Source organism: Cynocephalus volans, chromosome 4, assembly GCF_027409185.1.
Source record: "Cynocephalus volans isolate mCynVol1 chromosome 4, mCynVol1.pri, whole genome shotgun sequence".
Classification (NCBI taxonomy): Eukaryota; Metazoa; Chordata; class Mammalia; order Dermoptera; family Cynocephalidae; genus Cynocephalus; species Cynocephalus volans.
The window spans coordinates 11,292,223-11,364,311 of record NC_084463.1 but is presented as its reverse complement, the minus strand read 5'-3'; the positions used below and the strand labels follow the sequence as shown (position 1 = coordinate 11,364,311).

General features: G+C 36.7%; 1 protein-coding gene across 1 annotated transcript; it reads right to left on the bottom strand.

Moving 5' to 3' along the window:
* Nucleotides 1-34,906: 34,906 nt before the first annotated feature.
* On the bottom strand, nt 34,907-52,693 carry LOC134377329 (NXPE family member 2-like; the record flags this gene model as incomplete). The annotated part of the gene is made up of 5 exons (XM_063095984.1): nt 34,907-35,442; nt 35,828-36,043; nt 37,738-37,799; nt 42,487-43,220; nt 52,568-52,693. Coding segments are annotated over 5 exons (1,674 nt in total), but the record flags the coding sequence as incomplete, so codon positions are not given.
* Nucleotides 52,694-72,089: the final 19,396 nt, after the last annotated feature.

Genomic DNA, 72,089 nt, shown 5'->3' with positions numbered 1-72,089 from the left:
GACAAAACTCAGCATTCTATAATGATAAAAACTCTCAGCAAATTAGATATAGAAGGAATGTACCTCAACACAATGAAGGCCATATATGATAAGCCCAACACTAACATCATACTCAAAAAAAAAAAAAAAAAAAAAGCTGAAAAGCTGAAACACTTTCCACTAAGATAGGCAAAAGAAGAGGATTCCCACTCTCACTATTTCTATTCTATACAGCCTTCAAAGTCCTCTCCAGAACAATTAAACAAGAAAAAGTAATAAAAGTCCTCCAAATTAAAAAGAAAGAATAAAATTATGTTTTCAAATGATTTAATCTTATATATAGAAAACCTTAAAGATTCAACCAAAAAAACTCTTAGAAATGATAAGCAAATCTAGTAAAGCTGCAGAGTACAAAATCAACTTACAAAAATCAGTTATGTTTCTATACACTAGCAATGAAGTGTCCAGAAAAGAAATTAAGAAAACAATCCCATCTACAATAGCATCAGAAAAATAAATATTTAGGAGTGAATTTAACCAAGTAGGTGAAATATCTCTACACTAAAAAGTATAAAATACTGATGAAAGAAACTGAAGATGATACAAATAAATAGGCAAGATATCCCATGTTCATGGATCAGAAGAATGTATATGTTCATACTACCAAAAGTGATCTACAGATTCAATGCAATCTCTATCAAAATTTCAATCGCATTTTTCACAGAATGCAAAATACAATCTTAAAATTCGTATGAAACCTCAAAAGACCCCAAAATAGCTAAGGAACCCTTGAACAATAAGAACAAAGCTGGAGACATCACACTACCTGATTTCAAATTATATTATAAAGCTATAGTAAAAAAAAAAAACAGTATGTTACTGGCATATGGTCTTCATATATCTTCTACAAAGGCAACAAGAATACACAATGGAGAAAGGATAGTCTCCTCATTAAATGGTGTTGGGAAAACTAAATATCCACATGCATGCATGCATAAATAAATAAATAAATAAAATTGGATACTTATCCTACACCATACACAAAAACTAGCTCAGAATGGATTAAAGATTTAAATATAAGACCTAATACCATAAAACTCCTAGAAGAAAACATAGGGAGAAAGCTCCATGACATTGATCTTCACGGTGATTTTTTGAATATGGAACCAAAAGCATAGACAGCAACAGCAAAAACAAACATGTGAGACCACACTAAACTAAAAAGTTTCTGCACAGAAAAAAAAAATCAACAACAACAAAAAAGGCAAACCAAGGAAATGGAGAAAGTATTTTCAAATCATATATCTGCTATGGGGTCAATATCCAAAATATACAAGAAACTCATAAAACTAGATAATAACAATAAAAAAAACCTGATTATAAAGTAGGCAAGGGACCCAAATAGACATTTCTCAAGAGAAGATATGTAAATGGCCAATAACTATATGAAAAGAAACTCAGTATCACTAATCGTCAGAGAAATGTGAATCAGAATCACAATGAGATATTTTGATTTTGTTGCCTTTGCCTTTGGTGTCATATCCACAAAATCACTGTGAAGTCCAAAGTCATGGAGCTTCCCCCTCTGTTTTCTTCTAGGAGTTTTATGATATTACGTCTTATGTTTACATCTATAATCCATTTTAAGTTGATTTTTCTGTATGGTATAGGATAAGGATCCAATTTTATTTTTTTTCTTTTTTGCGTGTGGATATTCCATTTTCCCAATACCTCACACATGTTGGGATGGCTATTATAAAAAGTCCAGAATAACAAGTGAGGCAAAGATGTGGAAAAATGGTGGGAAAAATGCATTGTTGGTGGGAATGTAAACAGGTACAGCCATTGTGGAAAACAGTACTGAGGTTTCTCAAAAAGTTAAAAATAGAACTACCGTATGATTAGTAATCCCACTTCTGGGTATTATCCAAAGGAAATAAAATCAGTTTGTCAAAATGATATCTGCACTCCCATGTTCATTGCAGCATTATTTAGAATAGTAACAATATAGAAATAACCTAAGTAAGTGTCTGTTGATGGAAGAATGGATAAAGAAAATGTGGTGTGTTTGTGTGTGTGTGTGTGTGTGTGCGTGCATGCGTATGTGTGTGTGTGTGTGCGTGCACATTGTAATATTATTCACCCTTAAAAGAAGAAAGAAATCTTGCCATTTGCAATAAAATGGATGAACCTAGAGTACATCATGCTAAGTGATACAAGAACACAGAAAGACAAATACTGCATAATCTCACTTATACACGGAATCTAAAAAAGTTGAATATAATAAAAACAGAGAGTAGAAGAGTGGTTACCAGAGGTCAGGGGGTAGGGAAAAATGGGGAAACGCTGGTCAAGGAATATAAACTTTCATTTATGAGATGAAAACATTCTGGAGACTATACATAACATTGTATTGTATATTTGATAAGTGATTAGGTCTTAAGTATTCTCATCACACACACACACACACACACACACACACATGGATGCACCACACACACATACAAAATGGTAACTATGTGAGGTGATGGCCATGATTTTTTTAAAAATTTATTCTTTAATTGAAATATCTTGGTTGTACATATTCATGGAGTACAAAGTTATATTTCAATACATGTAGACAATGTGTAATGATCAAATCAGGGTAGTGAGCAAATTTATCATCACAAAAATTTATAATTTTGTTTTGAAAAAACATTTAAGCTCCTCTCTTCTAACCGTTTGACAACATAATTTATTGAAATTATTTTTAATTATAGATGCCTAGCACTACTGTACGAGAACTTACTTTACTATACACCACTAGAACTTATTTTTCCTATCTAGCTGTAATTATGTGTCCATTAAACAACCTCTCACTACCCCCTATCCCCTTCCCAGCCTCTAGTAATACTCTCTACTTCTAAAATTTCAATTTATTATTATTTCTGGCTCCCACATATGAGTTAAAACATGGGGTATTTATCTTTCTGTGCTTAACTTCTTTCACTTAATCTGTCCTCTGAGCTTATCCATGTTGCCACAAATGACAGGATTTTATTCTTTTTCATGGCTGAGTAGTATTCCATTGTGTATGTATAGCACATTTTCTTTATCCATTCATCTGTCAGTGGACACCTATGTTCATTCCATATCTTGACTATTGTAAATAGTGCTTCAATAAACGTGGGGGTGCAGATATGTCTTTAGTATGCTAATTTCACTTGATTGCTGTGTTAATTCACTTGATTGTGGTAATCATTTCACAATGTACATGTATATCAAAGCATCATAGTATATCTTAAACATATACAAATTTTATTTGTCAATTATGCCAAACTAGGGGGAGGGAGGGAGAGGCAGGGAGGGAGGGAGGGAGGGAGGGAGGGAGGGAGGGAGGGAGGGAGGGAGGGAGGGAGGGAGGGAGGGAGGGAAGGAAGGAAGGAAGGAAGGAAGGAAGGAAGGAAGGAAGGAAGGAAGGAAGGAAGGAAGGAAGGAAGGAAGGAAGGAAGGAAGGAAGGAAGGAAGGAAGGAAGGAAGGAAAGAGTAACTATAATAAACAGTAACCATAATTAATAAGATAAATTCTAATATGAATTCATCAGTTCAAGCTAGTTAAGAGATTATAACAACCATTGGTAAATGGTCTTCCCTCTGCACCTGAGAAGCTTTGCAGTGCTGTTTGTTCATGTGGCATCATCACTTCAGGCTGAAAGGCTGCTCTGCACCTTTATTAAACACTCTTTTTTAAATTGCCTGCTTAAATTAGCTTTGAATTATGGAGATGCTACTACTTCTAAATAGTTTAACTTCTGCTTTGGTTTTATTGTTAGAGCATTATCGTTCTTGTGTCAGTAGTAAATTGCAGTGCTTTAATATTTACTAATTCAAAAAATTTTAATAAGGTATTAAAGCAGAACTTGAATAAAGAGACACACACACACACAAAAGATTTCACTCCATAATGGGCATGTGGGGAGACTATCCCAAACATGGCAAAAAGATCCTGAAGATTTCTTCTAACGTATGCATAAAAGAGAGGGGCTGCAAGGCAGGCCTAGGACTGCTCTTTTTTATGACGGCACCAGGTGCATTTTATGCATAGCAATGTTGACATGACAACCATTGATACAGAGGAATGGGCATGTTTATTGCAGTTTAAGGTTCAGTCTCACTTAGACTCATTCTCAAGAGTTACTGAGACTGTTTTACTTTTCCACCAGCTCCTCCAAGACAGCTAGAGCAAACAGTTTGGGATCACAGAAGGGAAAATTTCTAAGCCTGAGCTTTATACAATTGGCCTAAAGCGGGGAAACCACAAACCTTGGCCTAGGCATATCCCAACTGCTGTAGGTCCCAAGGAAGGAATGCACAAGAATTATGGCTTCAAAGGAGCCAGAGAAACAGTTTGAAGGAATTTGGTGGCAACTCTAGACACTTCACATTCTTGCCCATTTAAGGCAGCTTACATAATGGTAGAGCCCTGGCGGCTGAGTTTGCCTAATTCTGAGGTTTAGTTTAGGAAGTCTCTTGGATAATACACTTAAATTATGTCCCACAATCCAGTTTTCATTGGTAATTAAAGTAATATAGAAGAACTGACTCTCTGTTTCTCACAACTCCATCTTGGAGCTATGTAAGGCTGCAAGCTGGTTAGATGTGTCTGTCTTGCAGAATCTAGGTTTCCCAGGGTCTAACCCGAGAGACAGTGAGAAGTAGGAAGCCAGTTGTTGCTTCATAAGCCATGTCTGCAATCTAATTTATATCAGTAAAAGAGCCAATCTTTTGATCTCCATCCTTCTGCCTATTTTCTTTCTCTCAGTTGGTTTAGAATTCAAGAGGAAAGTATAGGAGTGTAATTTATTAGACCCCCTCAAGCCCCAGACTTGTGTCCAAAATTAACTGCTCAATAGTTGTGAGATGTGTGTGACCATGAGGTAGTGATTCAATCCACCCAAGTTTTTGTTTTCTTGTCCATAAACTGGGGATAACAGTAGAAATGACTTCCAGGATCATTTGGCAGGAAGGCATGCTATAACTAAGAAAAGTGCTTAGCAGAGTGATTGGCACATTGTAAGTATTCAAGAAATGTTGCCTATTATATTTATAATTTAAGGTTTTAAATTTATTTTTATATCTTATTATTATAATTTTGATCTTTGCCCTAGAATTTTAGTGTTCTGTTTTCCTTTTAAACCAGTTCTTTTAGCATTGCTATCAGCTAATGCCCAAATCCATCTACACCCCAATCTGTGTAGAGAGATTTGAGGCATTAGCTGATATTGGGGAAGATAGGTTTGAGCATTAGCTGATGTTGGTAGAGATGGGATTGGGGTATTACTGATATCAGTAGAGATGAGTTTGGGACATTAGCTGATAACAGTGTTGAAAGAACTGGTTAAAAGGAAAACACAGCACTAAAATGCTAGGGCAGAGATCTAAATTGGACTATTGTCAGTACATAGAAAATAAGAGAAATCCAATTGTACAAAGGAAGAAACAAGTTTTACAATGTATGTGTGTGTGTATGTGTTAGGAGTGTGTGCAAGAGTCAGGTAAATCAATACCTTGCAAATTGCTAGCACTCAAAGGTTGGCAGGTTATCACTTCCAGAAAGAAGAGGGAGGAAGCAGGTTTTAGAAGCACACTTTTCAGGAGCACCACAAACTGGCAGATGGTGCCATGTAGGACTGCTGAGCTAAATATCCAGTAGATAGAGACAGATATTTCTAACATATGCCTATTTAACAGGGTGTTATGGTTGCTTGCTTGTTGAAAGAAATCATCCTAAATGTCTCCTTCAAGTTTAAGCTGGAAGTTTTACATGATGTCAGGAGAAAGCAGTTGACATATAGATGATGATGATGATTACAATGATCAATTATACCACTTAATATTTATTGATCCCCATATACTAAGCTAAGCAATGTGCATTCATTATCTCATTTCATATTCACAACAATACTATGAAATAGATACAATTTTAACTCCCCCATTTTGCGAATGAGAAAACTATGCTCAGAGCGGTTAAGTGATTTGCCCATGTTCACATACCCGGAAATTGTAGATTTAGGATGGTTACCTGGCTTTTCCAGGGGGAAAAAAAAATCTTAGATAAGATATAAGAAATTCTTCTGTAAAAATACATTGGTAGAAGGAAACTACTAATAAGTGGATTTCAATAGACCCCAACATCAGAGGTGGGGAAAAAAAAAAAGAAATCTTTATGCTCTTAAAAATAAAGCACTTCTGTAGAAGATCATTTTGAATATACTGAAAAACTAAAACTATATCCTGCTTTCATAAGTGCTAGGAAAAATCCCCAAGCATCACAAGGAGGAAGAAATGATTAGTAATAACTTCCTACTGTACTTAATATAAGTGACCACTGAGTCACACAGGGGCATATGCTTATTTTTCCTGGAACATGTACCTGAGAAAAGCTGAAGAGTCTACCAAGCTTACCAAAGCCACTAATTTACAAGGGTACAAATAACAAATCTAGAAGAGATGCAGTTGCGAAACTAAGTAAATTAGAGGTCATGCTAACTTTCACTACTTTCTATTGAGACCCACAGCCTTAAAGGTGAACAGTGTATATGGGAAAGTAAATTATTAGCCACACACATGGTGTTGGCAAAAAGTCTTGGTTCTTTGAACCATGACTAATGGCAGTACAATGAGCATGTTCAAAATGACGAAAAAGAAAAATAAATAGATATTAGATAAACACTGTGTGCTCGCAACTGTAGAAGAAACCAGATTAATAATCTTTGACCTAAAAGTTGTTCATTACACAAATAAAAAGCATTGGAAGACATGTCTTCCAAGACATTTATATACACAACAGAGTTTTTAAAATATAAAAATGTATTATGTCAAATTTAAATCAGATTAAAAGATCTATATAAAAGGGATGGGTTTTTGAGCAAAATACAAATTATCAAAATTACCAAGATATAGAAAACCTGGAAAGCCTATACTCATGGAAGAAAGGATATAAGTAGTCAAAACCTCACTTCTAACTCAGACCCAGAGGATTTGTTTTTTTTTTAAAGATAACTTCTATTAAAACAAAATAACAAATAATTCTAATACTATGTAAACTGTGTTACAACATAGAAAAAAATTGGAGAATGAACTGAACACAAACTCCTATTTCCCCTTCCTGACCTAAATGTTTAGGAGTGGCAGAAAAGACATGTTTAAAAAAGCAAATTTATAAAAGTACTGTGAAACAAAAAAAGTGTACACCACTGAACATGAAGAATATGTGAAAGGAAAACTGTACACATGGGATTGGTTTAACAGAAGAAATCATTGTCTAAAACGTGTGAGGGGATTGCTAGGAAAGGTGGCAATGGCTCTGGTTACACTTCAGGTTAAAGGTATGGATGTAGGGGTTGGGAAGGATCCCTGGCAAAATATCTGGATGAACGATTAAAGAAATATGTTTCAAATGTCCAGGTGGGTGGACCCCTTACCACTATCACATCCCATGTCCACTTGTATCAGGGAGCAGCCAAACCGGCTAATCTCCAGGCTAAAATCATGACTATGAGTGCCAGGGCAAAAAAGCAAGACTCAGTTATTTTCAACACCCAGAAAGAAGCAGAAAACTTATGGCCTCCAAAATAGCTATTATCAGAGACTTCCTTGAAGTCTCCTGGTTTCAGTCTCCCCAATCAGTTGAGGCAGGATTTTTCCCCCCAACAAAATAGCATTCACTAAAAATAGAATAGGAAAACTGTCATATAAAATGAAAACACAAGCAAGAAACACCTAACTTTGTGTAAATGCATTATTAAAAAATAAAGCAACAAGCAAAATACTAAGAAAATAGTTAAAAGAATGAACAATTGCAGTATTTAAAATAAGTCAAAGTAATATTCTCAGAGGTATACAACAAAATATCATATCAATTAAATAAGAACAGGATAAAAAATGAGGAAGTAAAAAGTTGTTATACATTTGCTGTGAAGTCCCCGTCAATGGGCCTGAAAGACCCAGCTGAGGGCTTCTCCCAGAATGCAGTGCAAAAGTACAACTGGAGAGTAAAGACAAATTAACTGAAAAGGATTAATCCAAATATTTTGAAATTCATCCAATAGGTGAATCAAAAGAAGAAACCAGAATATTTCTAAATTTTAAAAGGAAATTTCCAAGAACCAAAGAATGGCAAGTCTTCAGGTTGAACAGATACAGTGAACCCTGGTCAACATAAATAAAAAGCACCATGCCTATGTACCTAAAAAAGAAAATTTTAAAACACCGATGTCATAAATTGGGTTCCCCAGGCAGCAAATTCAGAATCTGAGATAGGCAAGTAGATGTTTACTGGGAACCGCTCTTGGGAACATCACTTTTGAGAGAATAGGGAAGCAAGATTGGGCAGAGGGACAAGTTGAACAGTGAAGCATTTGCAATAGCGGCCTCAGCTGATCTCACAGGGAGCTCTGAAGTTGGTATTAGGTCTTCCTAGATGTGATTACATCTTAAGGAAATTCTAGGAAAAACAAAACAATAGTGTCAGAAAGCAGATTATTTGTTGCAAGGGAGGAAATTGACTGCAAGGGAGACGGAGGAACATTTGGGGGATCATGGGCCTTGTACTGTATTAAGATTGCACATTTTTCAAAACACATTTAATTATATAATTTAATATGATAAATTTTATTGTAGATAAATTGTACCTAAATAAAGTTTATTTGAGAAAGAAAATGAGCTCTAAAAAATAAAAATGAAAGAACATTGGAGGGTCAATCTAGGAGAGTCATTTTTCAATTAACAGGCATTTCAGAAAGAGATGGTCAACAGAAACCCGAACATGAGAGCTGTGCAGTTAACAGCACAGATTGGCAAATTATGCCATAGATTTACATGCAGTTGTGGTAAACAATACAAAGAAACCTATGTATCTTTACCCAGTTTCTCTCAATGACAATATATTACAAAACTATAGTACAGTTTCATAACCAGGATATTAACATTGATACAGTCCACCGATCTTACTCCTATCTACCCAGTTTTATTTGTACTTACTTATGTATGTATGTGCATATTTAGTTTTATATAATTTTATCATATGTGCTAGTTTATGTATTCACCACCACAATCACTAGTCTGTTCTCCATTTTAATAATTTTGTCATTTCAGAAATGTTATATAAATGATACTGTACAGTATGTGAACTTTTAGGACTGGCTTTTTTTCACTCAGCATTAATCCCTTGAGATTCATCCAAGTTCATATGTTGAAATTCTAACCCTCAATGTTATGACATTAGAAAGTCAGGCCTCTGGGAGGTAATCAGGTCATGAGAGTGGAGCCTTCATGAATGAGATTAGTGCCCTTATAAAAAGGAAAACCAGAGGGTTCTTTCTGTTCATTTTGCCATGTGGGGATACAATGAGAAATCAGCAGTCTGCAGCCCAGAAGAAGGCTTCACATGCAACCCTGATCATGTTGGCACCCTGATCTCACACTTCCAGCTTCCAAAACTGTGAGAAATAAATTTCTGTTGTTTATGAAGCATGCAATCTAGGGTACTTTGTTATAACAGCACAAACTAACTAAAACAGAAATCAGTACCAAGAAGTGGAGTGATGCTGTAACAAACATCCAAAAATGTGGAAGTGGCTTTGAAACTAGATAATGGATAGAGGCTGGAAAAGTTTTGATGTGCATGATAGAAAAAACCTAGATTATCATAAATGGACTTTTAAAGAAAATTCTGGTGAGAGCTCATAAAGAAAAGGGGAGAGCTGTAGATAAGTTTCTCTCTTCTTAGACAGAACCATAAATGGAATGTTGGTAGAAACAGAAGTGGTAAGGATTATTCTTATGGAGTCTCAGATGGAAATAAAGAACATGTTATTGGAAACTGGAGGAAAGGAAATCTTTGTTATAAAGTGGCAAGGAACTTAGATGAATTGCGTTTGTGTTCTAGTGTTTTGGGGCTTAACATTTGGAATCAGAGAACAGCAGTGGATTTGTTTCCTGTTTTTATGGCTTTGAACCTGAGGAAAATCCTAGTGTGCACCATGCATCTAAAATGCCTATAGTAAATCCTCCATCTTTATGAGTTGAAGAGACTTTATGAGTTTCACTTTAAAGTCACTGGAAAGTGAGAGAAGAATCCTGGAAATGAGAAAGATAGAGAATGGGAAGTCCCAAATTCTGTGTACAGTCTCTAACCAAATCTCTGGCTGTCTCCAGACAGATTCCAAGCTGCCTGGATAAGGATGTGAAAACTGGACTGAGATTTGAGTTGCTTTCCAATTTGCCGTTTGAGTTTAACCAAGTAAATTTCCTGCTAGAACAATAAGAATAAACAACAGTCATCAGAGGAATATAACAGAATCCAGAATCTTCACAACATAACATTTACAATATCTAGTATTCAACTCAAATTACACAACTTATGAATAAAAAGAAAAATGTGACTCATTTTCAAGAGAAATGGTATTCAATGGAGACTGAACCCAAGATGACTCAGATGTTAGAATTAGCAGATTTGAAGCTATTCTTTATTACATAAAGAAAAATATGCTCACAATACATGAAAACATAGGTAATATCAGCACAGAAATAGCAACTAATAAAAAAAATGGAAACTTTAGAACTGAGCTGTTTTAAAAAAAGTCACCAGATGCACTCAATAGTTGAATGTAGATGATAGAGGACACTCATTGAACTTAAAGATAAATTGATAGAAATTATCCAATCTGTTAAAAAAAATTTTTTTAATGAACCTAGGAGTTCATTAGTCTAGGAGAACAGAGAGAATAAAGGGGAAAAAAGGATTTAAAGAAATCATAGCCAAAACACCCTGAACTTGAAGAAAGACATAAATTTATAGGTTCAAGAATTTCATAAAACCCCAGTCTTGATAAATATGAAGAAACCTCCTGAGTACATTATAGGCAAACTACTGAAAACTAAAGACAAGGGGAACATCTTGAAAACAGCCATAAAAAAACTGACATATTATATTAAAAAGGAGCTATGATTCAAATGACAGCTGGTTTCCTTTTGGAAATAATGGAAGCTAGAAAACAGGAACAATTTCTTTACACTGCTTAAGGAAAACAACTGTGAACACTAAATTCTATATCCAGCAAAAATATCTTTCAAGAAAAAAGGTAAAATAAAGCATATTCAGATAAAATAAGCTAAGAGAATTTGTTGTCAGTGGATCCACTCTGCCAAAACACACTTCGTTAGGGCCGGCCCGTGGCTCACTTGGGAGAGCATGGTGCTAACAAAACCAAGTCAAGGGTTAAGATCCCCTTACTGGTCATCTTTAAAAAAAACAAACAAAAACAAAAAACAAAAAAAAACTCTTCATTGTAATTTTTATTGTTATGGTTTCTCTCTAATTTAATCTTGAGGTCTCTCTGTCCAGAGTGGCCATAGGCCAAGATAGCCACTCTCTAGAAGAGCTCAACTTGGAGGAAAAATAGGTTCAGCTGTGTGTGTGTCAGGTGAGACACAATGACAAGGTGAAACCAAAACACATGAAACTGATGAAATTTATTACTCAAAGGTCCCAGAGAGTTTAGTGGTGCTGACAGGAGGCTGACAGGAGTTCCAGAGGCAGCAGGTCACTCAGCCAGAAGGTAAGGAGTGAGGGAGAACCTGAGAGGCTGAGCCTTTATAAGGTCCATGGACGTTATCCCTTAGGCTTTCCTTAGGGAGTCATGGATTGGCTTGTCTAAAGAAAACATTTATAAAGGGGGTACCTTATTTACATGACATCAGTGTTAACCATTAGGTTTTATACTAGTTATAGCTGTGAAGTGTGTTGGGTTTGGTCTCAGTGAGGTGAGAGATAAGCAGGCTATATTATAAACAACCATATAGGGAAGGAAAGTTTTAACTAGGCCAAAGATAAGGGGTATGGTTGAGTTCCCAACAACTTATACAAGAACTAAATATGGATACTGAGGCAGCAAATATATTAAACCAATTTATGACACACTTGTTAAAAAACCCTGCATGCCAAAGTTTAAAAACACTGACATAAATGGGAATTTATTACCACATAATGAGGTTAATACAGAAGATCTTTGCTGTCCTTTTAAACTCTAAGTTCTGTGATCGCATGATTTAATGGCATGCAATAAGGAAGTATGGCTGGGTGAGCTAGACCTCAAATATTGTACTGTGGACCGTATACTTTTATGAAACATGGGCACAAACAATACTGCTACTGGGTTCAAGTGCTAAAACATAACATGGGGTTTTATAGAGAGTATTCTCTAGCCTGTGTCTGGAAATTTAACACTATGGTGGTGTCCTGAAGATCATTAGTTTTGTTGGCATTAGGCAATAACAGTTTCTGAAGGCAGAATGCTACTTAGAGGGTAAAATAAAGCCATGAAAGCCACAGCAAGTAGATTTGCAAGCATTGCTTGTCAACACGCATGAACCAAAGCAGAGGGGATGGGAGAGGCAGACACAGTAAGGCCGACAGATTGGTTCATGGGCATAGATAAGGCCCCATAAGTGGGGGTGATCACAAATAGCTGGAAGGTCCTTTTGTTAGGAGGGGGTGCAATGGAGGGGGTTACGTTTCTACTTGAGCTAGTAGTAGACTCAGAGTCACTTAAAACACGGCAATAAAAGTAAAAAGTATCTCCATTTGCTGTGGCCAACTGACATTTGAGCTTCAAAACTCTGTATGGCAAAGGAATGGTCAAGTGGTGGGGGAAAGCAAGGACGGTGAAAAAGAATGCAAAGGTTGACAATGTCACTTAAAAATACACACTGACATGCTGACTGCTGGCTATAGCATTGTTCATTAGGGGGCAGACGTGAATATAGTGTTTTCAATATCAGTATGTTGAAGCTCTATGGCTTCACCCCCTCCTGTGGGATTAGGGGAAAGACTTCCACTCCGCACTTCACTCAGGGGTGGTGTGAAGGTTAATTCTAGGTGTCAACTTGATTAGATTAAGGAACGCCAAGAAACCTGGTAAAGCTTTTTTGGTGTGTCCATGAGAGTGTTTCCAGCAGAGATTAGTCCTGAGTGGAGTGGGTGGAAAAGACCCACTCTCAATGTGAGAGGGAACCATCCAATCCACTGGGGGCCTGGAGAAAAAAAAAAAAAAAACAAAGAACAAAGGTGAATCTCTCTCTCTATCCACTGGAGCTGGGACACACACTTCTCTCCTGTCCACGGACATCAGTGCTCAAGACTCTTCAGCTTTTGGATTTCAGGACTCACACCAAGGACACCATCGGCTTCCCAGGTTTTGAGGCCCTCGTACTTGGACTGAGACACACTACCAGCACCCAGTTTGCAGAAGGCCTATCGTCGGGCTTCTCTTCACAATCACATGAGCTAGTTCCCCTAATAAATCCCTTCTCATATATTTATAACATATCCTATCAATTCTGTCTCTCTGGAGAACCCTGACTGATACGGGTGGAGGATCAGAATCTATCGGGAGGTGAGCCACCGTGATGGCATTGTGATGACATGAATGGCAGGACGGTGTTGTAGTCAGGATTTAGTTGAGGAATCAAGCAGATTGGAAATTAAATCTCAGATTGCTGATTTACCCTTCATGTGACCTTGAGAAATTTACTCAGCTTCTTTGAACTTTGGTTTCTTCACCTGTCAAATGAAGATAACGATGGTTTCCACCAGTATAAATGCTGCTCTTGCTGATCTTCCAACCAGTTTGAGATTTTTCTACAGGAAACGTAGAAGGGTTCCCAGTTTCTGATTTTCCTCATCTCTAGAAATCATTATTGATAAATTCTTAGTCACAAAGAGATGACAGCTGGGAAGAACTTGAACCATGAATCGAGAGTGGTTTCTGTGTGTAAGACATTTAGTGAGGAGAGTCAGTGTATATTGCTTGTAATTCTACACGTACTTCCTTCTTTGATACTTACCTACCATAGAATTCACACCATGTTTTTTGCATTTGGAGGAAAAACATATGTCATTTTTAGTATTGGTATTCGTACTACTTGCTGCGATCATTTTTGTGACCTCCAAAGACATTGTAAAGCTAGGAAGTGTTTTCTCACTAACTACATTAGACAAGGGAGTGGTTTCATTAGGAAACCCACCTGTACTGGCAAGCCAAAGTAAATCTACCTCCTTACGAAGGTAACTCGGAGTTGGGGATGCAGCTGCTGCAAGCTCAGGGGAATTCACAACTGTGTGCAAATATAAATCTCATCCTGAGGGTCTTTACTCCCGCACCCCCCAGGAAATTTTGCCATATCATTTAACTTAGATTTGCCCTCTCTCTTCCTTCCCAACATAGATCTTTTGTTACTGAGTTTTTGACATCACTCCTAATTCTATACCTTCCACACTTTGTGTTTCGACATTTAGTCATCCTTTCCTCCCTCCTCCCTTCCTTTTATTCTTTCCTTGTTCTCTTTCCCCCTCTCTCTCTTCTCTTCTTCTTTCCTAACTTCCTTCCTTCCCTCATTTCAAATTTTCAGTAAAGTTTAGGAAAAGATGCATTAAACACTTCGGTACTGACTGCCCAGTTTAAGAAATAAAACTCTACAAATAAAAATAAGCTCCCTGCTTATTATCTCCAATCCAGTTCCTCTCCTTTCCCCTACCAGAGGCATCCATTGCCCTGAACTTTGGTGTTAATTATTACCATGCACAATGTTAGAATTTTACCACATAAATATGTAACCATGCACATATATGGTACTATTTGGTAGATTTTTAAACTTTATGTGCATAGTTTTGTACCATTTATATCCTGTGACTTCCTCCCACACACCCCACTTTTTTTTTTTTTTTTTTTGCTCAACATTTTGTTTTTGAGACAGAGTTTTCCATTTTTTGTTTGCCAAATAATGACATTTTAAAAACTAGCACACGCTTTCCTATCATTTATGAAAGTGACATTTCAATGTCCCAAATTAGAAATAATCTCAAAACAAAGAATAATCCTTTATTTGTTAAACTGTACACATTTATCTTTATGGGAGGTACAGCATTGGTTTTGTTTTTCTATTTAACCTTGAACTGGTGAAAATGTCATCCTAAGCCAAGAACAGGATATGAGCCAGCAATCTTCATGTGCATCCCTGCTGAGCTTTTTAAAGTAGTGTCTCAGAGGCTATGCACTCTTTTGAGGATCTGTAAGGAGCCCTTGGCAAGAAAATCAGGATATCTTAGGGCCCAGGCTTGGAGTTAACCCAAAAGTTATGTTTTATCTTTATGTAGGCCATGGTTCCACTGTCTCTCTATGGGAAAAACCCTCATCCTCTTTAAAGTTTTCCTTTCCTACTTGCCCAGAATACTGCATGTTGTCCCTTCTGAAGAAATCTCCAAGTCCATCTTCACAATTGACCTATATACATTGTCTCAAGAACAGAGCTCCCTAAGCTACAAACGCAAATTAGTCTTAAGTAGAAATTTTGCTGGCAAATGTGAAATCAAGAATCTTGGGTGTAAAAAGAAAAAGTTCAAACTCTAATTTCTTTTCTCTCCAATTTTCTTTTTTCTCCGCCTCTTTTTTATCTCTTGCAAGTCAAGCTTTTCCACTGTTCACATTACTAGGGCACCCTTATTTTATTTCCTCTTTCTATTCTCTTTTTTCTTTTGATGTGCCTTTCTCTTTTGCACTTACATTCCCCATCCTAATTCTATTCATGAGTGGGACAACATAGTAATTGAAGACATGCTCTCAGGACTCAGACCTGTGTTCAAATCCTGACCCTGACACTGGCCGTTGGTACGATTTTGGCAGATTATTTACTCTCTCTCTCTCTGTCCCAGTTTTCTCATCTGCAAAATGGGATAATTTTAATATCTGCCTCAGGGATTATTATGGGAGGTAATTGAAATAACATCGATACTAAAAACTTAGTGCACAGCACCTGACAAATAGTCAACTCCCAAAAGTTATTAAATATCATCACGACCTTTTCACCCTGCATTTTCCATTCTCTCCTGTCTCTGGTCAGCCAGTTCTCCACTTGTTCTTATCCACTTCACCTCCTCTGACTCCCCTGATTTCTATGGCAGGTGTGTGCAGGCTTCTTCTAACACTGGGAATCTAGAAACGGGGCACAATGCAGATGAGAAACAGCAGCAGGTTAGACACATGCAAGTATACTTACAAACCCAGCAACACAGATAATAATGTGAAGACACATTTTCTGCTTTGCACAAGCCCTAAAACATGCTCCTTTTCATTCCGTTATGGTTCTACTCTGAAGGGTCATTTATTGTGCCCAGATGATCTCACGTGAACACTGTTCCCATCTCAGACCTAAGCATACTCCTAAGCCTTCACTCCCACGATGATCCTTAGAGGAGTCATCTCAGCATCCTGCTGGCAATGAGAGGACACTTGGGGGAAAAGAAAGTTATGGTGGGGATTCGCTAAAGGCCAGGATCTGAAGGCAAGTTCCTCAGGAAGGGTGACCAGCTTAACAATGGGACCTATCTTGTCAAGCTCACCTTGTTCTAGAAGGCCTGGTCACAGTGTCCCTTCTGCTTATCAGCCCAGGGAAGAGAAAAGGTGCCTGCTCTCTAGATAGCAAGAAACCCTTTACCAGCTCCTCCCAAATCCTCTCTGAGAGTGGCCTTAGTACAAAAATGACGTGCTCAACTATGCCTGGACCTGGATGCATTAAAAATAGAAATATGTGAGCCAGCATGTAATTTAAAATTTTCTCATAGTTGTATTTAAAAAGTATAAAGAAACAGATGAAATTAATTTTAACAATATATTTTATTTAAACCAATATATGCAATATATTATCATTTCAACATAACAATATAAAAGTTATTAATGAGATATTTAACATTCTGTTTTGTTTTGTTTTTTACTTTGAAATTTGGTGGCATTTTACATGTACAGCTCACCTCCATTTGGACCAGCTACATTCAAGGGTTTAACAGCCACATGTGCAGAGTGGGTGGACACTACAGCTTTCAAGCCAGAAGCCTTGCACAGTGGGAAACCTGAACATGTGCCTGGTACTGCCTGACTGATATAAAAAGCAGGAACTGCAAAGAGCCTTTTCTAGTTTCAGAGAAGAACCATTGCTTTACAGATACATAGTCCTCAGGTCCATCAGGAAATGCAGAAGGGTGTGCTGGGTAATTTACAAACAACAGACATTTATTTCTCACAGTTCTGGAGGCTGGGAAGTCCAATCAATGTACCAGCAGGTTCAGTGTCTGGTGAAGGCTTTCAGGTCCATAGACGGCACCTTCTCTGTGTCCGCACATGGTGCAAGGGGCACAAGGCAGTTCCCTTCAGCCTCTTTCATAAGGGCACTAATTCCGTTCATGACGGCTCTGCAGTCACCACTTAATTACTTCCCAAAAGGTCCTGGATCTTAATACTGTCATCTTGGGGGCTGGATTTCAACATATGAATTTCGGGGGGACACCATCATTCAAGCCTTAGCAGCACATCTGCACTTACGACCTCCAATGATGATAAATGAAGTTTCTTCCCTCTCTTCCCCCCACTCAACACACACACACACACACACACACAAATTTATATCTTCAACGTGTTTTAAACAATTTCATTATTCTTTTCTTTCTGGTGCTCAAATTATCCCATATTTGACCAGTGGGAGCCCTCTTGAATTCCTTTTCAGACCCCTTAGATGAACCTTAGGTTTTATCCTATAATCTCTATTTATAAAAAAGAATTAATCATTACATGTGAAACTATCCATGGCTGCTAGAAGCCTGAAAAAATCAGGAGAGGTAAACTCAGAATTACCTTCCAATATAAAATGAAAAGTTTGTGACATTAAGGGGAGAGAAGAAGAAAACAACTATAACAAATGTCAAATAGACATTGCAGGTATGGGGAAAAATTGGATCTAAGTGAATCAAAAACTAAGTACAAAATAACCTCAGGACCATTTTTAAAATGCACATGAAGCTTAGGTGCAGTTATTTTTAGCCTGTATTTTGACATTTATGCCTATTTCCATATATGTCTCCAATAAAAAGAAAGGGGATAGTGAAGAAGCAGAGAGCAGGGTGAGGAGAGAGAGACACAGAGAGGGACAGAAAGAAGAGGGAGAAACAGAGAAAGGGAGAGAATGGCTTGGTTTTTCCAAAACTTCTCAGGTATGAGCACAACTGCCACTGTGTCCATTCATCACTCCTACCCCATCCCCAAGTCCCACCTCTGAGAGTTACCTTGCCCCTTACCTCAACTCCATGCCTGACCCTTGATTCATTCTTTAATTTTGAAATGGCCTTTGATTTCTTTTGTATTTTTTATTAATTATGTCAATAAGGATTATTTCTTCTATTTTTATGGGATGAAATGCTAAGGAATCATCCCATGTTCCCAGAATGTTTCTACCGTTTCCTAATGGAGCAGGCCAATTTCCCCAAGCCACAGTGATTCGAGCGTTATGTATATTACAGTGACAGCTGTTAGGTAGATACTGCCCAACTCAAAAGCAATAAAGCTATAAATTTAAGTCAGAATCTAAATCTAGTTATTTAATTGTAAAACCAAAGTTTAATTGCAAGATTTAGTAGAAAATTTCCCATAGTAAAGTTTGCACTTGTGAAATACTTGAACTAAGGGCCAGGAATGAGATTATGGTCAAGGGTGGGTAAAGGCTGGCAACAATGTGAGAGTACTTATTTTTTATACTAGTTAGTAAAGAAAAATAAAGTTTCAAAGTCTATGTTACCCCATACCACCACCTCCAAAAAAGGTCAAAGTGTCCAAGTCATAATATTTGCATCAAAACTTTCTATTTCTTAACTATTACTCTCTTATGTCTTTTAGAAGATGACATAAAATCTAAGAACTAAGTACTTTCTTAGATAGGAATGGGCATATCTGTGAAGCAGAGAACATTTGAGAGGCAGAAGTAGGCAAGGGGAATTTAGATTTTTTTTTTTTTTGCCACTATAATTCAGACACAGTTTTATTTTATTGTAGCCTTAACTCCTTTAATCTGATGAGCATGAGTGATCAAAAGTACAGAAATATTTAGTTACAATAAATTTCATTTATTAAAATTAGGCATCCTGACTTATTAGAGTAGTACTGTTATATTGTTGCGTGTTTCCTTTCTTTGAAGTGATCAGATTAATAAACTAAGAACATGATGCACAGTAGCTATCAATATTTTTTTTTTTAATGTTGACCATGATGATAAAGGTAATAATATCTCATACTATTGAGTGCTTATATTGTGCCAGGCTTATTTTACTAAGTACTTTGGATCCATCCTATGAGGTAGGTGCTAATTTATTACCCATTTTACGGATGATGAAACCAAGATGCAGAAAAGTTAAGTAACTTTTCCAAGGATAGAGATTTAGTAAGGAACAAAGCAAAGATTCAAATTTTGGCTGTTCAGAGCCCAGTTTCTTTACCACTAAAATGACCATAATTTCATTCATTTATTGATAGATGTATTCTTCATTAATTCATTCACCCAGAAATTATAAGTCAACTCACTCCTATAGACCACACAATTGAGCCAGGCATTGTAGATACAGAGAAAAATAAGAGCAGAACTTGGCCCTTGAGGTGGAATCTAATGGACATGTTCTCCTTTGACAGGCATATCCTGAGGACAACCTATCCAATTTATTCTTCTTCAAAGTTTATCCTGCTCTTAATGCCCCGGACAGCTTCCTCAGACCTCAAGCTTTCCCTGGGGCCCACATACTTGTAATAACCCTCACCTTCCACAACAGATCCCGAAGGAGGATCCACTGGGCCCACATCCAGTCCTGGCTTAGAGAGAGCTGTTGAGAAGATGAAGGAGGAGGGAATAAGGAGACTCATCGAACTTGCTGTAGGACAGTAGAAGTACAGTGGGAAGGTACGTGATGATGTCAGAGGAGGGGTCTGGGAGGCCCAGTCGTCAGCCTCAACCAACCCCGTCCTCTTACCAGGTTCTTGACTCCACCACCGGAAAGAATTCAAGAGCAGAGTCACAGTAGAAAGTGAGAACAGGTTTAACATAATGAATTAAAGATATAGATTTCACAGAGAGAGTGCGGTCCATCTCCAGAGACTGAGAAGGACCCGCACCAAGTTTAACACTAAAGTAGGAAATACACACTTAAAGTTTAGTACGGAGTGCAGGCTGGCTCAAGAGAGTAAGCAGCCACCTGCTCAAAGTAAGTTTGACACAGAGTAAAGCATACACACCTCAGACAGTAAAGTGCAGGTTGGCCCCAGGAAAGTGAGCAACTACCTTGCCTTCTGGTGGGATTCAGCTTTTATCGTTTCTCTCTCTAATGAATATACAATCAAAGGGGTGATTCCCAGTTATGTACCATAGTCTCGGATGAGCTCAGTTGGTCTCTCCTTCATGTTCGTTGGTCAAATCCTATCACACACATCAGACAATATTCAAGAATATACTGTGTTCTCCAGCACCTCTAGTGCAAGGTCAGTCAGAGGATGAATTTCACTTTACTGAGCATGACCAGCTACCAGGGTTATAGAACCCCTCTCTACTGAGCATGCCCAGTCACTGGATTTGCATAAGCCAGCCCCTTGTGGTTTCATTTTCCCCTTTTGGTGCTGAAAATAGGTCTAACTAAAAACAGTAACTTTCCTCTAGGGAAAGGCCTAGAAGAGGGGCTTGAGACCTTGGAGAATGGCTTGAAAACCAAAGGTGTGTCCTGAAATGGAGCCAAGGGAAACTGAGCACCTCTTATTTCACCGGGAACTGTGTGCATATTTACTTGTACTTACTCTTATTGCTCCTAAACCATTCTCCATGAAAGGTATATGGCATTATCTCAGATTTACAAACGAAAAAACAAATTCATTGAAGTTATAGGACTTACTGAAGGTCACCCAACTTGTTAAGTGGTGAAGATTGGATTTGAACTTAGTAATGTTTAAGCAGATAATGACGATGTTCCTTCCACCAAGCCAGATACCTCAAAACTTTTGGGATCAGGTAACAATGTGCTGGAGTGCACTCATGCCATCTAGCAAGATCTGATTATAAGCACCTTCCCAATTGCGTGTTCAGTGACATCATGTTGGTAGCTTGAAATCAGCTATGGAGGGGAGTGTTTACACTACAGAAATTGGCAAATGCTATGGATCAGGGCTTTTATGTCTAGAGAGTTAATTGTTAAAACTTTTAAATGCACATGAGTAGGATCTGGTAAAATGGAGGACAGGTATGTGAACTACATCAGAAGTGACTCTTAGCTGGTCTTTATGGTGGACGCAAGACTTATACTAAGAGGAGGATCAGCCAGGTAGGAACCAGATATACCAGTCTGAAAAGGGCTCTAAACTGAGGTCAGCACATTTTCCTGTAAAGGACCAGATGGTAAATATTTTAGGCTTTGCAGTCCACATACTCTTGTTTTATTTTTACTAACCCTTAAAAGGGTAAAAAAAAAAAAAAAAAAAAAAATTATTCTTAGCCTATAGGCTGTATAAAAACAGGCTGCAGGCTGGATTCGACTGGCAGCTATTAGCGTTCTGACCTCTGCTACAAACTAGCACAAATAAATAGGAAGACAGAAACTATTTATTTCAATTGTTCTTAAAGAAAGTGCTCTTTGTCACTGAAAGGAACACTATAATCAACTGCTTAGAATATGGGACATTCTACCTACCCTTTAAGGGGCATAATCAAGTGGCAATGGCCTGGTACCAAAATGCCTTCTGAGTAGGGCAGGTCTTTTTCATCACAGAGCTTGTATTTGGCTTAGGGTAATGTGCAATTTGGGTCAGAGCTGAATTGCTCCGACCATAGGGGCGGCACTGAGCTGTCTCTGCTGTATTGCCATGCAGTGTTCAGCTTGCCTTCTCCATATTTGCTGACCAAATAAAGGTACTTGAAAAGTGGCACATGATCATTTCTCTGCCCAGGTCCCAACTCGTAAGAAGGACATATTATATAATATTTCTGAGATACAGATAATTATGGCAGAGATGAGTAAAGGATACAGGAAATATATCCACCACCCATCATATTCCAGAACAATTTTATTTCATCCCTCAGCACTCCTTTCCTCTTCCTGAGGTAACTAATATGTAGGAATTACATTGGGAGACTAACAGATACAGATTCCTGGGCAGCACCCAAGAAAAGTTTGATTCTATTGTTAGGTCTGGGAATCCATGTGTTTTAGAAGCTACTCAGGTAGTTGTCATATGCAGGCAAAAGGGGGAAGCTCAGTCTGAAAATGCCCTTCTAGGCAAAAAAAGCTAGTTCACAGAGTGTGGCCTCTGGCAGTCTTCCATGGGCTCAGGAGATGTTTTGGTAATTCTCAAACAAAAAACATTTAAACATTTTACTTGTTTATATTTCATAAATTCAAACTGTAGTTTATGATTTTTCCACAATTTCTGTATATTATTCATAAAAATTGCTTTCTTAAAGGGGGCACATGAACCATAGGTCTGTTTGATCAGTTAATCTTGACTAATATTCAGTTAACCTGAAGCAGTTTGGGCTCATAAGCATGTTTTTACACCACTCTGGGTTTTTGTTTGTATGTGTTAAATTTACATGTTATTGGTTTCTTTTGTGTAATTTTATATTTTCACCATAAAATAAACAATTCAAAGGCTTAAGAGTGGACTATTGAATGTAAAAGTAGTTGAAAACATTAGTACACAAATACTTCAACTCAAAATAATTTTTTAAACAAAGTGAAAAGCTTCTATTCAAATGATTGGTGAATGTGATGATTTTATGTCACTAAGTAAAAAAAAAAAGTATAGAAAAGAAATACAACCACAAATCTCTAATAACTGATTTTTATTGGATTGCTAACTTGCCCCTTGTGTATTTTTTAATGAAACTTTATCAAATACTGTCTGCAGTACAAGGGAAATATTTTATGTCTATTTTTTTTCCTTCACTTCTGGCAATAAAATCTGGCCACAGCGGTGGGCATATGGTCTAGGCTTGGGGATCAAAATAATCTATCCCCCTGGCAACTGCTTGTGTTTCCAACAGGAACATGTGACCCATACTGAGTCAACCAGTGTCTCCTCCATGGTTTTTATCTACATATAGACACCAGAGGAGGATTCTATTACTCTGGAATTGCAAATCACAAGGATCATGCATCCTTTAGGCTTCCACATGTAAAGAACCTACCTGAAAATGAAGCCAACAGAAAAAATGCAAAGAGGTGGCACAGAAGAGACAGAGGCCTGACAATGTCCTTTAAGAATCTGAATACAATGACCCTCAACTTTTCTGCACTCTCTCTGCACTTTTCAATTATAAGTTAATACATTCCTTCCCACTCTTCCTTTGGCCAGGTTTAGGTGGATTTCTGTCACCTGTGTAAATGTCCTGTCTACTATAGAGGACTAAAGGCATCAAAGATTCTTGTATAATTGTCACACAAAATAAACACCTTTCTGCTAACGCAATCAACTTTCCTCCAAAGTAAGAACAAGATGTTGCCCTTCAGTACAAACTTGATGAAATTTATTAATAAGATTTTTCTAAAAAGGCTAAAATTACCGAGGTATCATTTGGAATTGCACTGCTCATAGTGAAAAAAGATACAGCTCCAACCACTGGCAAGAAGTTTATAAAGGTGACCACAAGCTAATGACATATATGGTTAGATATGGTTAGTACTAAATCAGAACAAACTCTTAGCAGAATTCCTAGAAAGAATGATACTGTTACACAAACATAATGTCAGTAGCATATGATGCCAATGAACTGCTGTGTACTGGAACATACTTTGCTTTATAGTAGGTTGAAATGATTGGTATGCAGACTATGCATGAGTTCTGGCATCTGTGCAGCCTGTATAAGAGGTTGAACCACTTGATGGTTTTTTGCATCTGGTTGTCATTGAAAACTTGTGCTGTATGGGAAGAATTTTCATATAATTTTACATTAGGTCTTTAATCCATTTTGAGTTAATTTCTGTATATGGTGTTAGGTAAGTTTATTAGTCTGTTTTTGTGTTGCTATAACAGAATACCTGAAACTGGATAATTTATAAAGAAAAGAAGTTTATTTGGCTCACAATTCTGGGATAGCTCAATCTGGTTCGGACGTCAGGCTGCTTCTACTCATGATGGAAAAGAGCAGGCAGCCGGCAGGTACAAGCAGATCACATGGCGGGAGGAAGCAAGAGAGAGAGAGTTGGGAGGTACCAGGGTCTTCTTAACAACCAGCTCTCATGGGAACTAATAAAGTGAGAACTCACTCAATACCTCCACGCCCCAGGGAAAGCATTAATCCTTTCGTGAGGGATCTGCCCCCATGGCTCAAACAGTTCCCAACACTGTCACATTGGGGGTCAGATTTTCACCTAAGTTTTGGGGGGACAATATCATCCAAACTCTATCAGTAAGAGTCCAACATTATTCTTTCACATGTGCATATTCAGTTTCCCCAATATCATTTGTTGAAGAGACTGTTCTTTCCTCACTGGGTAGTCTTGGTACTCCTGTTGGAAATCATTTGGCCAGATAGGCAAGGGTTTATTTCTGGGCCTTCTATTCTGTTCCACTAGTCTATATATCTATCTTTATGTCAGTACCACACCATCTTAATTACTGTTGTTCTGAACTATGTTCTGGAATCAGGGAGTATGAAGACTACAACTTTGTTCTTTTTCAATACTGTTTAGGCTATTCAAGGTCCCTTGAGATTTGATATGAATTTTAGGATTGCTTTTTTCTATTTCTTCAAAAATGCCATTGAGATTTTGATAGGGATTGCACTGAAAATGCATCTGCAGATCACTTTGGGTGGTAAGTCTTCCAATCCACAAGCATGGATGTCTTTCCATTTATTTATATATTTTTTGATTTCTTTTCACAGTATTTTATAGTTTTCAGTGTATGAATCTTTCATCTCCTTGATTACATTTACTCCTGAGTATTTTTCCTTTTTGATACCATAGTAAATGGATTGTTTTCTTCATTTCATTTTTGTATTGGTCATTGCTATTGTATAGAAATGCAACTGATTTTTAAATGTTGATTTTGAATCCTAAAACTTTGCTGAATTCATTTATTAGTTCTAACAGTTTTTTGGCAGACTCTTTAAGGTTTTCTAATTATAAAATTATGTCATCTATGAACAGAGATAATTTTACTCCTTTTCCAACTGCGTTTCTTTTATTTCTTTTTCTTGTCTGATTGCTCTGGCTAGAATTTCCAATACTATGTTGAATAGTAGTGGTGAGGGTGGGCATCTTTGCCTTGTTTCTGATCTTAGAGGAAAAGTTTGTAGTTGTTGCCTGTCGAATATGATATTAGTTGTGGGCTTTTCATATATGGCTTTTATTACGTTGAGGTAGTTTCCTTTCATTCCTGGTTTATTGTGTGGTTTTATCATGAAAGAATGTTAAACTTTGTCAAATACTCTTTCTTCATTGATTGAGATGATCATGTGGTTTTTATCCTTCATTTTGTTACTGTGATGCATTATGCTGATTAATTTTTATATGTTGAATCATCCTTGTATTCCAGGTATAAATACCATTTGGTCATGGTGTATGATTCTTTTAATGTGCTGTTAAATTCAGCTTGCTATTATTTTTTTGAGGGTTTTTGCATCTCTATTTATCAGGAATATTGGCCTGTAATTTTTTTTTCTTGTAGTGTCCTTGTCTGGCTTTTGTATCAGGATAATGCTGGCCTCATAGAATGAATTTGCAAGTGTCCCCTCTTTTTCTATTCTTTGGAAGAGTTTGAAAAGAGTCAATGTTAATTCTTCCTTAAATGTTTCATAGAATCATCTAGTGAAGCCATTTGGTTCTAAAGCTTTTCTTTGTTTGGAGGTTTCTAATTACTGTTTCAATGTCCTTCTAGGTATAGGTATTGCCTTGGGTTGAATGTCCCCCCAAAACTTAATACCCACTGTGACTGTTAAGAGGGTGGGAAATCCTATTGTAGTAATTGCAAGGTGGGGACTTGAAGAACGTGATTAGATTCTAAGGACCATTTCTAGTGAATGACTTAAAAATGGTAGTCATGGGCATGGTTCTGAGGGCTTTACAAGGAGAGTGCAGGAGTAGCTATCCCTCTCTGTGTTCCACCATTTTAACAATATGATACTCCATTGTCACTGTCACCAGCCCCAAGGTTCTCACCAGATCTGTTCCCTGGACTTTGGACTTCCCAGCCTCAGAAACTGTAAGCAAATAAATTTTATTTCCTTTATAAAATTCCCAGTTCCATATATTTTATTATAAGGAACAGAACGGAAATGGACTAATACAGATATGTTCAGATTTTTTATTTCTTTATGATTTAGTCTTGATAGGTTATACATTTTTAGGAATTTATCCATTTCTTCTAGGTTATGTGATTTGTTAGTTATAATTGTTCATAGTAGTACTTATAATTCTTTTTATTTATGTGACATCAGTTGTAATGTATCCTCTTCCATTTCTAATTTTAGCTTTTGAGGCTTCTCTTTTTTCCCCTTTAGTCTAGCTAAGGGTTCGTTACTTTTTTTGATCTTTTCAAAAAACCAACTTTTAGTTTTATTGACTTTTTTCTGTTGCATTTAATCTGTCCTCTGTTTCATTCATCTCTGTTCTAATCTTTATTGCTTTCTTCCTTTTGCTGATTTTGGGTTTTTGTTCTTCGTTTTCTGGTTCCTTGAGGTATACAGTTAGGTTGTTGATTTGCAATCTTTTTTCTTTTTACATGTAAGTGTTAACCACTATAAACTTTCCTCTTAGTACTGCTTTCTCTGCATAAGAAACTTCCATTCCATAAGTTTTGATATGTTGCATTTTAGTTTTCCTTTTTCTTCAGATATTTTCTAAATTCCCTTGTGCTTTCTTCTTTGACCCATTTGTTGTTGAAGAGTGTATTGTTTAATTTCTACATATTTGTGGATCTTCCTGGTTTTCTCCTGGTATTGATTTCTAGCTTTACTTCATTCCATTATTTATGAGTGGGTTTTTGATAGTGGCTTGATAATACCAGTAAAGAACTTTTCTATGATTTCAAATGGCTTGCTCAAAGCTTGTGTAATAACAATATAGTCAATATCTGTAAAAACCTGAAGCTATCACTTTAAGGCCAAAACACTATGAGATGCTTAGATATCAGGATTTCTTTAAAAGGATAAACAGAAAGTAAGTGGCTTAAAAGTCAGGAGTTTGACACTTAGCAATATTTAGTCTGTTTTTTGTTTTACTCACTATAAAATAATTATAAAATATTTCTGGACTTACCTTTTAAAAACACAACCAAATACTACAATAAAACATAAAAAATACTCTCTAGAGAAGAAAGCAACAAATATCATACTGTTTGTACGGAACTATTAGCCACATGTGGCTATTGAATGTCTGAAATATGACTAGTGCAACCAAAGAGCTAATCTTTAATTTAATTTAAACTTAAACAGCCACATATGACTAACGGCTATTACATTGTACAGTACAACTCTAAAACAAGAGAAGTAATATGCCCCTCATTATTCTGGGCTAATTGATCACAATTAAACTAAAGCTTTCAATTTTTTGAGGTGAGAGATGAGTTGAAAGATATGTTGTAGAGGCGTATAGACAAATGTTAGTGCAGTTGAAGAGTAACGGTAAGAAAATTAGAAATGGTATTATATTAGAACTGGGTTGAAGAAATTTGAGGCAGCCTTCGAGGTGGGAAAATGACAACTCATTTAAGCAATTAATAGTTCAATGGTTGGAAGAATAATTATATTTATTTTGAAGGTTTTTCATAGAAAGAATTAGAATCAATGGATAGCTCGATGCAAAGAAGAAATTTCTAACGTGAATTCCCTTATTTGAAGGAGTCTAGTCCTAACTGTATGACCTGGCCTTTGTACTGATGTTACAGCATTACAATTTCACTCCCCTCACTAAGAAACACAGTCCAAACAGGGGAATCACCCTTGAAAACAATATTTCCACTCTTGGGACCTAGAGCATATTAATGGAAAGGGTGGATATTTTTATAATGAGAGGAAGATTTAGAGACAAAGCTTAGGAAGACATTTGAGGTCCTCTGGAGAGGATTTTACATCATATATTTAGGGTCAGCAAGAATCAGGGATTCAAGGTCTGTACATTGACATAGTACTAAGTTAATTTCTCATAATGAGCTTGTGAGTTTTGGATTGTGACACAAGATTCTTACTGGAATCTAGCGAACCACTGATTACCAAATTCCAAATAATTTTCTTAAACAAGAAGATTGCTATTATGATATGACTAAGATTTTGCCTATAGATTATGTTTTGTCTAAACTTGAATCATTTAAACCATGCACTTATGGGTTGTACATTTCTTAAAATTAAATTGTGGGTGGTGATAATTTGCTATTCAGTCATCATGTTCAGCTCTGGAGATATGCATTTGTGTTTGGTTTCCTCTTCAGAGCAGCATTATTCACAATAGCCAAAAGGTGGAAACAACCCAAATGTTCATCAACAGATGAATGGATCAACAAAATGTGGTACATACATACAGTGGAATATTATTCAGTCTTAAAAAGGAAAGAAATGCTGACACATGCTGCAGCACAGATGAACCTTAAAGACATTGTGTGAAGTGAAATAATCCAGACACTGAAAGACAAATACTGTATGACTCCACTTATATGAGTGCTATGGTTTGGATGTGGTTTGTCCCCACCAAAACTCTTGTTGAAGTTTAATTGCCAGTGTGGTAGTGTCAGGAGGTAGTGTCTAGTGGGAGGCATTTGGGTCATGGGGTTTCACCCTCATGGTTGGCTTGGTGGGTGACTCTCCATACTGGATTAGTTCTCCTGGTAGTGTATTAATTCCCACCACAGTGTGTTGTTAAAAAGAGTATGGATTTCCAGCCCAGCCCAGTGTGCACAGAGTGGGGAGACATCCAGCTAGGAAGGCGAAGACTCGGCAGAAAACACACACCCTGCGGGGCCGCCATTGCATGATCCAGCAGGTAGTCTTCACCGCCACCATCCAGCTCCATTCCCAGCCCAGCCCAGTGTGCAGAGAGCTGGAAGGCGTCCGGCTAGGGAGGTGGAGACTCGGCAGAAAACCCACAACCTGTGGGGCCGCCACTGCATGATCCAGCAGGTAGGCTTCACCACTGCCACCTGGCTCCATTCCCAGCCCAGCCCAGTGCACACAAAGTGGGGAGACGTCCGGCTAGGGAGGTGGAGACTCGACAGAAACCACACACCCTGAGGGGCTGCCAATGCATGATGCAGCAGATCCTATAGAACAAGAAGCCCTTGAAATGACTGACAAGGAATTTCGAGTGATAATTCTAAGGAAACTGAATGAGATACAAGAAAACTCAGCTAGACATCATGATGAAGTGAGGAAAAGTATACAGGACCTGAAAGAGGAAATGTACAAGGAAATCAATGTCCTGAAAAAAAATGTAGCAGAACTTGCTGAACTGAAGAAGTTATTCAGCAAAATAAAAAACACAATGGAGAGTTTAACCAACAGGCTTGCAGAAGTTGAAGAGAGAACCTCTGAACTTGAAGATGGGCTGTTTGAAATAACACAAGCAGACAAAAAAAAAAGAATCAAAGACATTGAAGAAAATCTGAGAGAGATATCAGACAACCTTAAGCGCTCAAATATCCGAGTCATGGGTATTCCAGAAGGGGAGGAAAAAGGAGATTCCATTGAAAACATATTCAACAAAATAGTGGCAGAAAACTTCCCAGGTACAGGAAAAATCACAGATCTTCAGATCCAGGAAGCTCAATGATCTCCAAATGTATTCAACCCAAAAAGGTCTTCTCCAAGACATGTTATAGTCAAATTGGCAAAACTCAAAGACAAAGAGAAAATCTTACAAGCTGCAAGAGAGAAGCATCAAATCACCTATAAGGGAGCCCCAATCAGGCTAACATCAGACTTTTCATCACAAATCCTAAAAGCTAGAAAGGAATGGGATGATATATTCAAAATGCTAAAAGACAAAGATTGCCAGCCAAGAATACTCTACCCTGCAAGGCTATCCTTCCAAAATGAAGGGCAAATAGTATATTTCTTAGACAAACAAAAACTGCGGGAGTTCACTACCACACGACCACCCTTACAAGAAATCCTCAAGGGAGTACTGGGTTTGGTTCCTGAAAAATAACTACCACTGCCATAAAACCCAAGAAAAATCAAAACCCACTAGTACAATAAAAATGGCATTCATGAAGAGAAAACAAACAAACAAACACGCTATCTACAACCTAAGGAACCAACAAACACAAAAAATAAACAGTAAATCAGAGAGCAAGTAACAAAAGACACCTAAGACAACCAAACAACCAATAAAATGCTAGGAATAAATCAACACCTTTCAATAACAACTCTTAATGTAAAAGGCTTAAATTCCCCAATCAAAAGACACAGACTGGCAGACTGGATCAAAAAGGAGGACCCAAGTATATGCTGCCTACAAGAGACCCACCTCACCCATAAAGACTCACATAGACTAAGAGTGAAAGGATGGAAAAAGATTTACCATGCAAACAGAAAAGAAAAACGAGCTGGAGTAGCTATTCTTATATCTGACAAAATAGACTTTAAACTAAAAACCATAAAAAGAGACAATGAGGGACACTACGTAATGATAAAAGGACTGATGCATCAAGAAGACATAACAATCATAAATATGTACGCACCCAATGTTGGAGCAGCCAGATTTATAAAACAAACTCTATTAGACCTAAAGAAGGAAATAGACACTAATACCATAATAGAAGGGGACCTGAAGACCCCACTGTCAATATTGGACAGATCATCTAGGCAAAGAATCAGCAGAGAAACAAAAGATCTAAACAATACTCTAGACCAATTGGACTTGGCAGATATCTACAGAACATTCCATCCAACAACCTCGGAATATTAATTCTTCTCATAAGCACATGGATAATTCTCCACGATAGATCACATATTAGGTCACAAATCAAGTCTCAACAAATTCAAAAAAATTGGTATTATCTCATGTATTTTCTCAGACCACAAGGGATAAAAACTAGAAATCAATAACAAACGAAATTCTGGAAACTATACAAACACATGGAAATTAAACAGCATTCTACTTAATGACATATGGGTCCAAGAAGAAATCAAGCAGGAAATCAAAAAATTTATTGAAACTAATGAAAATAATGACACATCATACCAAAACCTGTGGGATACTGCAAAAGCAGTATTAAGGGGGAAATTTATTGCATTAAATGCTCACCTCAGAAGAACGGAAAGATGGCAAGTGAACAACCTAACACTTCACCTTAAAGAACTAGAAAAACAAGAACAATCCAAACCTAAAGTTAGCAGACGGAAAGAAATCATTAAGATCAGAGCAGAACTTAATGAAATTGAAACCCCCAAAACAATACAAAATATCAATGAATCAAAAAGTTGGTTTTTTGAAAAGATAAATAAAATTGACAAACCATTAGCATGGCTAACAAAGAAAAAGAAGAGAGAAGACTCAAATAACAAAAATTAGAAATGAAAAAGGCGATATTACAACTGATTCATCTGAAATACAAGGAATCATTTGAGACTACTATAAACAACTATACGCCAACAAATTTGAAAATCTGGAGGAAATGGATAAATTTCTGGACACACATAAGCTCCCAAAACTGAACCATGAAGACGTAGAAAATTTGAACAGACCAATAACAATAAAGGAGATTGAAGCTGTTATCAGAAAGCCCCCAACAAAGAAAAGCCCAGGACCAGATGGATTCACAGCAGAATTTTACCAAACATTCAAAGAGGAATTGACACCGATTCTTTACAAACTATTCCAAAAGATTGAAACAGACACAAATCTCCAAAACTCATTCTATGAAGCAAACATCATCCTGATACCAAAACCAGGTAAAGATATAACCAAAAAAGAAAACTACAGGCCGATATCCTTGATGAATATAGATGCAAAAATCCTCACTAAAATACTAGCAAACAGAATACAGCAACACATACGTAAAATTATTCACCACGATCAAGTGGGATTCATCCCAGGGATGCAAGGTTGGTTCAACGTACGCAAATCAATAAATGTGATACACCATATTAATAAAGTCAAATACAAGGACCATATGATCATCTCTATAGATGCTGAAAAAGCATTTGATAAAATTCAGCACTCATTCATGACAAAGACCCTCTATAAGTTAGGTATAGATGGAAAGTATCTCAACATAATTAAAGCCATATATGACAAACCCACTGCTAATATCATCCTGAATGGGGAAAAGCTGAAAGCTTTTCCTTTAAGAACAGGAACTTAGACAAGGATGCCCACTCTCACCACTCCTATTCAACATAGTGTTGGAAGTACTAGCCAGAGCAATCAGAGAAGAGAAGGAAATAAAGGGCATCCAGATTGGAAAAGAAGAAGTCAAACTGTCCCTGTTTGCAGATGACATGATCCTATATATCGAACAGCCTAAAACCTCTACAAAAAAAGTCTTGGAGGTGATAAATGATTTCAGCACAGTAGCAGGATACAAAATCAACACACAAAAATCAGTAGCATTTCTTTTCTCCAATAGTGAACATGCAGAATGAGAAATCAAGAAAGCCTGCCCATTTACAATAGCCACCAAAAAAATAAAATACTTAGGAATTGAGTTAACCGAAGATGTGAAAAATCCCTATAATGAGAACTATAAACCACTGCTGAGAGAAATTAGAGAGGATACAAGAAGATGGAAAGATATCCCATGCTCTTGGCTTGGAAGAATCAACATAGTGAAAATGTCCATACTACCCAAAGTGATATACAAATTCAAATCAATCCCCATCAAAATTCCAAAGACATTTTTCTCAGAAATGGAAAAAACTATCCAGACATTTATATGGAATAACAAAAGACCATGCATAGCCAAAGCAATGCTGAGTAAAAAAAAATAAAGCTGGAGGCATAACACTACCTGACTTTAAGCTATACTACAAAGCTAAAATGACCAAAAAAGTATGGTACTGGCATAAAAATAGACACACTGACCAATGGAATAGAATAGAGAATCCAGAAATCAATCCACACACTTACTGCTATCTGATCTTTGACAAAGGCACCAAGCCTATTCACTGGGGAAGGGACTGCCTCTTCAGCAAATGGTGCTGGGATAACTGGATATCCATATGCAGGAGAATGAAACTAGACCCATACCTCTCACCATATACTAAAATCAAGTCAAAATGGATTAAGGATTTAAATATACACCCTGAAACAATAAAATTTCTTAAAGCAAACATAGGAGAAACACTTCAGGAAATAGGACTATACACAGACTTCATGAATACGACGACCCCAAAAGCACAGGCAACCAAAGGAAAAATAAACAAATAGGATTATATCAAAGACCTTCTGCACAGCAAAAGAAACAATTAAGAGAGTTAAAAGACAACCAACAGAGTGGGGACAAATATTTGCAAAATATACATCTGACTAAGGATTAACATCCAGAATATATAAGGAACTCAAACAACTTTACAAAAAAAAAAACAAGAAACCCAATCAATAAATGGGCAAAAGAGCTAAGTAGGCATTTCTCTAAGGAAGATATACAAATGGCCAACAGACATATGAAAAAATGCTCAACATCACTCAGCATCCGGGAAATGCAAATCAAAACTACCCTGAGATACCATCTTACCCCAGTTAGGATGGCTAGAATCCAAAAGACTCTGAACGATAAATGCTGGCAAGGTTGCGGAGAAAAAGGAACTGTCATACATTGTTGGTGGGACTGCAAAATGGTGCAGCCTCTATGGAAAATGGTATGGAGGTTCCTCAAACAACTGCAGATAGATCTACCATACGACCCAGCTATCCTACTGCTGGGAATATACCCAGAGGAATGGAAATCATCAAGTCGAAGGTATACCTGTTCCCCAATGTTCATCGCAGCACTCTTTACAATAGCCAAGAGTTGGAACCAGCCCAAATGTCCATCATCGGATGAGTGGATACGGAAAATGTGGTATATCTACACAATGGAATACTACTCAGCTATAAAAACAAATGAAATAATGCCATTTGCAACAACATGGATGGACCTTGAGAGAATTATATTAAGTGAAACAAGTCAGGCACAGAAAGGGAAATACCACATGTTCTCACTTATTGGTGGGAGCTAAAAATAAATAAATAAAATCACACACACACACACACCCACACACACAAAACCGGGGGTGGGAAGAAGATATAACAACCACAATTCCTTGAAGTTGATTCGACAAGCAAACAGAAAGGACATTGTTGGGTGGGAGTGAGGAGAGGGAGGAGGGAGGGGGGTTTCGGTAATGGGACACAATAATCAACCACATTGTATATCGACAAAATAAAAATTAAAAAAAAAAAAAGAGTTGTTAAGATGAAACTATGTCCATGACACAGTTTTTTCTTTAATAAAGCAATTTACAAAGTACAAAAAAAAAAAAAAAAGTGTATGGCTTCTTCAGTTTCTCTCTCTTGCTTCCTCTCTTGCCATGTGATGTCTTTGCACATGCCCACTCCCTTTCCACTTTCCACCATGAGTTGAAGCAGCATGAGGCCCTCACCAGCTGCTCGGTCTTAAAGTTGCCAGCTACCAGATTCACGATACAGTAAACCTCTTTTCTTTGTAAGTTACCCAGCCTCAGGTATTCTGTTAGAGCAACACGAAATGAACTAAAATGAGCTACCTAGAATAGTCAAATTCAAAGAGAGTGGAAATATGATTGTGGTTGCCAGGGGCTGTGGGTAGGGGACTATGGGGAGTTACTGTTTAGTACAAACAAAGTTTCTGTTTGGGATGATGAAAAAGTTCTGGAGATCCAGCCTGATGATGGTTGCACAACACTGTGAATGTACTTCGTGCCACGGAATTGTACACTTAAAATTGTTTAAATGGTAAATTTTATGTTATATATATTTAACTACAATAAAAAAATTTTAATTTGAGTTTCCCATACCTTAGACTGCACTAAACTATGCTTGCAGTATATGTGAGGGCATCTACAGAGAATGGCTATTTTTCTTCTAGCAAATGTAGTTTAAGAACAAGTCAATCTGATTTCCAATCACATAACTAGGTGGATGGGCATTATTAGTGAAATAAGCAATTGTCATGTCCCAGGCATCAATAATACCCACATTGAGATCAGCAAAAATATCCCTCATAACAAGATTCTGGATATAGCCATGAAAGTCACTAAACATCTCTGTATTTTGGTGTATATCCCTGGTGTTTTCAGTTTTAAGTATTACCTTGGTCCCTGGGCTTCTCAAGAATAGACGGTCAATGGCCTTTTGAATATTGATGGCCCTACGGATGAAAATACTGATGGGAAAGGGTCTGAAGTGTTGACCAACGGTAATGACAATGATTGTGTCATTGTCTCCTGCTATCCGGTCAATTTCCCGTGAGATATAATTTTCATCTTTCACTGAGAACAGGTTTTGGGTAACAAATGGATGACTATGTTTTTTCCACTGAATCCAAGTATGTCTCTCAACATCCAGAAGAACATGTGTTTTAAAGATCCCGGTTCCATGGTGGTCAAAATATTTTAAGGCTGATAAAAAACAAATCGATAAATCTTTTAAGAAAAGGAAAATGATATAATTTTAAAATTCATACAGCATCTGTAAAATCCTAACCAAAATTACTTCTAACTAGAGCCTCGCCACCTATGCAAGGTAGAGAATTTTACCAGATGCATTAAAATCTTAACAAAATTTTGAACTTGTTATCAAAATACATGAAGAGGGAAAAAATGCTAACATTTGTGAATAAAAAATAAAATTTAACTTTTTATTAAAAGCCCGAAACCAAAAGCTTGGCAAGTGAAAAAATAATAGTAAGACAAATGTCAGAAAAGAAAAGCAAAGAATTCTAATTGTGATTTTAAAATCCCTCAAAAGTCGAGTATAATTTCAAAATAAAAATAAAATACATACTTTTCACAACTTTTTTGAAGTAGTAAATCCACTGACGCAGTGTTGAATCTCCCAGGAGGTAAATAAGTTTTCTTTTCAAGCAGTCATTTATATTTTCAGTTGCACTGAACTCAATCTGTTCACAAAATGCTGTAATCCACTTTCCTTTCAAAGTATAACCACTGGGGAAAGGAATCTTCATTCCAATCTGACATTTCTTCTTTGTGCTCTCACTCTCTGGCAATAAAAATTCCCATTTTAAGTACTTTTCATTACCACAAATTATTTTGGAAACACTTTCCTCATTTTTGCCCTCTTTTTCCTCTTTTCCCTTCATGCTCTTCATCTTTTACTGCCCTCTTCTCTTCCACAAATATTTAACGAGACAATGCTAAAGGAATGAATTAGAAGTTCTCACTGAATAGTTTTTCTTGGAGTGGGGATGGGTTTTCTCTTGTGCATTCGTGATATCTCCCTGGGCTCTGCCTTGTCCCCAAAGTCACTCAACTGCAAGACAGCTGACCAAAGGCAGGAGGAAATATGTGGCCTTGAGATGATAGCAGGGGTCAGTGGCTGGCTAAATATTGCACCGATGACATTAGCCTTGCTGAATTGTAAATCTCCTCAAACTACATATCCGTAAAATAAACTTGAACAAGTTTATGAAATGAGTGTCACACATTGTTAATTCTGTGGGTACCAGAATCATGTTCTCTGGCTAATCAAAAACCCTTAACTGTTTAATTGTTGTGTCTACAACTCAATGTAATATTCTCGGTGTGGTCTGACTACCGCAGGAAAAAAAGCAGAACCATGACCACCTCGTTCTGAACATTTCACTATGAAAATAGCCTAAGCTGTAATGACCAACTCATTTTAAGCTTTCCTTCAGGTAAGATTCTGAGGCCACTTTTATATTTTCCACTTAAAAAGTCCATTTTTATCACCTACCTGCATTGTTGGGGTTTAGGGTATATTTATCCTTATTATCCGTATTGAATGCATCAGGTTTGTAAGTGGCTCCAAAAATAACAGTCTGGCACTATCTTCTAAGAAACTACCTGATTTTACTAAAAATTACTGTCCAGGCAAAAGGGTAACAAACTAAGTGTTATGAGAACTCAAGAGACCTCAAGCATCTAAGAATTTTCTTTGGTGTAAAAGTTGGGCGTAGATGATGGCAGAGAAGGGATTTGTCTTTTTCATAGATTGTGAGCTTTAGGTCTTGGTTTACAATTTATTTATATCTATGTTCTCCACAGGGTTTTGCAAAGTTTTTTGCACACAGTAGGTACTCAGTAAACATTTGCTGAATGCATGAAAAAGGAGCAATGGGTAAATGTATGCCTCGTTTATTGTTATAATGGAAATCATTTGTTTTATTGAAATGCACTTTAATTACAGTAAAGCAGAAACATCACTTTTATGAATGAGATGGTTTTGTGTTGACCACTAAAGTTTTTGTGATAAAACTGAAACAAAAATCCTCAGAAATTGCTAGCTTCATAGAACTTTAAGTGAGATGATTTGGCTGAAAGAGAAATTAGAAACCACCAAAGAAATTTCCTAACTGAATCTTTGCAGCTTATCCGAGACATTTTCACATAGCACTGGCATACAATTATTGGCTTTTGGGGAACACATATCAAGTTTAAATACAAATAGCCTGTATATTTTGAAAGGGGGCAGCTGAAATTAATGGTGTCCCTAGCCTTTCGTATCTGACCCAGGATGAAAACTGGTTTAAATTGATATGAAAATAATTTCCAAAAATAAAATCCCTTTTTATTGAAACCCAATATAGTTGATATCATTTATTACAGGAAATGAGAGACCAAAATGGTTAATGTAGAATTAATATCCCTCACAGTAAGAATGCCCTTTACATAGATAAATTGTGAATACAGCAGGCAGCAGTACACTAGACTTACTGTTACACGGTAAGACCTTGACAGAGGTAAAGTTCTTCATCATTTCAACCCCTATGTTGGACCTTCAAGAAATTGGAAAATAGATTAGCTTGTTATCTTCCTAGATATTAAAGTAAGAATGAATCACTGGTTTCGATGGATTGAACAACTCTTTACTCTCTGCAAATGCTTCTTTTTATGATTTTTATATATTTAAGATATTCTGGGGAAGTAGATGGGTCATGATTCTGGAAAACTGTTCCCTTGCTAATGACAGGGGACCTAGAGATCCAGACACAGTCATTTACCGTCCATATGTAATCAATCAAATCTGCCATCTATCCATCTGTCTACCTACGCATTCTTTAATTTTACCTTCTGAATGGCTCTCTACCACAAGTCAGCTCTCCATCTTTGCCACCTGTAATAATTCAGGCCTTCCTTGACCTTTTCCTAGGCCGGTGCTTTTCAAACTTGAGTGTGCATCAGAATTACCTGGAGTACTTGCTACTACTCAGATTGCTGAGCCTCACTCCCAGAGTTTTCGAATCAGTAGTTCTGGGGCAGGGCTCAAGAATCCAGATTTCTAACAAGCTCTTGGGTGAAGTTGAAGCTACTAATCCAGAGACATTACTTTGAGAACCTTGTCCTAGGTTATAATATTATCTTTCCATGCCTTTGGTTTATCTCACCTAAATACAACCTCTGTGATGCCTGTTTTGTTCCACTGTGCTAAATCTTTCCATGACTTTCCATCATCAACCTACAGAATAAGTGCCAAGCTTCTTGGCAGACTTGTGGTAGAGAGCTTACCATTTAGAAGGTAAGGTTAAAAAACAGGTACATAGATAGGTGGAGAGATGATAGATTCAATTGATTGCATATGGAGGGTGAGTGACTCTCTGGATCTCTACACAACCCTCCCACGCATTTCTACCTCTCCAGCTTCAACTTCATCTACTCTTCACTTTCTCAAGTCCCTGGGGGTCTGTTTTCCATAGTCTACTATCTCCTTGAAAGTAGGAATCAGGCCAATCTTTTTCACTGTAACATTCCAAATGCCTGGCACAGTGAGCTTCATCTCAAAGTATCAGTCCTAACAATTAAGGTGGTGACTATATCTGGTTAAATTGAATGCATTCTATCAGATAAAATCCATCTGGGGGAAGGTAGGATTTACAGAGCCAGAGCCATAGAAACCTGCAGGAGGGACAAAGGAAGTATTTTTCAAGATCGAGAATGATTGCCTGAACATAAGAAAAGGAGATTTTAGGTCAAATGAAAATAATATTTTTGCCATCAAGGAGGCCAGAGGGGTGGAGAACTGAGAGGCCAGGGTGGCTGGCAGTGATGGCTGTGTGGAGTGTGGAGTGAGGGAAGGCAGTGCTGTGGCCCATTGCCTTTAAGATAGGGTAGACTGGGATTACAATTCTGACTCTGCAACTTACTAGGTATGCATCTTGGCCAAACTGTTTAATATGTCTGTGCTTAAATTTCCTCATCTGTAAAACTGGCATAATGCTGGTCACTCCAGAGTGTTTTGCTGAGGATTGATGGTATAAGAGAGGCATCTAGCACGAATCCTGACACACAGTAGATGCTCAGCAAGTGGTTGAAGTTATTATTCCTGAAGATCTTAGGAGACTTATCTTTGGCACAAGATTAAAACTAGTCTCAGTAGGGAATTTAAACCTGGTCAAACACTTATTCTCTCAAATTTATCCCACGTGAGTCCGCGGATAATAAAAGATACCAAGAGGTACTGGCCAGTTCACTCGGTTGGTTAGCGTGGGGAGTTGTAATGCCAATGTCAGGGGTTCAGATCCCTGTACAGGCCAGCTGCCAAAAAAAAAAAAAAAAAGAAGAAGAAGAAAAGAAAGAAAGGACAAGGAATAAAAGAGACCAAGATGTGGCTACCTTGTAAATTTGGTTACCAAAACCCAACATTGGTGGCACATTAAAATCAGAATTTAAAATATGTATTCATGGTATTAAGGTATCCATTTTACTGTTTCTTGTCTTTGTAACTGTGTGTGTGTGCATTACATTTTAGAAAGGGGTTTGTCTAATATGTAATATTAGACCATAGTAGAAACTGAAAGAATTGTAAACAACTATGTTGCCCATATGATGTCTTCTCACGTGGTAATCCCTTGTTTATTTTCCTTTCATGATTATCCTTAAAACTCTTAAATTAAAAAGAAAAAATTTTTTTTTAACTTTGAAGAAGTGAGTAGCTGAGGAGGTAGCATCCCTAATTCTGCAGCCAGTGTTGGGAGAGAGAATCCTAGTGGGAAAAAAGTATTTATTATTTTACAAATGAAAGGGAAACAGGCTTAGTCCATGTGCTCATGGGAAGCAAAGATGTCATAGAACCTGGTTTGGAACTACGAAGGGGCTCTAGAGCTTATCAATAGAAAGGTCCATGAGAGTTCTTGAATGTATAATCACCTGTGAAACAAGATACTCCTTGAGCAGGGGATCTAAAAGGAAAAGTGATTATTGGGAAGTAAAGCAAATTATTATCATGAGAACAGCCCATGTGAGAAGCATGATTAGTATCCAAAATACATGCAGGTCTGTCAGCACAGGAACTTTGGATATCCTAAGACACAGCCGGGAAACTGTGCAAGGTTGGTTCCTCCAAACCAGGCTGCAATGAGGACTATCTGAAGAGGAAGCAGATGTGGCCAGCAGGAAGTATGGAATCAGGTGCTGTTGGACCCCACTGTTAGAGTTAAAACATGATTCTGAGACCTTCAAGACAGGAAGGGCTCTATGCTTCTGTGATGATTTTTCCTTTGTTTATTCATAAACAATTCTTTTGTAAAAGCCTGGTTTCTTTTGGCTGGGCCACAGAACAAAGGGATTTTTCTATAAGTTATCAGGAAAACAAAAAGAAGTGAAGACAAGGCAGGGATGGAAGGGACATTGAGCAGAGACGTTGTAGGGTCAGCTGTGCCCAGCCCCTGTGTCATCAAACTTGAATTTCCAGGATATTATGCTATTCACTTTGCTCTTCTGAACACACATCAGAAAGCCAAGGCCTTTCTACAGCAGCAGTTCCCAAACTGTGGAACCAAAATCTCTTAAAATGATTCATAAAATAAATGTTCTGCAGTCACATAAGTTTGGGAAAAGTTGCATGCTCTATCCCCGCTTTAAGGGATACATATTAAAGTTTCTGAGAAGTTCTGCAGCAAAGAAATCCATTTAATTTTAATTATTTTCCCAGACTGTATTTCACTTATTCTTTCTTTCAGCAATTATTGAGAACCTTCTCAGTGTCAAGCTTTGTGCTAGGCCTGTGACACAAAGTGGTAACCCACAATGGCTTCCTGTCATACATGGATGGCCTCTGAGGCCCTGACTACCCTTCAGACCTCCTCTGTCCCTCATTCACTGCATTGTAACCTCGCTGGCCCCATCATGGTTCCTGGAACATTCCAGCGCACTCTTGCCTCTGGTCCTATTCCCAATCTTGAGAATGGTATTTCCCCCAAAATTCATACAGCTTACGCCCTCACTTAAATCAGGCTGCAGCTCAAGACAAGCTTTACCTAACCGTACTTTTAAATTAGCATCAAACATCACATTCAAAATCTCTTACTCCAATGTTTTCCTGATACAAATATTTGTTTGTGAGTTGTCTTTCTACCCCACTAGAATGTTAATTCCCAACACCCAGAGCTGTGTCCGGAGTATAAAAGGTGCTGACTATTTATAAATTGAACAAAAGCACAAATGAATGAATGAATGGTGAAAAATAATTACAGGTAGTGCTTCACAGAACTTATGATTTTCAGAGAACATAAAAAATAAATTGGAAATTTAATACTGGAATAAGAGTTATGTGGGGAAAGAACAAAATGCAGAGGAAGAATGTAGACTACACTTCACCCAGTGATATGGAATGCGTGCTCGAGGAAATAATGTCTAAACAAAGGCTTGTGAAATGCCAGAGTTGAGAGAAAACATGGTCCGCTTGTGCAATAAAAATTCAGTTTGACTGGCAGAGAGCAAGGCAGCATAAAGGTGAGACAAGAGGCCGCAGAGCTAGGCAAGTCCTTGTCAACATATTAAAGAGTTTGGGTTTCACCCTTACAGCCACATTAAGGGTTTCAAGCAAGGAAAGGCAAAGGCATATGTGCATTTTAGAAACCTCGTCTAGGCACAGTATGGATAATGGATTGGAAGAAACAAGACTGACAGCAGGGAAACCAGCTCTGGAGATTGTTGCGATAACGAAATTGAGCTATGATGGTAGCTTATACAAGGGTAGACAGAGATGACTGAGTTCAGGAGACAGTTGGAAGGTAACAATTTATAGGATTTGATGATTTATTGGATGTAAAGGGTAAAGCAGATTGAATAATGATACCATTCACCAATCTTTTTTTTTTTTTTTTTTTGCATAGCATCTATCAATACTGTGTTGGATTAGTATTCCATGGAACACATTACAGGAAGTACTGGTCTATAAAAACTTACTGAATCTGAAAGTATTACAGACCATGGAGAACTTTAAGTATATATAAAGCCCTTCACTGGTCATACTCCTTTTAGCAAATACTTCTAAAGCTGACCTACCTGGAACCCTCTGAAGATACTCCCAGCTGAACTGACTCCAAGGGATGGACCTAATTATAACTTAGTCAACATTAATTGACATGATAAGACAGCTTTAGAAGGCAAAGCTATTAGGCAGAGTTTGGTTTGATCCTAAGTCTACGTCTTTGTATCTGTTATTGCATTTGAAGGTCCATTTACCTGTGGAAAAGACTCCACTCTTGCTTGCTAAGATAGGAAACATTTCTATTCCTGGTGGCCACGTGGATCAGGGCCTCACAGGGAACATGTGGAGGCCTCACGCAGTAGAAGCCTTCTTGGTCTCGAGCGTCCAGATACTGGCACAATTCAGCACTTGTGTTTAGGGTCAGGCCACATTCAGAGAGGACTTGAGAGGTGCCATTGGCAAACTTGCCAATGAAGATCACCCTGTCATAGCCTTGGTTCCTTGCCCTCCAGAGAGCCGATGCCCCCTCACTGGGGTGAACAAGCAGGAGAGACAGGGAGACCTGGCCGTCCCAGAACAGAGTGAATCTGACAAGGTAGGTCCCGTCATTGAAGTCGGTCACCTTTCCTGCAGCACCTGCCTGCAGGGCTGGGGAGGACATCCTGGCCCTCAGGAAATCCCCACCATATTCCTTCCTGCGTCCTAAGTGGTCCCTCACCTCCAGCAGGATGTCCAGCTGATCCCCCCTGCAGTATGTGTCTCTAGGGTTGAGGATGGTGGCTCTGCTGTGGGTGGCGCTGGTTGTGGTGTTCACGTGGGTGAAAGGTCTGGGCGGGATCAGCTGGTCTAGTTTCTGCATGATTTTCTTTGTTCTCAGCTCAGTCTCTGTTGGTGAAACTGCTGGGTTCAGTGATGCTTCAGAGTGTGAGAACTTTGTGAGGATGCTCCACTGGTTTGGGGCGATAGGGTTTCTCAATCTGCACAAGAACTGAAGTATTGAAGGGAAAATGATACGTTATCAGCAAGTAATAGGGCATGCTTTTCAATGTAAATTATTATCGTTCACTTTACATCTTTTGGTGTGATAAATAACATGTCAAAAATCAATTCTAACTAGTTTTCAATTATAGAATCAGGAATTGATTTGCAGGTAGTGTGACTTCCTCTGCTGCCTGCAGATGGATTATTTTAGTAGTAATTGATTTAAAAATTGACTAGATATGATAAATATATATCATTTCATGATTTAATTTTAAAGTTTTTCACTTTGATATCCCCTCACTTGACTTTTCTTTATAAAAATCATATAATCATTTTATACATAGACAATGTGAAAAACAGCAAATTTTTTTTTTATTTTTATTTTGTCGATATACAATGTGGTTGATTATTGTGGCCCATCACCAAAACCTCCCTCCCTCTTCCCTCCCCTCCCTCCCACCCAACAATGTCCTTTCTGTTTGCTTGTCGTATCAACTTCAAGGAATGGTAGTTGTTATATCTTCATCCCCCCCCCCCCCCAGTTTGTGTGTGTGTGTGTGTGATTTTATTTATTTATTTTTAGCTCCCACCAATAAGTGAGAACATGTGGTATTTCTCTTTCTGTGCCTGACTCGTTTCACTTAATATAATTCTCTCAAGGTCCATCCATGTTATTGTAAATGGCAGTATTTCATTCGAAAAACAGCAAATTTTTAAAAATATGTTCTTACCTAAGATTTACTGTCTTTGTGGTATATCTTGTTTACTATGTCCACTCTTTTTCCTTCCATGCAGTGTCTATAGTTAGAATCATGCTAAATATATAGTTTTAGCACTTTTTTGCACCTAATATCATGTGCTATAAACATTTTAATGTTGTTACATAATTTTCTTGATCATATTCCATCGTGAAGATGTAACATGGGTTATATAGCCATCGATATTGTACGATTAGATTATTTCTATTTGTTTTGATTTTACTCTTTTTATATAGGATTACTTCTTTATGGTAGATTCCTGGGGATGGAATTACCAGATCATATATTATTGAGTTAAGTATCAATCAGTCAAAGAATATAACATTTTTATTCATATTGATTGTCAAATATATTCTCAGGATAAGAGTTTACACTGTCACCAGAAGTGTGTAAGGCTACCCATTGTGCCACACCAGTGTCTCATTGGTCATTGCAGCAAACAAAGTGTAAGGGTTATGACTAATGCTCCTCAACTAGAGTAGAAGAGAAAGATTTAGTCAAATGAAATATTGGTTTAGCTCACACTAAATACCATTGCAATCACCTGGACAATGAAGTAACTGGGGGGAATGTTACCACCAGTGTAAAACCTGTTTGAGTCCTAGAGTCTCCCATGCCCACAGAAGTACACCTAACCAGTGAACCTTTATGACAGCAGACTAAAATGATTGGGGGAGAAGCTAGGGTTGGAAGCCTAGCCCTGCTTGTTTGTTCATTGGCTTGTTTGGTTTCTGCTGTTTGGTTTCTTAATAGTCTACTGCTGTTTGCTATTTCTACAGAAAGGCTTGATGTCAAAGTATACTATTTCCTCTGTCATAACTTGTCAAAGAATTTTCTGGTGCAAGATATTTAATTATGCCAAAACAATGTATCATATATATTATATTCTAATAATCAGATAGCCTAAATGAAAGATTCATACAAAATCCACCTTCTGATTGATGACTTTGGTTGGCTGCATGGTCACCTAGAGAAAGGGGTTGTCCTCAGATGTCTCAATTGACTAAGTCTCTGCTACAAAATTCATCAGTTTAATTATTTTTGCTTAAATTATAGATTATCATGATTAAATCTACTTGCAAATTTGACAGGCAAAACTGGATGCTTTTAAATTGCATTTATTTTAACATCAGTGTTTCCCAACTTTATCTTTCCTCAAATACTTGTTTTAGTAATACATTATTCTCTTCTAAATTCTGTTTCCTTTGTCCAATTTTTTATTTGGACTCTGATGTTTTTATTTCTCAGTTGGTGTCAGTTCTTCATGTAATAAACATCTTAACATTTAGTCTCTCAATTTGTAAAAAACATTTTTACCACTTCATTGCTTGAAATTTTTAGAAGTATTTAATATTTATGATTAAAGCACTAAAACGTTTTTGTGATTTTCCTTTATTTCTTCTACTATCAGGCTGTTATCCACACTTTTATTTTCTAAATAATCAGTTCTAATTTTTTCCATATTTTCTATGATTGGATTTGTCAGTATTTTATTCTTTTGCCTATTTAGATTCAGCCAAGTGGATAAAAATGTCTACTGTACTGTCTATTGTGGTAAATAAAGATACTCTCTGCCATCTTTACCGATCTTAATAATAATTTAATTAATTATTAATTATTAATAAATTATAAAAGAAAGACACAAAAATGTTATTTGCAGCTCATATGACTGTATTCCTAGAAAGTCCAGTCTGGCTAGAGGAACAAACATGTAAACTTATCATACACAGCGTTTTGTACCAGATCCTCAAAATTAGGCACAGAAGGGGGAAGGTTTCTTTAAAATAGTAGCAGCACAGCCAGGATCAACTTTTAATGCTTAATGTTGCTCTTAGCCCAGTTGCTTTATTCTTTTGATAACATATTCCATATGTATATACACTTACACGCACACACACATACGTCAGGATTGCTATAGACTGAATGTTTACATCCCTCCAAAATTCTTATTTTGAAACCTAGTCTCCAATGTGATGGTATTAGATGGGGCCTTTGGGAAGTAAGCAGGTCATAAAGGTGGAGCCCTCATAAATGGAATTAGTGCCCTTATAGAAGAGACCCCAGAGAGCTCCTTGCCCGCTTCACCATGTGAGAAGGCTGCCATCTTTGACCCAGGGAGTGGGCCCTCCCAAACATGGAATCTGCCAGTGCCTTGCTCTTGGACTTCCCAGATTCCAGAACTGTGAGAAATAAGTATCTGTTATTTATAAGATACTCATGCTATAGTAATTTTTTTAGAGCAGTATGAACAGACTAAGACAAGGGTTTTATACACACACACACTTTAAATATATATATTTTTCAAAATGTATATAATGGATATATATAACTTTTTCAGAGGATCCTAAGACCTTTAGTTCTCCATGGTACATCTCACCAAATATGACCAATTACTACATAATCCTCCTTTTCTCTGTTACTTTCTGACCCATTGGTTTCTCCCACTTTGTATTAGTCCATTTCTGTTGCTTATAACAGAATACCTGAAACTGGGTATAAATAAATATAATTTATAAATATAATTTATAAATTATAATTAATAAATAAATATAATTTTATATATTTATTTATTTATAAGTAAATATAATTTATAAATAAATAGAATTTTTTTTCTTACAGTTTTGGAAGCTGGGAAGTCCAAAGTCCAGGGAACATATCTGTTGAGGGTCTTGTTCTTGGTGTTCTTGTTGCTGTGGTGACTCCCCACAGCAATACAGGGTATCATATGGAGAAAATGTGCTGAGCAAGAGAGAGCTAACCTGCTCACTAGCCCTCCTTATAAAGCCATCAGAACCGCACCCGTGACCACCCACTAACCCATCAATCCATTACTCGATGAAAGGATCGATCCATTCACTAGGGCATGGTCCTCACAATCCAATCACCTTAAAGATCCCACCTTTCAAATACCATAATTGGATTTCTCACCCTCTTAACACTGCTACAATGGAGATTAAGTTTCCGATACATGAACTTTTGCGGGACACATTTGACCCATAGTACACTTGTTTACTGAAGATTTTAAAGAACTTGACTTCTAGTCTTCTTCATCACTAAAAGTCCTGATAGGCTCCAAGAAGACGTCAATGTCCATTGGAGGCAGCTCCTCCGACACCTAGGTCTCTGTTTTGTTCCTCAATCCTCTCAGCTTTAGAGACCTATAAGAGTAGTCACATGGTAATTCAACTTCCTGTCACTGTGTCCAACTTGAGTGTAACCATACATCTTTTCCTTCCTACTTTCTACTTTTTTCTATTAACTTCTTTTTTTCTGCTTTTTTTAAATTTATTTTTTAATTGAAATATATGGATTGTACATATTTATAGGGTACAGAGTTCTATTTCAATACATGTACATAATATGTAGTGATAAAATCAGAGTAGTTAGCAAATTCATCTTCATGAAAATATATCATTTCTTTGTGATGAAAACATTTAAGCTCCTCTCTTCTAGCCATTTCACAACACACAATAAATTATTGTTAATTATAGATGCTTAGCCCTACTGTATACCACTAGAACTTATTTTTCCTATCTAGCTGCAATTTTGTACCCATTAACCGGTCCACCACTATCCTTAATCCCTTTTCCCCTTTTCCATCCTCTAGTAACCACAGTTCTACTCTCTTCTTCTAAAAGTTCAATTTATTATTTTTTTAGCTACCACATATAAGTGAGAACATGTGGTATTTATCTTTCTGTGCCTGATTTATTTCACTTAACATAATGTCTTCCAAGCACATCCAAGTTGCAACAAATGACAGGATCTCATTCTTTTTCTTGACTCAGTAGTATTCCATTGTGTAGATATACCACATTTTCATTATACACTCATCTGTCAACAGATAACTAGGTTGATTCCGTATCCTGGCTATTGTGAATAGTGCTACAGTAAACAAAGGGGTGCAGATATCTCTTTGGTATGTTAAATTACTTTCCTTCTGATAAATATCCAACAGTGGGATTGCTAGAACACATGGTAGTTCTATTTTTAGTTTTTTTGAGGAAACTCCATATAGTTTTACATAGTGGCTGTACATTCCCACCAACATTTTATAAGAGTTCCCCTTTCTCTGAATTCTTGCCAGCATTTGTAACTTTTTGTCTTTTGGGTAATAGCCATACTAACTGACGTAAGATAACCTCATTGTGGTTTTGATTTGCATTTCCGCTATGATGTTGAGCATTTTTTTTACTTGTTACCCATTATACTTATACTTATACTTGTTGACCATTTGTATGTCTTCTTCTGAGAAATGTCCGTTCAGGTCATTTGCCCATTTTAAAAACAGTTTCTTTTTTTGCTGTTGATTTGTTTAAGTTCCCTGTATATTATAGATATTAATCTCTTGTCAGATGAATAGCTTGCTAATATTTTCTCCCATTGTGCAGGTTGCCTCTTTGCTCTGTTGATTGTTTCTTTTGCTATGCAGAAGCTTTTCAGTTTGAGGAAATCCCTCAAACTATTGCTTTTGCTGCTTGTGTTTTAGAATTCTTCTCCATAAAATTTTTCACCAGATCAATATCTTAGAGTGTTTCCACTATGTTTTCTTCTAGTAGTTTTATTCAGATCTTATGTTTAATTGTTTAATCTATTTTGAGTTGATTTTGGAAATGGTTAGGGATAAAGGTCTAGTTTAATTCTTCTGCACAAAGACATCCAGTTTTCCCAGCACCATTTATTGAAGAGGCTCCTCTCCCCAATGCATGCTCTCAGCACTTTTGTCAAAGATCAGTTGGACGATAAAAGCATGAATTTATTTCTAGGCTCTCTATTCTGTTCCATTGGTCCAAGTGTCTGTTTAATGCCAATACCATGCTGTTTTGGTTACTATAGCTTTGTAGTATATATTGAAGTCAGGTAATGTAATGTCTAGCTTTATTATTTTTGTTCAGGATTGCTTTGGCTATGTGGAGTCATGTGTGGTTCAAGATAGATTTTAGGATTGTTTTTTCTATTTGTGTAAAGATTGTCATTGGTATTTTGATGGGGATTGCTTTGAATCTGTAGTTAACTTTGAATAGTATGGTCATTTTGATGATATTAATTCTTAAAATCCATAAACATGTATTCTCTTCCCATTTTGTGTGTGTGTCCACTTTAATTTCTTTCATCAGTGTTTTGTAGTTTTCATTGTAGAGCTCTTTCACCTCCTTAGTTAGATTTACTCTCAGGTTTTTTGGGGGGTTTTTTTGGTAGCTATTGTAAATGGGATTGCATTCTTGCTTTTTTTCTGTTACTTTTTTGTTGATATATAGAAACACTACTGAGTTTTGTATATTAATCTTGTATTCTGCAACTTTATTGAATTTGTTTAGCAGTTCTAAGAGTTGTTTGGTGGAGTCTTCAGGTTTTTCTAAATATAAGATCATGTCATCTGCAAAAAGGGACAATTTGACTTCCTCTTTTCCAATTTGGATGCCCTTTGTTTCTTTCTCTTGCCTAATTGCTCTGGCTAGAACTTCCAGTACCATGTCAAATAGGAGTGGTGAGAGTGGGTATCCTTGTCTTCTTCCTGTTCTTATAGGAAAAACTTTCAGCCTTTCCCCATTCAGGATGATGTTGAGAATTGGTTTGTTACATATGGCTTTTATTGTGTTAAGATACTTTCCTTCTATACCTAATTTGTTGAGAATTTTTATCATGAAGGGATGTTGAAATTTATCAAATACCTTTTCTGCATGTATTGAGATGATCATCTGTTTTTCTGTCCTTCATTTTGTTGATATGGTATGTCACATTTATTGACTTTTGTATGTTGAGCCATCCTTGCATCCCTGAAATAAATCCCACTTGTTCATGATATATAATTTTTTGATGTTCTATTGAATTTGGTTTGTCCTTCAAAACTATTTCTCCTACGCTTTTTTATACTTTAATGAATGGCATCACTGGCCATATAGTTGTACAAACCTGGAATATAATTTCTGGTTAACCCCACCTCTTTGCCTTCCATATTCAACCACTATTTCTGTCAATTCTATCTCAAATTCATTGATGTTCTTCTATCCCCATTGTTAGTACCTTATTTCAGGTCACAATTACCTGTCACCTGTATCACTGAACAGTCTTTCTTTAGTTATTTACTAGCTTTTTATTAAGCATCTACTATATGTCAGATACTGTTTTGGGCACTTGAGATATACCAACAACAACAAATAAATACATACAAAAATCCTTGCCCTCATGGAGGTGACCTTAGAGTAGGTCAAGAAAGACAATAATCAATGAACATAATAAATAAGTAAATTATATACTATTTAAAAAAAGGAAAAGTATTACTTTAAAAAGAGAAGTGAAATAGAGGAATGCTAAGAGGTAGGGCCAGGGCTGTTTCTAGTATTAAATAAAGAAGATGACATCTGAGAAAACACTTGAAGGAAGTAAGAAAGTTAGCTATGTGAAAACCTGGAGAAAGAGCAGAGGAAACAGCCAGTACAAAAATGTCTTGGGCCAGCCTCAGTGGGTTTCTGTGCCCTTTATTTAAATGAGCCTGAATGAAACCCTGTGCTAAGGAGTTTGGGCCATGCATGAGGAGCCACTGAAGGTGATTAGAATAGCATATTCAAATTTTTATTTTAGAATATGTTTTCAGATTCTTGAACATAAAAATGATGTCCTGTATTTCAGAATCCCTAATGCCTAGATCAGCACCTAACACACAATCTATACTCAGCAAATGTTTGTTGAATGAATGCTTAGAGTGGGCTAAAACTAAAGTTAGGGAAATTAATTACTGGTCTATTCAATACTTTAGATGAGATTCTATTGGTATACTGTCAAGCTAGGCATCTGTAATTAACAATGATTTACTATATGTTATCGTATGGCTAGAAGAGAGATCAAATGTCCATATCACAAAGAAATGATTAGGTTTGCAACCATGAATATGCTAATTACCCTGATTTGATCATCACACATTGTATATATGTATTGGAATATAACTCTGTACCCCATAAATATGTATAAACAATACATTTCAATAAAAAATAAATAAATAAACACTTTAGATGAGAAATGACAAAGGACTGGACTAAAGTAAGACAATGGAGATGGAGAAAAGGAGGATATATTCAAAAGATATTTAGGAGGTAGAACTTATAAAGCGTAGTGGCTGATGGCTTGTGGAGAGAACTTTGTCTTGGCGTGAGCTGCATAACAATTATCAAGATATGAGAGATAAGAGAAAGAACAGAGAATTTGTTTCCATTTGATTGTGTATGTTTATTTTATTTTGTTTTTGCCAGGGGAGAATCGTGAGAGAGATGATAGATTCAGTGTGCACTTTTTTGTGCTGGTAGTGCTAGTGTAAGACTTAGGGGAAGATATCCAATGAATAGCACATTTTTAAGAGTGAGGCTCAGAAGAAGTCTCAGCCCTGGAAGCACATAGGCAGAGATCCTCAAACTTTAGCATGTATAAGAATTAGCTGGGGAGCTTATCCTTCAAAATCTTAGGCTCAGGGCCGACCCCATGGCGCACTCGGGAGAGTGCGGCGCTGGGAGCGCAGCAGTGCTCCCACCCGCGGGTTCGGATCCTATATAAGGATGGCCGGTGCGCTGCTCACTGGCTGAGCGCAGTGCGGCTGGTCACAAAAAGACAAAAAAAAAAAAAAAAAAAATCTTAGGCTCAGCTCTAGAGATTTCAGTGGCTCTGGAGTAGGGCTCAGGAATCTGCCTTTTACAAACACATATACCAACACAGGTGTTCTGGTGCAGATAGCCCCCATACTTCACTTTGAGAAACACTAATACTGGTAGTGGATGGGACCTGGGCATGTGAATTAAAGGGTGTAAGAATGGAAGAGAAGAGGATCAAAGGAAGAAACCTAGAGAACACATACGAGGGTACTTCAAAAAGTTCATAGAAAAATAGAGTTAAAAGATAATATGAATCTTTCCATGAACTTCTTGAAGTACCCTCTATTTATAGAGAGGACCTGGGAAGAGCAACCTTCAGAGCTGTGGTTAATGTCTAAATGTCCTAGACTTGTGCTTTTTGTAAACTTGGAGACCTGGCTGTGTTAGACCAAAGCGAGAGAGACACTTTAAAAGTAGTTGGATTCGAGTTAGAAGGGCCTCAGATGACTACACTAAGGAGTTTGGTCTTTGAATTGTCATCAATGAAAGTTTTTGATCGGGCCAAGAAGATAATGAAAGCAGAATTTTTAAAAGATTGGTTTTTTTACTAAATGGTTGGGAGGAAGAGAAACTGAAAGCAGTATCAATTAAAAGAGTGCAGAAAGGTAAAATCCAATAAACACTACCTGAACTACTCAAAGAATAAGAAAACAGAGGACCCAAACAGACATTTGAGTGGACTGGAGTCTCAGAGTCCAAGGGAGGAGAGAATTCTGACGTGGGAATGGTTAGGAGGCCATCTAAGAACAGATAAGGCTGCAAATCCACCTGCCACTAACAACATCATAATTATGTATGTATTGTCAGAGGGATTAATGCTAAACAGAGAACCTTCTCATACCGATTCTCTTGCTAAGGTGACATGCTTTTAACTTTTACTTTTCACCTTGATAAAGGGGAGCATTCAAATGAAGTCACCATGATTTGTGAATTCTGTATAAGGAAAGAATTCCTACCTTTTTGTGATCTTTTGAAGCCAAGTAAATGACCCAGAAAATTAAAGTAGATATCAACATCAGCAGTAATTTACGAGCAATGGCATTTGGAAACAATGTGAGTATCCTGTAAGAGAGGACAGAAGAAATAATCACACATTAAATCACATAAACATGACGTTGCCCTGTATACTTGAGTTTTTCCTCATTAGTTTCCAGAACGGGGAGATGTTCTCTCCTGGGTTTCTAAATGTTTCTTTCTAAGTCCTTTTGGAAATCATATACAATGTTCTTCCCTGAGGCAGAAAACAAAGCTAGTTGAAGGACTCCTGGTTTCTGACTCCAGGTTAATTCTTCAGATTTGGAGTCATATCAAGTGTCTGAGCCTTTTCTCTCATTGAGGACTCAGCATGGACAGCAAGGTTTTTGCAATTGTTTATCAGAAGAAACACTTTTTCCCTCTGTTGACCTCTAATGAATCCTGGTTTCTAAATCTCTCTGTGATACACACACACATGCACACACGTGCACATACATGCACACACACGTGTTGTCTGCTGCCCCGTCTCACTGGTCTAATCTGCCTCCAGAGGCCTCATTATAAATCTCCTATTTAGTTTTTTAGGCAGCTTGTTTCCACTTCAGGTTTTTACCTCTTCATGCCAAAGTAGCTGATAAACAGTGCCAAAAAGACCTGGATTATAGTCTTTAGAAAAGCTCAGTGTGGAGTGGCCACAGCTTTAATTTTCATTTTTTTTAAACCCAGAATCCCAAAAGTATGTGGCAAAATTGTTTGCTCTGGGCCCAAAGTAAAAAAAAAAAAAAAAAAAAAAAAAAAAATCATACCAAATTCCCATTCAGGACACATGCACATGCACACACATACCAAAATTCTCATAAAATAATACTTATCCTCATGGCATGCAACGCACTGTGATATTTTCCAGTTATTCTATTTCATTCCACTCCATTGTGTTACATTGTAAAAATATTTTTCATGCCCAAATAAAATGATTTTACTATCCCCTAAAGGGTTGCAACATGCCATTTGAAAAACACCAACTGGTCTATAGTTCTCCCTTCTTATCCTTGACATTAGCCTGCCAGTAAGAGTTGGAAGGTACCGCACCTATAGATGAATATCTTCTCCATCATATTCTCATATTCTATCATAGGAGTTAAAGCCGTCCAGAGAGTCTCCTCAGTTAAAGCAGTCTTTGCACTTATTTCAGAGTTGGAGTTTCCTTGTAAGCTTCACTGATCAAAAGCTGAAATGCTATTTGTTGTCACAGGACCAACTGGATTCACAGACTTTCCTTTGGATGATCTGTTCGTGCTCAGCCCACACAGCCAGAAGAAAGAAACCCTGAGGGAGCTCTGAAATTTGTTTTTAGACCACGGACATCTAATTGCAGGGCAGGGTCACCTTTGATTGAGGCTTTACGTATTTATATACAGATGCACTTCCTGGCTCATCCCTTTGTTTGACTGTCATGTGGGATTAGTCACATCTACAATAGCGGGAGAAGTAACCAAAGCACTGGAAAGAAAAATAGAAGCCCTTGTCGACAGTTCCTGAATACCTGAGAATGTATTTGTCTGGTTCCTCTCAATATTTGCTGTGCTTTCTCTGTAAACTCCTTTCCCTTGCTCTAAACCTCTGCATACATCAAGCATTTCAACAACAATGATTTAAATTATTTTCCTTATTTTAATAATTACTTGTACATATGTGTGGGATACAGTGTGTTGTTTCAATACATATATATACTGCACAGTGGTTCACTTAGGGTAGATAGCATAATTTTGTACCCATTAGCCCACTACTTCTCCTCCCCTCCACCCACTTCTACTTCTAGCCTCTAGTAACCATTATTCTACTCTCCACTTATAAAAGAACCACTTTTTTTTTTAGATTCCATATATGAGTGATATCATGTGGTATTTGTCTTTCTATGCCTGACTTACTTCACTTACGGTGGTTTCCAGTTTCATCCATGTTGCTGCAAATGATGAGATATCATTGTTTTTTAGAGCTGAGTAGTATTCCATTGAGTATATATACCACAGGTTTTTTTTATCCATTCATTCACCAATGGGCATTTAAGTTGTTTCCATCTCTTCACTACTGTGAATAGTGTTGTAATGAACATGGGAGTGCACATGTCTTTTTGCTATACTGATTTCATTTCTTTTGCGTATATAACCAGTAGTGGGATAGCTGGTCAAAGAGTAGATCTATTTTTTAGTTCTCTGAGGAAACTCCATAAAGTTTTCCACAAATTCCACCACTTTACCAAATTACATTCCCACCAACAATGTAGGAGAGTTCCCTTTTCTCCACATCCTTGCCAAATACTTGTTATTTGCTGTCTTATTGATAATAGCCATTCTAACTGGGATGACATGGTATCTCACTGTGGTTTTAATTTGCATTTCCCTGATGATTAGTGATGTTGAGCATTTTTTCATGTGCCTCCTGGCCATTTGTATGTCTTCTTTTGTGAAATGTCTGTTCAGGTCGTTTGCCCTGTTTTTAATTGTTTTATTTGTTTGTTTGCTGTTGAGTTGTTTGAGTTCCTAATATATTCTGGATATTAGCTCCTTGTCTGATGTGTAGTTTGCAAACACTTTCTCACATTCTGTAGATTGTCTCTTGACTTTGTTGATAGTGTCCCTTGCTGTGCAGTAGCTTTTGGGTTTGATGTAGTCTTATTTGTGTATTTTTGCTTTAGCTGTCTGTTCCCTTGTAGTCTTATTCAAAAAAGTGCTGCCCACTCCCATTTTGTATAGCATTTCCCTTGTTTTCTTCTAGTAGTTTCATAGTTTTGGGTCTTAAATTTAGGTCTTTAATCCATTTTGAGTTGATTTTTGTGTATAGTGAAAGATAGGGGTCTATTTTCAATCTTCTGCATGTGGAGATCCAGTTATCCCAGCAACATTTATTGAAGAAGCTGTCCTTTCCTCACTGTATATTCTTGACACCTTTGTCAAAAAACAGTTGGCTATAAATGTGTGGGTTTATTTTGGGACACTCCATTCTGTTCTATTGGTCTATTTGTCTCTTTTTATGCCAGTCTCATGTTGTTTCAGTTACTATAGCCTTACAGTATATTTTGAAGTCAGAAAGTGTGATGCCTCCGACTTTGTTCTTTTTGTTCAAAATTGCCTTGGCTATAGGGGGTCTTTTGTGGCCCCATACAAATTTTAAGATCATTTTTTCTATTTCTGTGAAGAATGTCATTAGTATTTTGATAGAGATTGCATTGAATGGATAGATTGCTTTGGATAATATGGACATTTCTGATGATGTTAATTCCTCCAACCCATGAACATGGGATATCTTTCCATTTATTTGTGTCCTCTTTAGTTTCTTTCACTAATATTTTGTAGTTTTCATTGTGGAGGTCTTTCATTTCCTTGGTTAAATTTACTCAAAGGTATTTTTTTTTCTTCCTTTTTTTTTTTTTGGAGCTATTGCAAATAGGATTACTTTCTTGATTTCTTCAGCTATTTCATTATTTGTGCATAGGAAGGCTATTAATTTTTGTGTGTTGATTTTGTATGTTGCCGGTTTACAGAATTCATTTATTAGTTCTAGTAATTTTTTAGTGGAGTCTTCAGGATTTTCTATGTATATGATCATGTCATTTGCGGATAGGAATAGTTTGACTTCCGCCTTTCTGATTTGGATGCTTTCTATTGCTTTCTCTTGCCTTATTGCACTGGCTAGAATTTCCAGTACTATGTTGAATAAGAGTGGGGAAAGTGGGCATCCTTGTCTTGTTTCAGATCTTAGAGGAAAAGCTTCCAATTTTTGTCCATTTAGTATGACATTAACTGTGTGTTTGTTATATATGGCCTTTACTGTGTTGAGATACACTCTTATACCTAAGTTTTTAGTTTTTTAAAAATCATGATGAGGTGTTAGATTTTATAAAACGCTTTTTCTGCGTCTACTGAAATGATCATGTTTTTTTTTTCCTTCATTTTGTTGATGTGATGTATCACATTTATTGATTTGCTTATGTTGAACCATCCTTTCATTTCTGGGATGAATCTCACTTGATCATGGTGAATGATCTTTTTAATGTGTCACTGGATTCTGTTTGCTAGTATTTTATTAAGGATCTTCACATCTGTGTTCATTAGAGATATTGGTCTGTTCTTTTATTTTTTTACTACATCTTTTTCTGGTTTTAATGTGAGGGTAGTGCTGTTCTTATACAATGTGTTTGGAATACCCCTTTCTCTTTAATTTCTTGGAAGAGTTTCAGTAGTATTGGTATTAGTTCTTCTTTAAATGTTTGGTAGAATTCATCAGTGAAGCCAACTAGTCCTTGGTTTTTGTTTGTTGAGAGACTTTTATTACTGCTTCAATCTCATTATTCATTATTGGTCTGTTTAGGTTTTCTAGTTCTTTGTGATTCAACCTTGGTAAGTTGTATGTGTCCAGAAATTTATCCATTTCTTCTAGGTTTTCCAGTTTGTTCAGATATAGTTGTTTGTAGTAGTCTCTTATGATCCTTTGTATTTCTGTGGTATCAGTTGTAATGTCTCCTTTTTCATTTTCTGACTTTATGTATTTGAGTCTTCTCTCTCGTTTCTTCACTAGTCTAGCTAAAGGTTTATTGACTTTGTTTATCTTCTCAAAAACACAACTCTTTGTTTCATGGATATTTTGCATTGTTTTTTGAAATCTCTAATTCATTTATTTCTGCTCTGATCTTTGTTATTTTTCTGATTTAGGATTTGGTTTGTTCTTGTCTTCCAGTTCCTTAATGTGTAATGTTAGGTTGTTTATTTGGAGTCTTTCTTCTTTTTTGATGTAGGTATTTATTGCTATAATCTTCTCTCTTAGGACTGCTTTTACTGTATCCCATAGATTCTGGTATGTTGTGTTTTCATTTTCATTTGTCTCCAGGAATTTTTAAATTTCCTTTTTGGTTTCTTCTTTGACCCATTCATTGTTTATGTTGCTTAATTTGCATGTATTCCTATGTTCCTTTGGATGTTGATTTCTAGTTTTATCTTGATGTGATTAGACAAGTTAGTTGATATGATTTAAGCTTTTTAAAATTTGTTAAGACTTGCTTTGTGACCTAACATATGGTCTATTCCAGAGAATGTTCTATGTGCTGCTGAGAAAAATGTGTATTCTGCAACTGTTGGATGAAATGTTCTATAAATGCCCATTAGGTCCAATTGGCATATAATGGAGACTAATTCTGATGTTTCCTGGCTAATTTTCTGTCTGGATGATCTGTCCTTTGCTGAAAATGAGGAGTAAAAGTTCCCGACTATTATTGTGTTGGAGTCTATCTCTCCCATTAGATCTAGTAGTAATTGCTTTATATATCTGTTTGCTCTGGAGTTGGATGTATATGTAATTAAAATTGTTATATCCTGTTGTTGAATTGATCTCTTCATCATCATATAATGACCTTTCTTATCTTTTTTTTCTAACTTTCCTTAGCTTGAAGTCTATTTTACTTGACAAAAGTATAGCTACCGCTGCTCTTTTTTGGTTTCCATTTGCATGAAATATCTTTTCCCTTCACTTTCAATTGAAGTGTGTCTTATGGATGGCATTTCTCATGGCCAGCATTTTGTTGGTTCTTGTTTAATAGTCCATTCAACAACTCTGTGTCTTTTAATTGGGACATTTAATCCATTTGCATTTAGAGTTATTACTGATCTGTAGGGTCTTGTTACTGCCATATTGTTACTTTTTTTCTGGTTGTTTTGTAGATGCTTTTTTTCCCCCTTTTTCTGGTATTGTTGTCTTACTTTGTGGTTGACTGGTTTTCTCTAGCAGTATATTTTGATATCTCAGTATTCGTTTTTAGTATGTCTCTTATAAGTTGTGGTTACCATGAGGCTTACAAAAAAATGTTATAGTTACAACAGATTATTTTAGACTAATAATATCTTAACTTTGATATCTAAGAAAAACAAAACAAAACAAAGCCAACTCCACTCTTTGGCATCATTTCCCCCCCTCCCCCACTTTTTGACATTTTTTTTGTTTCGAGTCACATCTTTTAATATTTTAATATTGCCTATCTCTTATATGGTTGTTGTGTAGGTTATTGTTTTGTTAGGTTTGTCCTTTACTTTTCATGCTAAGGACATAAGTGGTTTATTCACCACCCTTACAACGTTGGAGCATTCTGAGGTTGTCTATGTACTTACTTTACTAATGAGTTATGTACTATCAAATGTTTTCTTGCTTAACCTCATCTTCTTTCAGACTGAAGAAGTTTCTTTAGCATTTCTTGTAAGGCAGGTCTAGTGTTGATGAATTCCCTTAGTTTTTGTTTGTCTGGGAAAGACTTTATTTCTCCTTCGTATGTGAAGGTTAGTTTCCAGATGCAAAATTCTTGGCCGACAGTCTTTTTCCTTCAGCACCCTGAATATATCACCCCATTCTCTTCTGGCATGAAGGGTTTCAACTGAAAAATCTCCTAAGAGACATACTGAGGCTCCACTGAATGTTATGTGTTTTGTTTTGTTTTTCTCTTGCTACTTTCAGTATTCTTTCTCTATCTTTGGTTTTTAATAATTTGATTTTGATGTGCCTTGGGGTGTTCCTCTTTGGACTGAATTTGATTGGTGATCTCTGAATGTCCTGTACCTGTATGCTGTCATATTTCTATATACCTGTGAAAATTCCTGTCATTATGTCCTTGAATATGCTTTATAGGTCTCTTCCTTTTTCCTCTCCTTCAGGTATGCCAATTATGCTGAGGTTCTTTCATTTGAGGGAGTCCGATATTTGTTGTATTTCTGTTTCACTTTTTATATTCTTTTCTCTTTTTGCTCCTTTAATTGGGTAATTTCATATGTTCTATCTTTGAGCTCACTGATTCTTTCTTCTGTTTGATCAAGTCTGCTGTTGGAGGAGCTTTCTACAGAGTTTTTCAGTTCAGATAATACATTCTTCATTTCTCAAATTTCTATTTGTTTTTTAAATTGATTCTATTCTTTTATCAAGTTTCTCATTCTGCTCCTGAATTGCTTTCCAGAAATCATTTAATTTCCTATTTATGTTTTCTTGTGACTCCTTGAACATCCTTAAGGAGGTTATTCTGAATTCTCAGTCAGACATTTCATATATCCACTGTTCCTCTGGGTCCTGCTGGTGCTTCGTTGATTTCTTTTGATGGTGACATTTCTCTGTTCTTTCTCGATTTTGTTTCTTTATTTTGATGCCTGGGCATTTGAGGAGACTGCTATCTCCTCTAGGTTTTATAGGTGTTCTTTTGGTGGTGTTAGACCATTACTGGTTAATATCAGAGCTTTGTCTCTGGCTGTGTTTTTTTTTTTTTTCCTGTTCTGTGGTGGATTATTAGCTATCACTGTCACTTAAACTCTATAATGGAACTAATTTGCTGTCCTGTGGTAATCTCCTCAATTGGGGGAACTTCCTGTGTGGACCAGAACTTGAGCTTTGTGCTTGAGCTAAATCGCTGCTTTGCTGTTGATTCTCTGGAGAAGGCTTTTTGTGTGGATTGAATTTTAATTGTTGGCCTTTTAATCACTTCCAGGTCTCGTGAGGTCACACAACTGGGCTGTGTGGAAGTTCTGACCTAGGACTGGGTCTTTCCTGCAAACTGTGCCCCCTGAAGTTTTATCACCCTAACCAGCCTCCACTGAGTGTTGCCTGTGCCAATCAGAGGGCAGATCAGCTGCTGACACTGTGCCCCAGTGTTTGCCTAGTGGTAGCCTCCTCTCCTCACTCCAAACCCTTCCTGTGGGGCAGGCCATGCCCAAATCCCTCATGATGACTCACCAATCTCTGGTGGTTCCTTGCTTTAGTTAACTGCAGCCCCTCACTCCTATGCAGGCCCAGGGGAACCCTCCTAGCAATTTTGCTGGCCTGGGAGCTAGTATGGTGCACCTGGAAGTCCTCTTTTCCCTTGAAGACTCCAAGCAACTTTGTACAAAGGGTGCCAACCACTCTGTGTTCTGCAGCTGCTCCTTGCTCTCACCACACCAGCACAGAAGCAGCCAGGCTTGGAAGCATCAGAGCAGTCCCTATGCCGTCTCTCTGTGGCCTCTCATGACTTCATAAACACTGCTGGTCTCTCCACTTCCCTGAGCTCCAGCGGTCCCAAGATTGCAGTCTTTGCTCTTTTATAGTTATAAATTGATTGATTGTCACCTATTCAGCCATCTTGATCGTGTCGTTCCTCTGATTATTTAAATTAAATTTCAGGCCATAAGAGGAACAGCCACAGGTCTCAATCCCACTGCAACTTGCATACGTGACAAGGTAAGAGAGAATCCAGATGAGCAGACTCTGTGGACATAGGTATCACAACACAAAAGTTGGTAAGTGGTCACAGTGCCAGGTGGCCTGCTGCCATCATATTACGTAGGCCATGTTCAATGTGCTTTGCTCTGCATAGGGTATCTAGATCTAGATCTTTCTACATATAGATACAGGTAGATTATATATAGATATCTAGGTATAGATATGTATGTGTATGTATTTCTTTTTTTCTAATTAAAAAACAATTTTATTTATATACACTTGATTTTTTATACCATTTAATTTAATTTAACTTTAGTTTTTTGCTAAAAGGGGAATTTATTTAATGTAAATATTTACATTAATAAAAAAGAAAGATCTCAAATCATCGATCACCTTTGCACCTTAAGAAACTAGAAAATGAAGAGCAAACTAAGCCTGACCTAGCCAAGGAAGTAAATAATAAAAATTAGAGCATAGATAAAAGAAATAGAAAATTTTTCAAAAATAGAGAAAATCAATGAAAACAAAAGTTGATACTTTGATGAGATCCACAGAATTGACAAACCTTTCCCTAAAGGGACTAAGAAAAAAGAGAGAAGACTTAAATAACTACAGTCAGAAATAAAAGAGGGGTCATTACAACTAAATTTATAGGAATCAAAAGGTTTATAAGAGAACACTATGAATAATTATTGGTCAACAAATTAGATCATCTAGATGAAATGAATAAATTTCTAGAAACACACCACCTCCCAAGACTGAATTACGAAAATCCAAGAGTTTGAGCAGAACTACAGCTAGTAAGATGAGTGATTATTGTTGTTCGGATTCTTGATGCAGGAATCCCTTGAGGATTTCTTGCAGGGCTGGTGATGTGGTGGTGAACTCCTGCAGCTTTTGTTTGTCTGAAAGATACACTATTTCTCCCTCATTTCTGAAGGATAACCTTGCTGGTTATAGAACTCTTGGCTGGCAGTATTTTTCTTTTGGTAATTTGCATATATCATCCCATTTTCTTCTGGCCTGTAGAGTTTCTGTTGAGGAGTCTGCTGTTAGTCTGATAGAGGCTCCCTTATAGGTGACTTAACATTTTTCTCTTGCTCCTTTTAAGATTCTCTCTTGGTCTTTAAACTTTACCAGTTTGACTATAATGCATCTCGGAGAAGATCTTTTTACATTGAATCTGTTTGGGGATCTTTGAGCCTCCTGGATCTGAAGGTCTGTGTCTCTTCCTATATCTAGGAAATTTTCTGTTACTATTTTGTCGAATAGGTTTTCCATGCCTTTTCCTTTCTCCTCTCCTTCTAGAACACCCATGATTCAAATGTTTGTGCACTTAAGGTTGTCTACTAGCTCTCTTAGATTATCTTCATTTTTAAAAATTCGTTTTTCCTTTTTTTTTTTTTTTTTTTTTTTGGTCCACCTGGGTTATTTCAAAAAGACTATCTTCAAGATCAGAAATTCTTTCTTCTGCTTGTTCTAGCCTACTACTTAAGCTATTTTGTTTCATTAAATGAATCTTTCAGTTCCATGAGTTCTGCTACTTTCTTTTTTCAGGTATTAATCTCTTTACAGATTTCTTCCTCATAACCTGGATTTTTTTTTTCTCATTTCATTGTGTTGTCTAACTGAGTCTTCTTGTATCTCAGTGAGTTTCCTTGAAATCATTACCTGGAATTCCTTTTCAGTCACTTCAAGGGTTTCTTGCTCTGTAGGGTCTGGTATTTGAAAATTACTGTATCCCTCTAGTGGTGTCATATTTTCTTGGATTTCTGTATTTCTAATATCTCTATGTTGATGTCTGGTCATCTGGTAGATCAGTTGCTTCTGCTATTACTCTGGAGTGGGCATAGAAGACAGAGATGTCCTCTCCTTTTTCCAGTCTCCTCTGGTGACTCTCCTTGTGTCAGTACAGTCGAGTGTCTGGTGAGCGGCCTTCAAGGCAGCAATGGATACCACTGGGGTGTTGAGCTGCTTTTGAAGCATCTGTGGCTGTGGCAGGCCACCTGCATGGGAGTTGTGTTTTCAGCATGCTCCTTGCCTGCTTCTGGGTGGGGGGTGCTGTTCATGGTGCCTGCCTAGGGCCCCAAGTGTGCTGTCTGTATTTCATATACAGTCATGCACTGTCTAACTATGTATTGCTCAACAACAAACCACATATAACACAGTGATCCCATAAGACTACAATGGATATACCATATATCTTAGATGTATGGTAGGCTATGCTGTCTAGATTTGTGTAAGTACGTTCTATAACATTCATACAATGACAAAATCACCTAACAACACATTTCTTAGAACATATCCAAATCATTAAGTGATGCATGACTGTTTATGTATATAAGGATACATATAATATTTGCTTATCTGTATCTGTGCCAGTTTGTCCTAGCACATATCCCTATAACTGCATGACTGTAATTACAGCATGTTGTAGATGGACACAGAAATTTAGTAGATAATTTCTAAAGGAAAATATTGAAAGAAAATAGATTCTGCCAATGCTTCTTCACTCCTTCTAAGGCATGTTTCTCTCTTCTGCCTTGTTATACTATATTAGGAAAATTATAATAGTGGGTCCAGGACTTTTTCCCCAGCTTTTCTATGTACAGTTAACAAATATTCTATATATTTTTGGTATACAATGTGATGTCTTGATATATGTATACATTGTAAAATGATTATTATAATCAAGCAAATTAACAAATCTATCACTACATAGAGTTGTTTTGTTGGTGTGGTTAGAGCATTTAAGATTTACTCTCAGCAATTTTCAATTATGCAATGTGTTATTATTAACCATAGTCACCCTGCTGTGCAATACATTTCCAGAACTTATTCATTCTACTAACTGAAACTTTGTATCCTCTGCCCAACTTCTCTCCATTCTTTGCTTCACCATCACAGTCTCCAGCAACCACTATTCTATTCTACTTCTATGAATTAGACTTTTTTAGATTCCACATATAAGAGATTATGCAGTATTTGTCTTTCTTTGCTTGACCCAATCTACTCAGCATAGTGTCTTCCAGGTTCATCTGTGTTGTTTCAAGTGAAAAAATTTCCTTCTTTTCTAAGGCTGAACAACACCCCCACTATATATACACACACTTAGATTGTTTCCGTATCTTGGCTACTGTGAATAGTGCTGCAGTGAATGTGGGAGTACAGATATCTCTTCAATATACTGATTTTATTTCCTTTGGATATATACCCAGTAGTAGGATTGCTGGATCATATGGTAGGTCTATTTTTAATTTTTGAGGAGCCTCCATACTCTTTTCCATAATGGCTGTACTAATTTACTTTCCTACCAACAGTGTGCAAGGGTTCCCTTTTCTCCATATCCTCCTCTATACTTACCTTTCATTTTTTTGATAGCTATTTTAACAGGTGTGATGTGATGTCTCATTGTAATTTTAATTTGCATTTCTCTTGATAATTTATGATGTTCATTTTTTCATATACCTGTCACCACTTGTATGTCTTCTTCTGGGAAATGTCCATCTAGGTCCCTTGAGTTGTTTGTGTTCCTGATATGTTTTGATTATTAACCCCTTAGATGTATGGTTTGCAAATATTTTCTCCCATTATGTAGGCTGTCTCTTCACTCCATTGATTGTTTCTTTGGCTATGCAGAGCTTTTCAGTTTGATGTAGCCCCATTCAATTTTTGCTGTTGTTGCCTGTGCTTTTGTGTTTATATACAAAAATCATTTCCCAGACCAATGTCATCGAGGTTTTCTCCTATGTTTTTTTCTAGAGTTTCACAGGTTCAGGTCTTACATTTTAGACTTTAATCCACTTTGAGTTGATTTGCATAAAGTGTGATATAAGGGTACAATAACAATCTTCTACATGTGGATGTCCAGTCCAATTATTTATTGAAGAGACTGTCCTTTCTCCATTGTGTGTTCTTGCACATTTGTTGAAGATTAATTGACTGTGAATACGTGTATTTATTTCTTGACTTGCTATTCTGTTTCATTGGTCTATGGGTTTGTTTTTATCCCAATACCATGCTATTTTGATTACTGCAGCTTTGTACTATATTTTGAAGTTATATAGTAAGATGCCTCCATCTTTGTTGTTCTTGCTTAAGATTGCTTTGGCTATTCAGGGTCTTTTGTGGTTCCATACAAATTTTAGAATTTTTTTTTTCTTTTTCTATTTCTGTGAAAAATGTCATTGGAATTTTGATAGGGATTTCATTGAATTTATAGATCCCTTTGAGTAATATGGATATTTTAACAATATTAATTCTTCCAAACTATGAAACAGGATATCTTTCTATTTATTTGTGTTGTCTTCTATTTAATTTATCTATGTTTTACAGTTTTCACTCTACAGATTTTTTTACTTACTTGGTTAAATTTATCTCTAAGTATTTTTTTTATCCTATAGTAAATGGAATTTTTTTCTTGATATCTTTGTTTTTAGTGTGCAGAAATGCTACTGATTTTTGTATGTTGATTTTGTTTCTTGCAACTTCACTGAATTTGTTTATCAGTTCTAACAGTTTTTTGGTGGAGTCTTTACAGTTTCCTATATATAAGATTGTGTCATCAACAAACAATAATAATTTTGCTTCTTCTTTTTCAATTTGGAGGCATTTTATTTTTTATTATTTATATTTTTATTATATTTTTATTTTTATTTTTATGTATTTTTTATATTTATATTTATATTTTTTTATTATTTTATTTCTTGCCTAATTGCTCTGGCTAAGACTTCTAGTACTATTTTGAATGACATGGTAAGAGTGAGCATTCTTCTCTTCTCTTATTCTTGATCTCAGAGGAAAAGCTCTTCTCTTCTCTTATTCTTGATCTCAGAGGAAAAGCTTTTAGGTTTTCACTGTTGAGTGTAATGTTAGCTGTGGGCTGTCATACATGGCCTTTATTGTGTTGAAGTATATTTCTTCTGTATCCAATTTATTGAGAGTCTTATCATAAAAGGATGTTGAATTTTGTCAAAGGCTTTTTTGTGTGTATTGGGATGATCATATGATTTTTGACCTTCATTCTATAACTGAGGTATATTACACATATAAATTTGTGTATGTTGAACTATCTTTGCATCCCAGTGATAAATCCAACTTGTTCATGGGACTGATCCTTTTAATGTGCAATTAAAAGTTTTAATTCACTAGTATTTTGTAGAAGATTTTTGTGTCTATGTTCCTCATAGATATTGGTCTGTAATTTTCTTGTAATGTCCTTGTCTGGCTTTGGTAGTTACTTCTGGCTTTGCAAAATGAGTTTGAAAGTATGCCTTCTTCTTCAGTTGTTTGGAGGAGTTTGAGAAGGACTGGCATTATTTTTTAATCTTTGAAAGAATTCATCAGTGAAGCCATCAGATCCTTGGCTTTTCTTTGTTGGGAGGTTTCTGATTAATAATTCAATCTTCCTGCTTGCTATTGGTCAGTTCAGATTTTCTATTTCTTCATGATTATGTCTTGGCAGTTTTTGTGTTTCCAGGAATTTATTCATATTTTCATGATTACCTAATTTGGGGCATAAAGTTGTTCATAATACTCTCTTATGGTCCTTTGTATTTCTGTGGTGTCAGTTATAATCTCTCCTCTTTTATTTATGATTTTATTTGTCTTCTCTTTTTATTTGTCTAGCAAAAGGTTTGTCAATTACATTTTTTTTTCTTTTTCAAATAGCCAACACTTAGTTTAGTTGATTTTTTTCTATTGTTTTTCTAGTCTCTATTTCATTTATTTCTTTATTGTTTCTATTTTTCTCCTGGTGTTGGGCTTAGTTTGTTCTTTCTTTTCCAATCCTTAATGTGCAAATTTGAGTTGTTTATTTCAGATCTTTCTTTTCTCCTAATTTAGTCATTTATCACTATAAACTTCATTTTTGAAATCACTTTTGCTGTATTACTAAGTCTTGGTACATTGTGTTTTTGTTTTCACTTGCTTCAAGATTTTTAGGGGAGATCTTTTACTGGAAGGGGTTTTTTTGTACATGTTTTGGGGTACAGTTTGTTGTTTTAATATGTCTGTATACTGTATAATGATCCAATCAGAATAGTTAGCATATCTATTATCTACACACTTACCATTTCTTTGTGGTTATAATATTCAAGATCCTCTTTTCTGGCTATCTTGAAATATATAATACAATATTATTAGCTATTTTCATCCTAGAACACCAGAACTTACTCTTCCTTTCTGACCCACAACTTTGTAACTTTGTACCAGTCTAACAATCTTTCCCTGTCCCCTCTCCCCACTCCTTCACTGCCTCTGGTAACCACTATTCTACTATTTCTCTTTTTTTTCTTTTTAATTTATTTTTCTTAATTGACCCCTGATAGTTGAGTATATTTATGGAGTACACATATGATATTTTGATACATTTATACTGTGTGCAATGACCATATCAGGGCACTTAATATATCTATCACCTCAATCATCTGTCACTTCTTTATTTTAGGAACATTCAACATCATCTCAACTAGCTATGTAAAGATATGCAGTACTTTGTTGTTGACTGTAGTCTCCCTATATTGGCATAGAACACTAGATCTTATTTTTCCTATCGCTCTACAATTTTGTATCCACTGACCACCCTCTCCACATCTCCCTTCCCCTTACTAGTCTGTTTCAAGATATTTTTAATGTCCCCTTTGATTTCTTCTTGACTTACTGGTTGTTCAGGAGTGTACTGCTTAATTTCCATATATTCAGTGAATTTCTCAGGTTTCCTCCTGTTGTTGATTTCTAGTTTCACATTATTGTAGTCAGAAAACAATTTCATATTATTGCTATGATTTTAATCTTCTTAAATTTGTTAAGACTTGTTTTGTGGCCTAACATATGATTTATCATGGACAATGTTATGTATGCACTTGAAAGAAAGTGTATTCTGCTGCTCTTGCATAAAAAGTTCTGTAGGTGTCTCTTAGGTCCAACAGCATTATAAAATGCTGTTCAAATCTCATATTTCCTTATTGTTTTTCTGTCTACATAATCTATTCATTGCTGAAAGTAGAGTGCTGAAGTCCCTTACTATTATTGGATTATTCTGTTTCTCCCTTCACTTCTGTTAATATTGGTTACATATTTTGGTGTCTGATGTTGCATGTATATATATTTATGATTGTTACAGTTGCTTGATGAATAGATTTCTCTATCATTATTTTATGACTTTCTTTATCTCTTGTGACACTTTTTGACTTAAAGTCTATTGTGCATGATATAAGTATAGTTACCCCTTCTTTCTTCTGGTTATCATTTGCATGAGAGCATCTTTTTTTATCCTTTTATTTACAGTCTATGTGTGTCCTTAAAACTAAAATTAGTTTCTTGTCGGCAGCATGTCATTGGATCTTGTTTTTTAGCCATTCAGCCATTCTATGTCTCTTAATAAGAGAATTTAATCAATTTACATTTATAGTAATTATTGACAGGTAAGAACTTACTACTGCCATTTTTTGTTTTTGTTTTATAATTATTTTGTAATTACTTTGTTTCATTCTTGCTCTCTTCTGTCTTCCTTTGTGACTTGATGATTTTTTGGTATGCTTTGATTCCTTTCTCTTTATTTTTTGTGTTTCTGCTATTGGTATTTTCTTTGCTGTTATCACAAGGCTTACATAAAACATCTTAGGTTATAACAGTCCATTTTAAAGTGATAACTACTTACCTTCAACCACATACAACACATAGCTTGAACTAAACTCTGGAAGTCTTCTCCCCTATGTAGAACTAAGTGAAATCACTTGGCTTCATTAACCCTGCATGATAAATATGTGCTCTGAGCCACATCATAATTACCACAGCCACATAAATAATAACATAGTAAAAAAGACAAATGCTTTGTATCTCTAAAATACATAATTAACTCATGTTGTTTTCATAATAGTTGTTTAACTAGTCAGATATTGCCACCCCCATGCAATAGACAAAGAGCCTGGGACACAGAGAAGGGCCACAAAACTAGACTGAGGTCATGATGTTGGCAATTGAGGTGGCTGAGGCTAGAGATTCGGGCCCTAAACTGTATGAGCCTGCAGGCCATTGGAATAGGTGCAGTGGGTTTAGAGTGTGGCTGCACAATCTTTGAGGCTGATATAAAAGGAAATAAATGCAATAAAAGAGAACTGGATTTTGTGATTGTTGTTATTAAAGTAACATAGTCTTGGTGTGTGCTTCTCAAAATAAAATTATTTTGCCTGATGTGGGAGGAGTGTGAGGCCACATTGGAGGGGAAGAAGAGTTACTGAATAGCACATTTTCCTATACTGTTAATTATACTTAATGATTTGGGGAGAAGAGGAAATTAAGGCTATCTGATTTTTAAATAACTTTAAGTATTTTTGTTAGTCTAAACTTCAGCATACCATGAGAGGAAATGCAACATTTGCATGTATTTGAAAAATAAAATACTGCCCTTTAGTTTGATATAGTCCTATTTGTTTATTTTTTCTTTTGTTCCTTGTGCTTTGGGGCTCTTGTTCATGAGGTCCATGCCCAGTCCTGTTCTAGTTCCTGAAGTATTTCCCTTATATTTTCTCTTAGTAGTTATACAGTTGCAGGTCTTATACTTAAATTTTAATCCATTTTGAGTTGATTTTGGTATAGGGTGAGAGGTGCAGGTCTAGTTTCATTCTTCTGCATGTGGATGTCCAATTTTCCCAGCACCACTTATTGAAGAGGCAGTCTTTTTCTAAATGTATGTTTTTGTTGCCTTTGTCAAATATGAATTGGCTATAAGTCTGTGGGTTGATTTCTGGGTTCTCTATTCTGTTCCACTTGTCCAAGTGTCTATTTTTATGCTGGTACTATGCTGTTTTGTTTACTATAGTTTTGTAGTACAATTTGAAGTCAGGTAGTTTTATGCCTCTGGCCTTTTTTTTTTTTTTTTTTTTTGCTCAGGATTGCTTTGGCTTTTCAAGGTCTTACATCATTCCATATGAATGTTAGGATTTTTTTTTCTATTTCTGTGAAGAATGTCCTTTGTATTTTGAAGGGGATTGCATTGAATGTGTAGATCACTTTGGGTAGTATGGATATTTTCACAATGTTAATTCTTCCACTCCAAGAGCATGGAATGTATTTCCACCCTTTTGTGTTTTCTTTAATTTCTTTCAGTAGTGGTTTGTAGTTCTCATTGTAGAGATCTTTCACCTCCATGATTAAATTGATTCCTAGCTTCTGCACAGCAAAGGAAACAACCAACAGAGTGAAACAATGACCTAAAGAATGGGAGAAAATATTTTCCAACTGTACATCTGACATGGGATTAATATCCAGAATATACTAGGAACTCTAACAATTACACAATAAGAAAACAAATAACCCTATTTAAAAAATGGGCAAAGGAGCTGAATAGACATTTTTCTAAGGAAGACATACAAATGGCCAACAAGCACTTAAGAAAATGCTCAACATCACTAATCATCAGGGAAATGCTAGTTAAAACCACATTGAGATATCACCTCACCCCAGTTTAGACTGGCTATAATCAAAAAGATGGAGAATAACAAATGCTGGCAAGGATATGGAAGGAAGGGGATACTCCTACACTGTTGGTGGGGCTGTAAATAAGTACAACCACTATGGAAAACAGCATAGAGATTTTTCAAACAACTACACATAGATCTACCATATGACCCAGCAATCCCACTTCTAGGTATATACCCAGAGGAATGGAAATCATCATGTTGAAGGGGTACATGCACTCCTGTGTTTATCACAGCTCTATTGACAATTGTCAAGATATGGAACCAACCTAACTGTCCACTGATGGATGACCGGATAAGGAAAATATGCTATATACACACCATGGACTACTACTCTGCCATAAAAAAGAATGAAATTCTGCCATTCACAGCAACATGGATAAGCTTGGAGAAAACTGCGTTGAATGAAATAAGGCAGGCACAGAGGGATAAATACTGCATGTGCTCACTCATAAGTGGAAGCTAAGAGAGAAAGAAGGAAGTAAAGAAAGACCACAGTGGTGTGTTGGAATTGCAGAGGGAGAGAGAAAACGTAGGGCTGTGGAGTGGGGTGTGAGGTGGAGGTCAGGGATTAATTGGGTAGGGGACATGGAGAATAATCGCAATTTATGATAATGGGCATGCCGATGGTATTGATCTGGCTATCACATCTTGGGCACAAGTGGTGATGGTCAGATTTGTATCCCATGAATATGCATAACCAATAAATAAAATAAATAAATAATAAAAGACTGCCAGGGAATTTTAATCCATTAGCAAGGTCTTTTGTAGCAATGTCCATAGGCCTCTGTGGGTCCCTTCTCTGTCTTTCGAGATCTTTCATAGAGAAGTTTGAGCTAAATTTAGAGAAACTCCACTGGAGCACACTGGGAGAAACTGTGAGAATTTGTGAGTGTGTTGTCAGCACCCTTGTGGGAAAGGTTTCCCTGACCTCATGAACATAAGAATTCAGTCTGGGGACCGTGGGAGAAAAGAACAAACATTTGTTCTAGGGCAGAACATTAACAGCCCACTCTTGATATTTCCTTCCATTTGGAAGGACATTCATAATCTTTTGTAAGAAGGCACCCAATCTGCCCGGTTTTTTCCTGTACAAGAAGGCCTGCCATGGTCTAGAGCTGTCTGTACGGGGTAGGCAAGCTTTTCTAATTCCAGGATTCAGTATTAGAAAGATCACAATGTTGAACAGCGGTTGTGAAAGTGGGTATCTTTGCTTTGTTCTTGATCTTAGGGGAAAACCTTCAGTCTTTCACCATTAAGTACAATGTTAGCTCTGGGGTTTTTGTAGATGCAATTTATCAGGCTGAGAAAGTTCCCTTTTTGTCAAATGATTTTTCAGCATGTATTGAGATGATCATGTGGGTTTTGTCCTTTATTCTGTTGATAAGTGATATTACATTGATTTTCCCATGTTAACCAACTTTGCACTCCTGGAGGAATACTACTTGGTCATGGCATGTAATCCTTTTTATAACTTAACGTATTCAGTTTGCTAATATTTTATTGATGATTTTTGCTTCTATATTCATAAGAGATAGTAGTCTGTCATTTTCTTGTGATGTTTTTGTTTGGGTTTTGGTATCAGAGTAATATAGGTTTCATAGAATGAGTTGGGAAGTGCTCTTAAAAATCATTCTATTTTTGAAAAAGTTTGCAAAGAACTGGTATTCTTTAAATGTTTGATAGAATTCAGCAGTGAAGATATATGGGCTGGGCTTCTCTTTAAGAAAAGTGTTTAAATTGCTAATTCAATTTCTTTATTTGTTATAGGTCTATTAAATTTCTGCTTCTCTTTAAGTCAGTT